The sequence below is a fragment of the Porites lutea genome, chromosome 3 (assembly GCF_958299795.1).
Source record: "Porites lutea chromosome 3, jaPorLute2.1, whole genome shotgun sequence".
Taxonomy (NCBI): Eukaryota; Metazoa; Cnidaria; class Anthozoa; order Scleractinia; family Poritidae; genus Porites; species Porites lutea.
The window spans coordinates 40696252-40768340 of NC_133203.1; the positions used below are offsets into that span (position 1 = coordinate 40696252).

At 39.3% G+C, this 72089-nt stretch overlaps 3 protein-coding genes across 3 annotated transcripts; all 3 read right to left on the minus strand.

Annotated features, from left to right (window-relative positions):
* Window positions 1-14880: 14880 nt before the first annotated feature.
* On the minus strand, window positions 14881-16331 carry LOC140929742 (uncharacterized). The gene has a single exon (XM_073379456.1). It carries the CDS (start codon window positions 16307-16309, stop codon window positions 14960-14962), a length of 1350 nt encoding a protein of 449 aa, XP_073235557.1. The 5' UTR covers window positions 16310-16331; the 3' UTR covers window positions 14881-14959.
* Window positions 16332-32550: 16219 nt separating this feature from the next.
* Window positions 32551-33979, minus strand: LOC140932297 (uncharacterized). Its single transcript, XM_073381918.1, has one exon. It carries the CDS (start codon window positions 33977-33979, stop codon window positions 32630-32632), a length of 1350 nt encoding a protein of 449 aa, XP_073238019.1. The 3' UTR covers window positions 32551-32629.
* A 15863-nt stretch (window positions 33980-49842) lies between these two features.
* Window positions 49843-51469, minus strand: LOC140929743 (uncharacterized). The gene has a single exon (XM_073379457.1). It carries the CDS (start codon window positions 51413-51415, stop codon window positions 50300-50302), a length of 1116 nt encoding a protein of 371 aa, XP_073235558.1. The 5' UTR covers window positions 51416-51469; the 3' UTR covers window positions 49843-50299.
* Window positions 51470-72089: the final 20620 nt, after the last annotated feature.

Consider the following 72089-nt stretch of genomic DNA (forward strand, 5'->3'; position numbering starts at 1 on the left):
GTTGCTATCGTTCTTATCTGGACCGCTTCTTAATAATTAAAAAGTGAAAGCCTACAATGTGCCAAAGTTGTTGTTTTGAAGCTGTGTTGAAGAACCTTTCTGGGGAACTAGCTGGTTCTCACAACAAACAGACGATTACTTTGTTCAATTGACTCCTTTTTATTCTTTAGTCCAATGTCACGCAGTTAGCACAACTTCTATTTTACAATTCTCTGCTAAATCAGTGTAACACCCATTTTTATATCAGCCAGGAAACCAGCTGCTTAGTGCAAACCGAATGCTGACGTAAGTCTGATCCGATTGGTTAAACAGTCTCATTAGGGTAATGGGTTCATGATAACCGTCACGAATATAGAGATGTATTTAGTATAGTAGAACAAAGTTCATGACTAGGTGTAGTATGATAAGTTAATGTTTGGTGTAGTTAGTGTAATTAGTGTAGTTGATGTAGTTGGTGTAGTCGGTGTAGTTAGTGTTGTTCGTTTAGTTACTAATTACTGTAGTTCGTGTAGTTGGTGTAGTTACTGTAGTGAGTGTAGCACGTATAGTTGGTGTAGTTGCTGTAGTTACTGTAGTTGGTGCAGTTGGTGTAGTATGTGTAGTTGCTGTAGTTAGTGTGTACGCTAACTACACTAACTGCACTAACTACCCCAACTACAGCAATTACAGCAATTACGGAAACCGTAGTGGGCTAATTGGACATGGAATGTCTCGATATTTGTGACGGTTATCATGAATCCATTACCCTCATTAGCGTGAAATCTTCGAGATAATTGCTTTGTCGAAATGACTCTTCAACCGAAGTTTTCGCTATTAAGCTTAAGGTGATTCCCAGGTTTTGCACTGCGCATCTCTTACTGCGCATAACAAGATAACCTCCGTAAAAAAGAGCATGTGAAGTAACATCATTAAAATGAAGTTGACCGAAGAGAAACTCTATTGCAATTTTTGCTTGCGGTTGTTTTTTTTCCGAGGTGAGACTCAATGTGGTGGGAATGTGCATAACGTAAGCAGTAAGCGTGCGTGTTGCTGAGTTCGACTTCCTCACGGAGAACCTCGATAGTGGATGTTAGTGCGTATTCACTTTGATTTTCATTTAAACGCTTTCTTTATCACATTGTGTCCTAAATGTGATATCTCGATGTAAATTCTGTAAAAACGGATTTTTTAATACTTTCTTCCCCCTTTCGCATACATTCTATTTTGAAACTCGTCCCAGTCCTCTCTCAAAAATCAAGGGAAATGCATTTGGCGCTCACGTTCTGCAGCTCTACCGCAAAAACGAGTACGGTGACCCCCATTTTTTATTTCATGATTTTAATAAGGACAGTGTTTCCTTTCGGTGAGAAAAAAATTGGCACAAATCTATGTTCAGTTTTTTGACAATTTTACTAAATTTTACGGATTGAGCTATCACGTGTCGAATAGCCCGTGTCCAATTTAATTCTACTTTGGAGCGTAAAGTAAAAACAAGGGCATTAAAGGGCATTTTTCTGTTACGTAAGTGGATAAACAATACATTAAGGTCAAATTCTGTGCCTTACCACATGCATCATTGAAAATATTTTTCCTTTTTGTCTAGTTTTGGGCTGCGCGCGGTTTTTGTTAAAGGGTCCAAAATAGCCGTATTTGTGAGCATTGTGACGTCAAAACGAGCACGGTGACCCCCACTTTTTATTACCTTTTTATCATCTTCTTGACTTGTTACATCAGTGTACCAAGTTTCATCGACAATCTATGTTAGGTTCTTTTACTAGGGAATCACCTTAAGTTAACTGGCCAATATAAAACAAGGAGAACAATATAACGAGGAGTACATGTAATCGGAGCTTAGGAGAGTGCGTTCGATATATTTGTTAGGCACACAGGTAGCAGTTGAGGCGGAAGGGTAGTTGCGATATGGATAAATATGATTATGGCATATTTTGAACGTAAGGGTTGCGTACAGCGAAACCTCTATTTAAACTGTATATCATTATAACAACGTTTTCAAAAGATATCGTATGGCTCGGTATCAAGTGCTTGTAATCGGAGGAGACATTGGCCACAGTGCGTATAGATGGAACATTTTGTTTTACTGGCGCGAGGGCGCAGTTTCTCAAAGGCCGATTAGTTCTTAACCTGGGATTCTTTTTCCTCTTCAAAAACATTTCTTCGGATAATTTTCTCTGTTATATTTAGGAGCATCCAGTCATCAACTTGTTGAAAAAATTAATTACATTGAATTTATTGTTTAAAAAGCTTTCACATCTGAATTTTAACTTCGCACTAACCCTGTCAAAGCCTTCAATGGAACGTGTGTGCGGCTCGCGTCAATAACTTTTCCAGTAATTTGGTCGAGCGTGTTGATTTCAGTGACTAGAGAGTGCCGCTACTCTAACATAGAGATAAAAAGTATAACATAGAGTTAAAGTGTTCGTTTGTCCGGTGCCGAAAATATCACAAGTCATGATCAAATGGCGCCGCCGAGCTTCACATCTCGGTTGATATACTTTGTGGCACAACGGCTGCCGAGCAACACAACTCGGTAGATTTACTTTGTGACAAAACGGCCGCCGAGCTACACAATTCGGTAAATTTACTTTGTGGCACAACGACCTCCGAACTAAACCCGGTTTGATGCATGCACCAGGAGTCGCAGACATTTTCCAAAGACAGTGACGAACCATGCTGAAAAATATGAAGGCTTAATCCAAAGTAAAATTTAACAGCAAACTTCTGAAAGAACTACAAGGCATATATTAGTAAACAGACTTTTCATATCAACAGATATGAAGGTACTAAAATTACAGTTTGAAAATCTAAGATGGTTGTCAGTTTACAGAATTTATTAAGCTTCTTCATCGAAGATGATTGGCTAAAATTTTTCAATAAATTAACCACGAACGTGATCGCAAACTCAAAGGGTAAATTGAAAATGCAGTTCAAAATACAAGGAAGAATTTAGAACAATAGTTTTTTAACTACAAAAACACCTATATAATCACTTATGCTTCAGATGACATTAGTTATGACATCATTACCCTTGGCACGTGTTTTTCACTCGTTTCCGCTTCGTGCTGATTGGCGGAAATCAGACGGCTCAGTTTAAAGTTATCCACTGCCAAGAATTCGGTTAAAAACTCAAAGAAACACGCTTAAAACTGTCAAAAACAAGCAGGGTAGTCATTTCCTGGTAAATATCGAAGGAAGACCAGATTAAGGCCAAAAATGTTAAATTGGACAAATACTAAATATAAACAAGGCTTTGTTATCTGCCAAAGGCTCTAATAAAACATATTTCATGAACAGAAGTGTTACCGCGGAGATGCACAAAATTGGTACATCTCCTTTGCACCGAATTCATGTCAGGAGAAACTTGCTATCGATCATCAATTAACTTAGGAACCAAACCTACTAGTAGTGAAGTAGATTACTCAAACCAATCAACAAGAACGCTTACAACAACTCATCTACAGACATACATCGTAGCAAATGCCACAAGTGGCTAACGTAACACCTCAATCAACTTTCTCCTTCAACAAGACCAAGGAGAATGAATCAACAGAAATCATTTTCTCATTTCGGGAGAGGATGTCGTTTGATCAGTGCTGATGCGTAGGAGTTGAACACCAAGTAAAATAAGTCAAATTATTTTTTTTAATGATATTTTCCTTTACCTATAGATAATTCCCGACTCGATTGAATTTTGTAATAAATCCCAAACACCAAATAAAATTCCTTTGATAATTTAAAGTCAAAAACATGCGCTCTGCGAACATTTTTCATCGCTTCCATTTTTATTGTTTAACATTTGGGTGCCATCCTTTTCTATAGTGGAATCCATTTAAACCTCTAAAATTATGAAAAAAAAAATATATCGGCAATATCTGAATAGGCACAATTCACAAAAGATAAACGAATTCGCCTCGTTGGCACTTGCCGGAAGGAACCCCTAGTTATGAAATTATTTTTTGGGCAATAGAAATAAATATCACTTGACAATGACAATGAAATCACAGTAGTTTCAGCTCTAATTAATGACTGTGAAAACCAGATGTTATGTTACTTGCTATTCTGAGACTTTTTTTCATATGAAATGGCATATAACAGCAAGCCTTCACAGGAATTATGAATATCAAGATTACTTAGTGATAAAATAGGCTGAAGACATCTCATTTACGATCGAAGGGTTCGAGTTTTCAATCGACAAACTCTGTATTGTATTGTATTTTTCCTTTATCTCTTATACATTGTTTTTATTTTTCCTCCATGTAAGTTTAAGTATTGTCATTAGAAGTGATGTAACCAATAAATGTTATTTAAACCAAAAAAAAGAGAAAACATTGAGCACGTAACGACGCTGAAAAACTCACAAAAGAGAATTGTCTCCCCGTGGAAATGTCACTAAATATTTCGTGATCTGGATGAATACTTCCAGCAACAAATAAGTTCGAATTTTGCATGGTAAAATTGGAAATAAGAACAAACTTACCTGAAGTCGACGTTGAATTTTACCGGCCGAACATGCACTAGCTATAGACCAATAGATCAATAGACAAATGGACCGTTTATTTAACCAAGCTTGCTTTCTTTATCAGCTTCTGCTATAAATTTACATTATTGTCGTGCATTAAAGTACGGCAAATGCGAGTTTGTACCATGTTTGTTTTGAGTTTGTACTTGGTGACCATGTTTTCGCTTTTGAGTGTTGTTTACTGTTCACCGTAACTTCACGAAAATCGGTAGATTCACGCAATTCGGCTATCCATAAGATTTGTTTTGAGCGATTTTAGCTGCTCGTCATTTCCTATTTCGAGAACTTCCTAACTTAAATCTCACGTTTGCTGTTGGCCGTTAACGCGACTCTTAATCTTTCTAAAAAAACACAAACACATACACACAAAAATAATGGAAGGTATCTCTAAAGTCAAAATTAGACATTTTGTCTTCAAATAACTGACAGCTAGCTTATCTAGTTTGTTTGATTATGCAGTAGCCCCTGGCTTCCACGCAGACGTTCTTCCAGGTTCCTTCCGCGTTGGGAAGGAACGCTTGACGAACTGTAAGTAAGGGTTATAAATCACATAACCACGAGCTGAAGGCCGATAAACGGCTTAGTTTTACATTGGCGAGGATTCCTCAAGGGATGCAAAAATACTTTGACGAAAAATGCCTCTATTGTTCATCTGTCTTTTGTTTTTTAACACTCCATGCTGGCACTGGTGGCATTCACAGGTTTCTTGGCTTTTTAATTATGTTAGTTTTTCAAAGTCGCATTTCAAATTAGTTGTTCGCAGTGAATGCTAGAAACAGCCTAAAGAGCCTAGCAGTTTCGAGCGATTCAGAGCCAGAAGTAGAGCCGTTTATTACTCAAACTAAAGCAGCTTCAGTGGCGGTACAGCAAGAGCTTTCGGGAAACAATTGGAATCTTCATTTGCGGGTCCAGAAATCGAGCAAGCAGTTGACAATTTCAATTTTCGCACCGAGGATCTTTCGACCGACTGGCATGTTTACAGACAAAGAAGATTCCGGGAGAGGGATCACTACTGTAACAGACAAGGAAATTCAGTCGAGGAATGAAGCAAGAATACCACAAAACACAAAGAGGTCAACTACACGTCTTCATGGAGTAGATGAGTTTGGGATGACTGGTTAAAGAACAGAACACCTTACCATCACAGCGACACTTTCGTGGGACCGTAGAATTTTAAAGACGCTGTTCAATTTCGAACTGTCGTTCTGGCTGTGGAAATCGATGAACCAACAACTAAGAAAATTCGTGAATGTGGCGCAAAAGAAACGCAGCTCAGTTTAATTTTAGTAATTATAGCGCCGTGTTTAGTCTAATAAACATTTGTGAACTTTTTCTTTTGAAAGCTAATTGCTGGTTTTCAGTGCCACGCCATTCAAAATAGATCAAAATAAAAATCAAAACCATTCGACAGATAAAGTCCAGAATCTGAGAAGTGAAAGGAGGTAAATATACAAAAACCCTCGCCAAGATTTGGGTCGAAGGAATAATTCGTATACGAGATATCTGAGGAAATGTTTTATCCAAATTTATAGAGCTTTGTATGGAGACGCCATGCTGGAGCTCATCCGGATGAGCTCCAACATGGCGGACGGAAGCCCACAGAAATATCTGTTACCGAGTTTTGCTACAAATGCGTGAATTTACTCCTAGAGGAACTCATTAACATTAAAGTAACACTTTTTCTAATACTTGAACCGTTTAGATAGCAAAATTCCTCGCAAAAATTCACTTTTTTAACCTAAATGACAGCTCTCTTGGCCGTCATGTAAATGCTTCGTCACGCAAAAGCTTAGAAATCCAGGCGTACTCTATTACAAAACCAAGAACCTTTTTGAAACGAAAATTTGTTTGAAAATTAGTTTTCAGCTGCTCTAATACACCATGAAAGTAAAATCTCAGTAGGATCGATAATTTTGTAGTTTGAATTTTAGTGACGTCATGAGAAAACCAACACAACTGTAAGTCACTTATCCCCCTCGCATAGTAATACATAATCCCCTCGCATTTTAAATTAGCTGTTCATTAGCCCCACTCCTCCCTTCAAACAATCAAAGCCGCATCCAGCTTTTCAGACAGTTGATTCGGGGGTTATGTAATATATCCCCCCCCCCCCCCCCAAAAGAACAGAGGAATCCGAGCTTTTGTAAAAATAAGAACGTCTGCGTGGGAACAGGCCGAGTGCAGCTGGAGCGGGTTATTTTCTACAGTTATTCTATTCGCGTAAAAGCCGCCGCATGACGATTCAATCGCGTCTATGGAACAAATCTCAACGCACATCGGCTGGAAATCTACTCTGACCGCTAAGTATTATACTCAAACAGACAAGTTCCTTAGTCTCACCAAAGTGGCTGACATGCTTGCCCAAAGACCTCAGCCGTCGACAAGGACACGGCTCCCAAGGTCACAATCATTGCGGAAACCTTCCGTCTCTATGACAAGATTTGGCTACACTAAAACTTAATAAAGTTTTCTGGCAATTATTCTCCGTCTTTTGGATGAGTCTGTAGCACCCCTTGTCTCGGGGAAAATTATTTCACCCATAACTTATCCATCAAGAGGCACAGGGTGGCTTTTATGCGAATGTGAATTAGTTGCGATTCATTATCAATTATTATTTAATAGTATCAAAGAACTCAGTTTCGAATTACCAAAATTGATACAATGGCTCCGAGCAAGCAAACAAAAGTAACGAATTCATGTTCGCATAAAAGGCACCCTATGCCTCTTGATGGATAAGTTACGGGTGAAAAATTTTGCAAAAGGTGCAGGTGAGCTTACACAGGAAATTTGCCAGAGCCGCCGAAGGGAAGGAGGGTGGGAAAACTTGTTTTCCCCTTGTGGAGTAGACTTGCGAGAAGAGAGCGAATTCGTTTGCAAGGGTGTATAAAAGGCCTAGAGAATTTCCCTGGGGACCAAATAGGGCCAGTAGAGTGTTTTCACTCAAGTGGCCAGCCTCTATGCAAATTTATTGGGACAAAAGAAAGCGTTTGCATAAGAAAAGAGTTCAACTCCCAAAGGAATTGGTTTGGGACAGCAACATGGCCACCGTTTCATTGTTTTGGGACACCAATATGGCCGCTGTGACTTCATGTGAAAAGTGGCTTACGAGGGAGCACGCAGTCATCTAGTTGATTAAATCGTCATGCGACGGCTTTTAAGCGAATGACAAAAGAAATCGAATCGGGATTCAATGATTAATAATTCATTTCTAATGTTTTATTCCCCTCAGCCTCCACCTGCAAGCCAAGTATGAATTTTGATAATTCAAACAAAGCTGATCTTATAACCCAATATTATAACCCACGTTCAATATATTAAAATTCTAACATGAATCCGAGGCCTTCTGGTCAACACTTTTCTATATGCTGTTTGCTTTTGTTTAGACTGCGAGCAGTCTCTCTTTGTGTTCAGATTTCGTAAGGGGAATGCACGCTTGCGAGAGCGTTGAGCGGTGACACGCGTGGTCATTTGCGTGTCTCGGACGTTTTGCTCGACGGACCAAGAAAAAAGAGAGACTGCTCATAGTCTAGCTTTTGTTTTTGCTCAAGTCTCTTCTGGGAATTGCGAGGCAATGGAGTCCTGAAAAATTTTCAATTTTGGCCGTAATGCTTCGGACTCATGTTAGAATTTTGATTTATCGAACGTGGGCTACTGTGAAAAGAAAAACTTATTTTTAATTAAATTTAAAAAAGTAAGTATTTTAAAATAATAAATAAAACTAAACTAAAAGCTTTTTAGACTCTGGAAACAATAAGAAAGTTGTAAGTTTTTTCAGTCATTAAATTGACCAGAATACACACCCAGTTTTAGCTTGTCGGTTGTTTTTTCGTATATTTAAATAAAAACGTTCTCTAGGATATATGAAAAAAAGCAAAACAGTTCTTCAACAGCAAAACAAAACATAGAAGCTCAAGAGGTCTACCCGTGCAAACGGTCGACGCAACGTTGTTAGCCAACAACTCCCAACATTGTTGGATGTTACATGTTGCGTCTATTTGCACGGCACCCTGTTGCATTTTGTGGCATGTTGTTGCTTGATGTTGGAGTTGTTGCGAAAAGTTTGTCGAGGTGCAAACGGACACAACATGCCTCCCAGCATTGTTTGCCCAACAATGTTGGGAGTTGTTGCATCCGTTTGCACGTGGCTACAAAACAAAAGCTTTGATTAAGCTATCCCAACTCTTAAAGGCTGTTTTTTTTTTTTAATGAAAGCTCGCGGAAGTTGTTACAGCAGGTAAAGCCGATCTCTTTATAACCTGAATTTGCCGAGGAGCAGACATACGAAGACGGGAACTTAACATTGACGAGGAAAATTAGTCTGGGTTCTCCGAGGATGGGTCGTCGCGTAACGCTCCTCCCCACTAACGGCCGCTAGTGGGGAGGAGAGTTGTGTGACGACCCTAATAGAGACTACCGGTAGTCTTGGAAGGTGTGTTATCTGCCTCGGACCTGACGGCCTCGGTGGCATTAAACCCTCTCCCCGAGGTGCATAATTCTTCAGATACCGGACATCTTGCTAATGTGGACAACTGCTAACTCCCCGGCGAAAATTACAGACATTTGACTTAGACAAACTCCAGCTCATACGGACTTATTGACACACCTTTCGGTTCCGACGGCATAATTGTATTGTCTGTTCTTATTCTCGTTATAACTTGCCGGAAGGAACCCCTAGTTATGAAATTATTTTTTGGGCAATAGAAATAAATATCACTTGACAATGACAATGAAATCACAGTAGTTTCAGCTCTAATTAATGACTGTGAAAACCAGATGTTATGTTACTTGCTATTCTGAGACTTTTTTTCATATGAAATGGCATATAACAGCAAGCCTTCACAGGAATTATGAATATCAAGATTACTTAGTGATAAAATAGGCTGAAGACATCTCATTTACGATCGAAGGGTTCGAGTTTTCAATCGACAAACTCTGTATTGTATTGTATTTTTCCTTTATCTCTTATACATTGTTTTTATTTTTCCTCCATGTAAGTTTAAGTATTGTCATTAGAAGTGATGTAACCAATAAATGTTATTTAAACCAAAAAAAAGAGAAAACATTGAGCACGTAACGACGCTGAAAAACTCACAAAAGAGAATTGTCTCCCCGTGGAAATGTCACTAAATATTTCGTGATCTGGATGAATACTTCCAGCAACAAATAAGTTCGAATTTTGCATGGTAAAATTGGAAATAAGAACAAACTTACCTGAAGTCGACGTTGAATTTTACCGGCCGAACATGCACTAGCTATAGACCAATAGATCAATAGACAAATGGACCGTTTATTTAACCAAGCTTGCTTTCTTTATCAGCTTCTGCTATAAATTTACATTATTGTCGTGCATTAAAGTACGGCAAATGCGAGTTTGTACCATGTTTGTTTTGAGTTTGTACTTGGTGACCATGTTTTCGCTTTTGAGTGTTGTTTACTGTTCACCGTAACTTCACGAAAATCGGTAGATTCACGCAATTCGGCTATCCATAAGATTTGTTTTGAGCGATTTTAGCTGCTCGTCATTTCCTATTTCGAGAACTTCCTAACTTAAATCTCACGTTTGCTGTTGGCCGTTAACGCGACTCTTAATCTTTCTAAAAAAACACAAACACATACACACAAAAATAATGGAAGGTATCTCTAAAGTCAAAATTAGACATTTTGTCTTCAAATAACTGACAGCTAGCTTATCTAGTTTGTTTGATTATGCAGTAGCCCCTGGCTTCCACGCAGACGTTCTTCCAGGTTCCTTCCGCGTTGGGAAGGAACGCTTGACGAACTGTAAGTAAGGGTTATAAATCACATAACCACGAGCTGAAGGCCGATAAACGGCTTAGTTTTACATTGGCGAGGATTCCTCAAGGGATGCAAAAATACTTTGACGAAAAATGCCTCTATTGTTCATCTGTCTTTTGTTTTTTAACACTCCATGCTGGCACTGGTGGCATTCACAGGTTTCTTGGCTTTTTAATTATGTTAGTTTTTCAAAGTCGCATTTCAAATTAGTTGTTCGCAGTGAATGCTAGAAACAGCCTAAAGAGCCTAGCAGTTTCGAGCGATTCAGAGCCAGAAGTAGAGCCGTTTATTACTCAAACTAAAGCAGCTTCAGTGGCGGTACAGCAAGAGCTTTCGGGAAACAATTGGAATCTTCATTTGCGGGTCCAGAAATCGAGCAAGCAGTTGACAATTTCAATTTTCGCACCGAGGATCTTTCGACCGACTGGCATGTTTACAGACAAAGAAGATTCCGGGAGAGGGATCACTACTGTAACAGACAAGGAAATTCAGTCGAGGAATGAAGCAAGAATACCACAAAACACAAAGAGGTCAACTACACGTCTTCATGGAGTAGATGAGTTTGGGATGACTGGTTAAAGAACAGAACACCTTACCATCACAGCGACACTTTCGTGGGACCGTAGAATTTTAAAGACGCTGTTCAATTTCGAACTGTCGTTCTGGCTGTGGAAATCGATGAACCAACAACTAAGAAAATTCGTGAATGTGGCGCAAAAGAAACGCAGCTCAGTTTAATTTTAGTAATTATAGCGCCGTGTTTAGTCTAATAAACATTTGTGAACTTTTTCTTTTGAAAGCTAATTGCTGGTTTTCAGTGCCACGCCATTCAAAATAGATCAAAATAAAAATCAAAACCATTCGACAGATAAAGTCCAGAATCTGAGAAGTGAAAGGAGGTAAATATACAAAAACCCTCGCCAAGATTTGGGTCGAAGGAATAATTCGTATACGAGATATCTGAGGAAATGTTTTATCCAAATTTATAGAGCTTTGTATGGAGACGCCATGCTGGAGCTCATCCGGATGAGCTCCAACATGGCGGACGGAAGCCCACAGAAATATCTGTTACCGAGTTTTGCTACAAATGCGTGAATTTACTCCTAGAGGAACTCATTAACATTAAAGTAACACTTTTTCTAATACTTGAACCGTTTAGATAGCAAAATTCCTCGCAAAAATTCACTTTTTTAACCTAAATGACAGCTCTCTTGGCCGTCATGTAAATGCTTCGTCACGCAAAAGCTTAGAAATCCAGGCGTACTCTATTACAAAACCAAGAACCTTTTTGAAACGAAAATTTGTTTGAAAATTAGTTTTCAGCTGCTCTAATACACCATGAAAGTAAAATCTCAGTAGGATCGATAATTTTGTAGTTTGAATTTTAGTGACGTCATGAGAAAACCAACACAACTGTAAGTCACTTATCCCCCTCGCATAGTAATACATAATCCCCTCGCATTTTAAATTAGCTGTTCATTAGCCCCACTCCTCCCTTCAAACAATCAAAGCCGCATCCAGCTTTTCAGACAGTTGATTCGGGGGTTATGTAATATATCCCCCCCCCCCCCCCCAAAAGAACAGAGGAATCCGAGCTTTTGTAAAAATAAGAACGTCTGCGTGGGAACAGGCCGAGTGCAGCTGGAGCGGGTTATTTTCTACAGTTATTCTATTCGCGTAAAAGCCGCCGCATGACGATTCAATCGCGTCTATGGAACAAATCTCAACGCACATCGGCTGGAAATCTACTCTGACCGCTAAGTATTATACTCAAACAGACAAGTTCCTTAGTCTCACCAAAGTGGCTGACATGCTTGCCCAAAGACCTCAGCCGTCGACAAGGACACGGCTCCCAAGGTCACAATCATTGCGGAAACCTTCCGTCTCTATGACAAGATTTGGCTACACTAAAACTTAATAAAGTTTTCTGGCAATTATTCTCCGTCTTTTGGATGAGTCTGTAGCACCCCTTGTCTCGGGGAAAATTATTTCACCCATAACTTATCCATCAAGAGGCACAGGGTGGCTTTTATGCGAATGTGAATTAGTTGCGATTCATTATCAATTATTATTTAATAGTATCAAAGAACTCAGTTTCGAATTACCAAAATTGATACAATGGCTCCGAGCAAGCAAACAAAAGTAACGAATTCATGTTCGCATAAAAGGCACCCTATGCCTCTTGATGGATAAGTTACGGGTGAAAAATTTTGCAAAAGGTGCAGGTGAGCTTACACAGGAAATTTGCCAGAGCCGCCGAAGGGAAGGAGGGTGGGAAAACTTGTTTTCCCCTTGTGGAGTAGACTTGCGAGAAGAGAGCGAATTCGTTTGCAAGGGTGTATAAAAGGCCTAGAGAATTTCCCTGGGGACCAAATAGGGCCAGTAGAGTGTTTTCACTCAAGTGGCCAGCCTCTATGCAAATTTATTGGGACAAAAGAAAGCGTTTGCATAAGAAAAGAGTTCAACTCCCAAAGGAATTGGTTTGGGACAGCAACATGGCCACCGTTTCATTGTTTTGGGACACCAATATGGCCGCTGTGACTTCATGTGAAAAGTGGCTTACGAGGGAGCACGCAGTCATCTAGTTGATTAAATCGTCATGCGACGGCTTTTAAGCGAATGACAAAAGAAATCGAATCGGGATTCAATGATTAATAATTCATTTCTAATGTTTTATTCCCCTCAGCCTCCACCTGCAAGCCAAGTATGAATTTTGATAATTCAAACAAAGCTGATCTTATAACCCAATATTATAACCCACGTTCAATATATTAAAATTCTAACATGAATCCGAGGCCTTCTGGTCAACACTTTTCTATATGCTGTTTGCTTTTGTTTAGACTGCGAGCAGTCTCTCTTTGTGTTCAGATTTCGTAAGGGGAATGCACGCTTGCGAGAGCGTTGAGCGGTGACACGCGTGGTCATTTGCGTGTCTCGGACGTTTTGCTCGACGGACCAAGAAAAAAGAGAGACTGCTCATAGTCTAGCTTTTGTTTTTGCTCAAGTCTCTTCTGGGAATTGCGAGGCAATGGAGTCCTGAAAAATTTTCAATTTTGGCCGTAATGCTTCGGACTCATGTTAGAATTTTGATTTATCGAACGTGGGCTACTGTGAAAAGAAAAACTTATTTTTAATTAAATTTAAAAAAGTAAGTATTTTAAAATAATAAATAAAACTAAACTAAAAGCTTTTTAGACTCTGGAAACAATAAGAAAGTTGTAAGTTTTTTCAGTCATTAAATTGACCAGAATACACACCCAGTTTTAGCTTGTCGGTTGTTTTTTCGTATATTTAAATAAAAACGTTCTCTAGGATATATGAAAAAAAGCAAAACAGTTCTTCAACAGCAAAACAAAACATAGAAGCTCAAGAGGTCTACCCGTGCAAACGGTCGACGCAACGTTGTTAGCCAACAACTCCCAACATTGTTGGATGTTACATGTTGCGTCTATTTGCACGGCACCCTGTTGCATTTTGTGGCATGTTGTTGCTTGATGTTGGAGTTGTTGCGAAAAGTTTGTCGAGGTGCAAACGGACACAACATGCCTCCCAGCATTGTTTGCCCAACAATGTTGGGAGTTGTTGCATCCGTTTGCACGTGGCTACAAAACAAAAGCTTTGATTAAGCTATCCCAACTCTTAAAGGCTGTTTTTTTTTTTTAATGAAAGCTCGCGGAAGTTGTTACAGCAGGTAAAGCCGATCTCTTTATAACCTGAATTTGCCGAGGAGCAGACATACGAAGACGGGAACTTAACATTGACGAGGAAAATTAGTCTGGGTTCTCCGAGGATGGGTCGTCGCGTAACGCTCCTCCCCACTAACGGCCGCTAGTGGGGAGGAGAGTTGTGTGACGACCCTAATAGAGACTACCGGTAGTCTTGGAAGGTGTGTTATCTGCCTCGGACCTGACGGCCTCGGTGGCATTAAACCCTCTCCCCGAGGTGCATAATTCTTCAGATACCGGACATCTTGCTAATGTGGACAACTGCTAACTCCCCGGCGAAAATTACAGACATTTGACTTAGACAAACTCCAGCTCATACGGACTTATTGACACACCTTTCGGTTCCGACGGCATAATTGTATTGTCTGTTCTTATTCTCGTTATAACGGGCATCAATCAGCATCTTTCAATATTTTGGCAGAATTATATCAAATTATCATTTATCTCTTCCTCTTTTTTTCTTCGTCTTTGTCAGTTTAGTTAACATTCCGATTCGGGTTTATCATAATCCTTCTAAGAAACTACCGTACTTGCAAAAAAACAATCATGATGTACGTAATGTACATAAACTGGATTTTCTTATACCGAACTGTAGTGGATTTTGTGTTCTAAAAATTGTTCAGTGACTGTTATGGTGAACGAAAGGGAGATGCAAGTTCTATTCTGTTACTATTAGAATGCTGGCGAAATTTTTGATGAATTCTTACTCGGATTACTCGTGTTTACTTTTGGAAGACCTCCTTGACCTTCTTTTATTTTATTCTGTTTTTTTAAACTATTATGGTAACAAAATAAGCTTGACCGATTTTCAGGTAGGTTTTTCGAACCAAGTGAATTAGTTAACGCTATTAGATGAAGAACCTGTTCCAGCTCGCTTCATTAGTTCCAGAAATTTCTCGTCGACTGTGTATACCTTCGATTCTCAAACTGTAATCGGCGGACATGTTATACCAAATTCGCTGGCAAGCGCATCGGCAGTTTCTAAACTGCTCCATTCTAGCTTACGGCCTTGTTTTATCTCAAGTCCGACTTGGTTATAATGTCGCTCTAGAACTTGCAAACAGGTATTGGTAAGGTCACCTTTACATGGGTGCTTATCAAGACCTCCCTGAAGATCGTGGACGAAAAAGGGTAAATTATCGCTTGCCGACACGGAATGAATAGAACATATATCCAAATTATTTCCTGCTGCTTTGTGTGATAAGCAATAACTGGTAAAGACATTTTCGTTGAGAGCCAACCCAGCGTTACCATGATAACCTGTTTGAGGCTCGGAAAGAACAGTTTCTATATCTTCGGGCCTAATGGTGTGGCCACTTGGAAATCTTTTATTATATTCTGTTAGGTCAGCGCACATTTCAAAATTCCAGTCGTAGCGATCTCTTTCAAAGTACCATGCATAAGAGAGGATGATGCTGACTGGAGAGATAAAAGTCGTGTAAAACTTTCTGAAGGCCTCCTCAAAGTTATTTGTATTTAAATGTTTTAGGATATGCTCTCTGCAGTGAGTGACCGTGTCTCGGTACATATATACCGGAAAATACGTCATAAAATCAGCGACAAATGGTAATCCTAGCGCCTGTTTAGTAGTATCTGCCCATTTATATACCCAGCTCCTGTAGAAGGTGCAGGCGGAGCCTAAGGCACGTACCTTTGTCCCATTAAAAATTGTGGACTTAGTTACTGGGGTAAAAAAAGCTGAGTCACTGTCCATCCAAGCAATAACGGTGTCATTTGAAAGTAGGTCGATGAAAAAACTGCTCCAAAGCTGTCTGTTATAACCGGGTGTCTTAGGCGATCCTTGAAACTCCAGAGTTCCTTTGTCCTTTGGAAGGGCCTCATAAAAGAATTCAAGTCTACGATCAGGAAAGTATTTTTGGGCAAGTGTTTTTAATTTTTCGGCAAATTCATGATCCTCTTGTGATTCTTCATCAAGTCCTACGACTAAATTTCCAAAGGAAGGAGGCCAGAAGAGAACGGAAGTCCTGAAAACGTTACACAAATAACGTTGCCTGTGATCTGGTCGTTTGCCAGACATCCTCACGAACACACTTATTGAGGTATCTGGGGTGTGCTTTGTTGTCCCTAAGATCTCTTTGTTTGTCACAGGTCTTGTGGTGCTGTGGTTGCTAGCTGAGAGTTGGGAGGTTTCGTAGAACCAAGGTAGCGAAGTTCCCCTTCCCGAGTTCACATGTGATATGAGTATCACCATGGCGGAGAGGGCTAAAATAAGGCAGATGAGAACACCTGTTCTAATACTTCGTAAAACCATTGTCTAGTCAGTTGTATAGCTTTCTTCAATGGACTACTGCTACAAAAGAGAAGAGGAAAATGTTAATTAAATTTAATTTTTGGCATCTCATAAATGGTGCCATGTAGTGTAATGCAAGACAGTCTTGACAGTCTAGATTACCACCGCGGTCAAACGTCTAAATGGTTATTTTTGTTTTTTATTGCTGGGATTTCATTTACCAGTTAGAGCCGTAAAAAGGGGCAAAGATGTATAAATCAGTTAGTCAACATAACTATCTTTCCATTTTTCTAAAAATTTTGAGCTTTTTTCGCTGAAAACGCTTCTCGCTAAAAGAGAATCATGTTTGAAAATGGCGCCGATAATAACGTCAGCATCGGTTTTCAATCACTTAGAACTTTTTTAGTAAACTTTTAAAAAGTTTAGTAAACTAACAGGATGTTGGTAATACCCTAAACTTTCGATAGTGAAAGTAGCAACCTTAACTTTGAAGTATTTCGCTTAATTTTTGCAAATTTCACTCGTTTGACCGCTGTAAAGTCTAGATTCCACGCTGTGGGTTACAGATTCTAGGGACTAGATTCCGTATTTCTTACCAGTAGATCTTGCAGGGGCACCCAACGTCAACCCTACGAGTTTTAGCGAGAATGTCGTGGTGGCGGGAACAAGTTATGAAATGTGAGAAGTTTTATCATTTTGCTTTCGGGTGCTTTCTTGTTTTAGAACACGCGCAAAAACTTTAAGTTAAATCTCGTACTCGTACCCGTTGTCGTCCTCAAATCTAAAGCCCTCCGCTAATGCTATGTTGAGAGATGCGGCTAAAAAGTAAACCATGCTATTTAAGAAGGGCTGGGTAAGTAACTTGTTCCGTTTTTTAGCCTTTCTAAAATCGTTGTTTGCAGATCAATAGCCGGTTTTGTTTACGGCTCTTGTTCCGAATGCCTTTTTCTATGGGTTTACCGGTATAATAAACCATAGGTTTTAGACCAATCAGATCACCCGTACTATCTCAGTTATTTTATAAAATGTGATAATCAATGCCATGTTAAGTACGTTAAAATTAGCCGGTGTCGGCAGTTAGCCCCTGATGGTTTAAAGCATACGGATGAAGATTATACATCAAATGATGCCTGTTCGGACTACATACTACACACTGTTTTCTTCCGTTTCTTTCTTATCTTATGACTCCTATCATGTATTTTAAGCAAAAATGACAACCTGATTTTGGGATATCCATTCTAGTCATAACCATTAAAAGCTACATGGCGCCTCTCCTGTAACGATTCCAGGAGGGGTGCCTCTCCTTTAACGGATCCCAGAAGACTTTAAATCGGCCCAGTTCCTTCTCGCATTTAAAGTGGCGAATTGCAACACTTTGTTAGACGTAAAATACAGACACGCCAAGCCATCAATAATAAGGACCTTACGATCTGAAACCACAATGAATAACCGACCTTCCGCTCTTTCAACATTTTTTGGGATTATTTCAACTGTTCCGTATAACCCCATACATTTATGATGCATACATGTTTCGATTCTATTCATATTAAACTCTTTGTGAGAAAAAGTATGAAATTGCTGCATGCATAATAAATGTATGGAGTTATACGGAAATTTTACCCAAACCTATGGAAGAAAAGACGCTTTGTAACAGAATATGTGTTTTGCCAAAACGGGGGAGTCAGACGTTGAACTTAGGACGCTTCGAACCAATCAACAGAATTCACACCAAAAAACAATTTTAAAGGGGCTAAATACACATTATCAAACAAATTTTGAATTTTTATTTGTTAGTGAAGTTCGTCGCATAGGAAGCTCGACGCTTATCCCGGAGACGATCCTAAGACATAAGCAGACGGATAGAACGTGTTGGACGATCCAAACTCGATCAGACGAACTTAACTGAGCCAGACGTCGAAGTTATCATGAACCTAACTCACTAAGTTTGGTTCGTCTCATGAAAAGTTCGACGTTTAGCCTAAGCCTAAGTTAACGGATAAAAATGTTTTCCGATCCTTTCTTAACTGTTCCAAGAGGGGGAATCTTTAGAAAGAATTTTATTAAGCAGAAATCGAAAATGTAACATTGAGTTAGCCTAACCTCAAGGACAGCAAATAGCCGTGAGAGTGGACATCGCTGCTCACAGATCTAATCGAAATTAGACCGTAATTATCGGACCACTGAACAAAAACGCACTAAGACGAAAGCAGAAAGACTATTTTATATTACAAAACCGTCGAGAGCGAAAAATATACTTGGATGGCCAAGATTCAAGGCGATAAATTCGCTAAGTAGATTGTCCCGCGAAACTTGAAAAAGTTGGGCCAATCTTTTCAAGTTGACTCGTTGTTGCCAAGCATGCGCAGTTTCGTGACATAGCCCCTTTAAAGCCTCGGCCAAATGCCTGCTGTGAATTTCTGAACCGGCCTAAGCCTTTAATAACGTGCATATTTAAACTCGTGACTGACAACCTTGTTCCCAGGTCTTCTCGGAGTAAATAAATTAATCCCCTCGCATTTTAATTAGGTGTTCATTAGCCCTGCTCTTCCCTTCAAACAATCAAAGCTGCACCCAGCTTTTTAGACAGTTGATTCGAGGGTTATGTAATATATTCCCCCCGAAAAGAACAAACGAATCCCAGCTTATGTAAAAATAAGGCTTAAAATATTCTGGTACAAGGGTTTCGTCCACTGAAAATGAAAATTACTCAATTTCCTGATGGATTCCATCTTTAAATAATCTTAGTGGTAAAAGACGTCATCGAGCAAACTGATGACGTATTATATTCAACATGATAACGAAGGGTTCTGTGTAATTTCGAATCGACAACCTTTTAATGAAAGAGCAGAGGGAGCCCAAACGCAAACAGTTGATATCTATAAGCTTCAAAGGTTATATATACTGATACTATTTTAATGAAAAATAAAGTTGATTTCATTTTTTTTAGTTTCTTCCTATTACAACAAACTTCCCCCTCGCGGGAGGATTCTTTAATTGTGATTTCTAAACAACAGAAAATAACAGGTACCGATAGACCCGAAAAGAGGAACAGCCTCCACTGCAAACTTGGTCTGGGTTTGGCTTGAGTATTAACCATTCAGGGATATGCTTGGGAATTTAATTGAAGATTTTGATCGTAGATCATATCATGATGGGAGCGTCTTTCCATAAATCGTTGAAATTTTCACCAGTTCTCAGTCTGACAATGGCCGTTTTCACACAAGAGATAGATTAGGGAGGTTAAGCAAATACAACGACGACGTCGACAACTTCAAAAAACAATAGGTGTAATGATCAAAAGAACAGCTCTGCACGTATATCACGCTTTTTAGTACATTTCTTTGACGTCCACTGCACGACTACGACCTGAAACCTCATGATTTGACGTTTTATGGAGGACGTGGACAGACGACGACGAATTTTCCTTCCTCTTTTTGAAATTGAATAAAATTCTTAAGAATTCAACTCCAGGAAAAGTCGCCTGCATTTGACATATTGAGCGGGTCGAAATAGACGCAATTAAGTTTGAAAGAATGCAAATTCATTTTTTTTTTTTAGCGGCGTTTTCACTGCCGTCCGTCGTCGTCGTTGCTTAAGTTCCCCATTGATTTAGCAACAGGACGGGAACGTCAGTTGACGACGGGAAAGCGCGTGGAAAGGACTAAACACGACTTCCGGTGCTCAGTTTGCCGCTCTGCCATTGGTCAAGCCAGTTGTTTGATTTGCGCGCGCCGCCGTCAACTGACGTTCCCGTTCTGCTGCTAAATCAGCCTTATCGGTTTCTGGACGGGTTATCCGTTGGCCGGATGTTTCCCGTCACACGGATAATAAGTCTGCCTTAAAGGCCCATGTTCACCCTAGATGCATTGCGCGCCCTGTACTCGCGAAAAAACATTTCGCGTAGTTGAAAATCGCTGCCTTTAGTGTGTAAAGTCAATCTTTGTTAATCTTCTACAGTTCGCTAAATCTGGTTTAAAAGAAAGTCTCAACAAGTTCTTTTGGTATTTTTCTTTACATCTTTTTGGATATTTTGGAATGGTATCGAGCCTTTTTGTTTCTGTGAGTGTTTGTTTCACTGCAGCACTTTCGATGGCGGCTCCATCGAAACGAACGGTTGGAAGCATGGTTGGAAGACCGCGTCGACGGGGGTCGCCGAAGTACATTCGTCTCCGTGAATCCGCCTTTTTAATCCCTGGAGAGATGGGAAAGAAACTCTTGGCTGTAAATTCTACAGACAGCGTGTTTGCCGAGTTCCTTCTACGTCGAATGTTCAATTGTAAACAAAGGTCCCGTTAAAATCAGTTGAAAGCAAAACAAGCGAGTCAATGTAACATGAACAATGCTTTATTTAATTTAACCTATGAAGCGAGTGATATCCTTAACGTAAACTTATCGTCTGGCGTATCACGATTAAAGCCGGCTCTAAAGTAGCGAGAACTCTTTATTAGCAAACCAATCCTTAGCAAAACCTAAAGAAAGTGTAATACAGCGATTACAGACTGTATGCAGTGCTGATTCGGCGCCTTGCAAACACAACTTCTCGCTTATTCTTTCGAGAACACATACCTAAAAGCTTCCTAAGAATTAACACAAAATAATAGATTGAGGAATCAAAACATTTCACGGTCGAATCGGGCTTCAGGAAAACCTCACCTGGTGCTTAGACGTTTCGTAATTTATGACCTTCAGTGTGTTCATCGGACTCAACAAGGCATCCACATGCATTCACTACCAGTTTAAATTTTGAGGTGCTTTCTGCGGTGACATTTAACGAAGTCGGCGATATATCTTCCTCCATTTGGAAAAGAATTAAAAGTCTTACTGGCCTCTTTGAAACTGTCTCTCTAAGCTTCGGTCAAGCGTGAAAAAAGCTGCAATTGTAGTCTCCCTCGCAGTCGTTTTTAGTATCGTCACGCAACGCTCCTCAAAGTGGAAGCCAATCAAAACACTGCATTTGACAAAAGAATCGTTTCAAAACAAAAACACAAGCGCGCAAAGCCGTTTGGGTGAACATGGGCCTTTAATGAGAAAATGGTAAACAAATTGATCTTTATTGTAAAACCATCATTTCACATGTATGACACATAGACAAACTTGATTGCCAACAAGGCAACCGAGCTAAGAAGCGAGGTTGCCTCGGCGGCAGAATTATAACGCCGCGTAATGTAGGCAAAAACTCTCAAATTCTGCGTAACCCTCTAAAATTCGCATTTTTGACCTTTTTTGGGTGTAAGTAAGCGGACCCCATATTTAGGTGGTGACGTCATGGTCTTGTCACAGTTTACAACTCGTGGTCCGAAATTGGGTGATTCATTGTGCAGCTGTTCGTTGTCTCTTCAAGAGGACCTAACAGGTGAGCAAGCTTTAATACGATTTCTAGTTTGAAAGGGCAATTATTGCTCTGGTTTACTTTCTAAATTGCGTTTAAAGCAGCAGCTTTAAAAAATAGGGTTTTACGCTCAAATTTTTGTCAGAACCAGCTTGTTCTTTGCAGCTCGATTTACATTGAGGTAGCATGTTCGCTTCTCGATCTCAGAACCAGGGTTTTCAGTGTTCTCTTTCCCTTTGTGAATTATATTTTAAGCGGTAGTTGATCAAGGCATAGGGTTATATTCTCAAAACTTTTATCAGAACCAGCGTGTTCTTCGCAGGTCGATTTACATTGAGCCAGTCCTCACCACCTGTGAGGAATGCAATGTATTTGCGGACCTTTTATTTTAGAATTTATTCGAGAGTTTTTGTCATCCGGCATGTTTTTTTGCTGCTCGATTTACGTTGAGACAGCCCAAAACTCCCGTGTGGAATGCAACGAATTTGCGGACCTTTTGTTTTAAAGACTATAATCATTATGCCTTTCAAGAGACTCTTTGTCCTGTGACACTTGCTCATTAGATCTTTCTATTTTATTCAAGTTTATATTTTTATTCCTTTTATACATTCCACCCCATTCTTGCGCTTTTCACACATTTTACTTTACACCAATTTTTTCTTACGTATATTACCACGCGAAACATTTTTCTTATCCCTGATGACGCTGTTGCTCGAAATTTAATTATTGTTTATAATTTCAGCAGTCAAAGGCCTCATTTGAACTATCCTTTTCTTTACAACGTTTATAGTTTTGATACAATTGAATTTTCCATGAAACATAAGTAATAACTTGCTCATATTTACCAACAAAGCTTCAAGCCATGTTGTTATTGCTTAAGTAATGATCCCGGTAAGGTGGATAGCAATTTCCTTTGTTATGCGGCAACGGTGCTTTCCCCACATAGGAATGTTCTCATTTTTACACAGAAAATGTAGAAACCTACATGAAGGCCGTTTACGCAATAAAATGCATTTACACTCCACTTTGAAAGGGTGTTTTTTTGTGTTAAAAGATTTTGACCAATCACGAGAGTTGAAAACAATAGCCAAGAAAAGTTTACAATTTTACATGTTCCCACATAGGATTTCTTTGTTATTCAAACTGAGACCAGATTTTGTTATATGGAAGATGGTTGGAAAGTAAGGATGAATATATGTACTGCTTTATGAAGTATTTTTAACTTTTGCTGTTTAAGCCAATCAGAAGTAAGTAAAGACAAAAGAAAAGTTAGCACCTTTTTTGCATCCCAATATGTTCGTTGCCGTTGTTGCTATCGTTCTTATCTGGACCACTTCTTAATAATTAAAAAGTGAAAGCCTACAATGTGCCAAAGTTGTTGTTTTGAAGTTGTGTTGAAGAACCTTTCTGGGGAACTAGCTGGTTCTCACAACAAACAGACGATTACTTTGTTCAATTGACTCCTTTTTATTCTTTAGTCCAATGTCACGCAGTTAGCACAACTTCCATTTTACAATTCTCTGCTAAATCAGTGTAACACCCATTTTTATATCAGCCAGGAAACCAGCTGCTTAGTGCAAACCGAATGCTGACGTACGTCTGATCCGATTGGTTAAACAGTCTCATTAGGGTAATGGGTTCATGATAACCGTCACGAATATAGAGATGTATTTAGTATAGTAGAACAAAGTTCATGACTAGGTGTAGTATGATAAGTTAATGTTTGGTGTAGTTAGTGTAATTAGTGTAGTTGATGTAGTTGGTGTAGTCGGTGTAGTTAGTGTTGTTCGTTTAGTTACTAATTGCTGTAGTTCGTGTAGTTGGTGTAGTTACTGTAGTGAGTGTAGCACGTATAGTTGGTGTAGTTGCTGTAGTTACTGTAGTTGGTGCAGTTGGTGTAGTATGTGTAGTTGCTGTAGTTAGTGTGTACGCTAACTACACTAACTGCACTAACTACCCCAACTACAGCAATTACAGCAATTACGGAAACCGTAGTGGGCTAATTGGACATGGAATGTCTCGATATTTGTGACGGTTATCATGAATCCATTACCCTCATTAGCGTGAAATCTTCGAGATAATTGCTTTGTCGAAATGACTCTTCAACCGAAGTTTTCGCTATTAAGCTTAAGGTGATTCCCAGGTTTTGCACTGCGCATCTCTTACTGCGCATAACAAGATAACCTCCGTAAAAAAGAGCATGTGAAGTAACATCATTAAAATGAAGTTGACCGAAGAGAAACTCTATTGCAATTTTTGCTTGCGGTTGTTTTTTTTCCGAGGTGAGACTCAATGTGGTGGGAATGTGCATAACGTAAGCAGTAAGCGTGCGTGTTGCTGAGTTCGACTTCCTCACGGAGAACCTCGATAGTGGATGTTAGTGCGTATTCACTTTGATTTTCATTTAAACGCTTTCTTTATCACATTGTGTCCTAAATGTGATATCTCGATGTAAATTCTGTAAAAACGGATTTTTTAATACTTTCTTCCCCCTTTCGCATACATTCTATTTTGAAACTCGTCCCAGTCCTCTCTCAAAAATCAAGGAAAATGCATTTGGCGCGCACGTTCTGCAGCTCTACCGCAAAAACGAGTACGGTGACCCCCATTTTTTATTTCATGATTTTAATAAGGACAGTGTTTCCTTTCGGTGAGAAAAAAATTGGCACAAATCTATGTTCAGTTTTTTGACAATTTTACTAAATTTTACGGATTGAGCTATCACGTGTCGAATAGCCCGTGTCCAATTTAATTCTACTTTGGAGCGTAAAGTAAAAACAAGGGCATTAAAGGGCATTTTTCTGTTACGTAAGTGGATAAACAATACATTAAGGTCAAATTCTGTGCCTTACCACATGCATCATTGAAAATATTTTTCCTTTTTGTCTAGTTTTGGGCTGCGCGCGGTTTTTGTTAAAGGGTCCAAAATAGCCGTATTTGTGAGCATTGTGACGTCAAAACGAGCACGGTGACCCCCACTTTTTATTACCTTTTTATCATCTTCTTGACTTGTTACATCAGTGTACCAAGTTTCATCGACAATCTATGTTAGGTTCTTTTACTAGGGAATCACCTTAAGTTAACTGGCCAATATAAAACAAGGAGAACAATATAACGAGGAGTACATGTAATCGGAGCTTAGGAGAGTGCGTTCGATATATTTGTTAGGCACACAGGTAGCAGTTGAGGCGGAAGGGTAGTTGCGATATGGATAAATATGATTATGGCATATTTTGAACGTAAGGGTTGCGTACAGCGAAACCTCTATTTAAACTGTATATCATTATAACAACGTTTTCAAAAGATATCGTATGGCTCGGTATCAAGTGCTTGTAATCGGAGGAGACATTGGCCACAGTGCGTATAGATGGAACATTTTGTTTTACTGGCGCGAGGGCGCAGTTTCTCAAAGGCCGATTAGTTCTTAACCTGGGATTCTTTTTCCTCTTCAAAAACATTTCTTCGGATAATTTTCTCTGTTATATTTAGGAGCATCCAGTCATCAACTTGTTGAAAAAATTAATTACATTGAATTTATTGTTTAAAAAGTTTTCACATCTGAATTTTAACTTCGCACTAACCCTGTCAAAGCCTTCAATGGAACGTGTGTCCGGCTCGCGTCAATAACTTTTCCAGTAATTTGGTCGAGCGTGTTGATTTCAGTGACTAGAGAGTGCCGCTACTCTAACATAGAGATAAAAAGTATAACATAGAGTTAAAGTGTTCGTTTGTCCGGTGCCGAAAATATCACAAGTCATGATCAAATGGCGCCGCCGAGCTTCACATCTCGGTTGATATACTTTGTGGCACAACGGCTGCCGAGCAACACAACTCGGTAGATTTACTTTGTGACAAAACGGCCGCCGAGCTACACAATTCGGTAAATTTACTTTGTGGCACAACGACCTCCGAACTAAACCCGGTTTGATGCATGCACCAGGAGTCGCAGACATTTTCCAAAGACAGTGACGAACCATGCTGAAAAATATGAAGGCTTAATCCAAAGTAAAATTTAACAGCAAACTTCTGAAAGAACTACAAGGCATATATTAGTAAACAGACTTTTCATATCAACAGATATGAAGGTACTAAAATTACAGTTTGAAAATCTAAGATGGTTGTCAGTTTACAGAATTTATTAAGCTTCTTCATCGAAGATGATTGGCTAAAATTTTTCAATAAATTAACCACGAACGTGATCGCAAACTCAAAGGGTAAATTGAAAATGCAGTTCAAAATACAAGGAAGAATTTAGAACAATAGTTTTTTAACTACAAAAACACCTATATAATCACTTATGCTTCAGATGACATTAGTTATGACATCATTACCCTTGGCACGTGTTTTTCACTCGTTTCCGCTTCGTGCTGATTGGCGGAAATCAGACGGCTCAGTTTAAAGTTATCCACTGCCAAGAATTCGGTTAAAAACTCAAAGAAACACGCTTAAAACTGTCAAAAACAAGCAGGGTAGTCATTTCCTGGTAAATATCGAAGGAAGACCAGATTAAGGCCAAAAATGTTAAATTGGACAAATACTAAATATAAACAAGGCTTTGTTATCTGCCAAAGGCTCTAATAAAACATATTTCATGAACAGAAGTGTTACCGCGGAGATGCACAAAATTGGTACATCTCCTTTGCACCGAATTCATGTCAGGAGAAACTTGCTATCGATCATCAATTAACTTAGGAACCAAACCTACTAGTAGTGAAGTAGATTACTCAAACCAATCAACAAGAACGCTTACAACAACTCATCTACAGACATACATCGTAGCAAATGCCACAAGTGGCTAACGTAACACCTCAATCAACTTTCTCCTTCAACAAGACCAAGGAGAATGAATCAACAGAAATCATTTTCTCATTTCGGGAGAGGATGTCGTTTGATCAGTGCTGATGCGTAGGAGTTGAACACCAAGTAAAATAAGTCAAATTATTTTTTTTAATGATATTTTCCTTTACCTATAGATAATTCCCGACTCGATTGAATTTTGTAATAAATCCCAAACACCAAATAAAATTCCTTTGATAATTTAAAGTCAAAAACATGCGCTCTGCGAACATTTTTCATCGCTTCCATTTTTATTGTTTAACATTTGGGTGCCATCCTTTTCTATAGTGGAATCCATTTAAACCTCTAAAATTATGAAAAAAAAATATATCGGCAATATCTGAATAGGCACAATTCACAAAAGATAAACGAATTCGCCTCGTTGGCACTTGCCGGAAGGAACCCCTAGTTATGAAATTATTTTTTGGGCAATAGAAATAAATATCACTTGACAATGACAATGAAATCACAGTAGTTTCAGCTCTAATTAATAACTGTGAAAACCAGATGTTATGTTACTTGCTATTCTGAGACTTTTTTTCATATGAAATGGCATATAACAGCAAGCCTTCACAGGAATTATGAATATCAAGATTACTTAGTGATAAAATAGGCTGAAGACATCTCATTTACGATCGAAGGGTTCGAGTTTTCAATCGACAAACTCTGTATTGTATTGTATTTTTCCTTTATCTCTTATACATTGTTTTTATTTTTCCTCCATGTAAGTTTAAGTATTGTCATTAGAAGTGATGTAACCAATAAATGTTATTTAAACCAAAAAAAAGAGAAAACATTGAGCACGTAACGACGCTGAAAAACTCACAAAAGAGAATTGTCTCCCCGTGGAAATGTCACTAAATATTTCGTGATCTGGATGAATACTTCCAGCAACAAATAAGTTCGAATTTTGCATGGTAAAATTGGAAATAAGAACAAACTTACCTGAAGTCGACGTTGAATTTTACCGGCCGAACATGCACTAGCTATAGACCAATAGATCAATAGACAAATGGACCGTTTATTTAACCAAGCTTGCTTTCTTTATCAGCTTCTGCTATAAATTTACATTATTGTCGTGCATTAAAGTACGGCAAATGCGAGTTTGTACCATGTTTGTTTTGAGTTTGTACTTGGTGACCATGTTTTCGCTTTTGAGTGTTGTTTACTGTTCACCGTAACTTCACGAAAATCGGTAGATTCACGCAATTCGGCTATCCATAAGATTTGTTTTGAGCGATTTTAGCTGCTCGTCATTTCCTATTTCGAGAACTTCCTAACTTAAATCTCACGTTTGCTGTTGGCCGTTAACGCGACTCTTAATCTTTCTAAAAAAACACAAACACATACACACAAAAATAATGGAAGGTATCTCTAAAGTCAAAATTAGACATTTTGTCTTCAAATAACTGACAGCTAGCTTATCTAGTTTGTTTGATTATGCAGTAGCCCCTGGCTTCCACGCAGACGTTCTTCCAGGTTCCTTCCGCGTTGGGAAGGAACGCTTGACGAACTGTAAGTAAGGGTTATAAATCACATAACCACGAGCTGAAGGCCGATAAACGGCTTAGTTTTACATTGGCGAGGATTCCTCAAGGGATGCAAAAATACTTTGACGAAAAATGCCTCTATTGTTCATCTGTCTTTTGTTTTTTAACACTCCATGCTGGCACTGGTGGCATTCACAGGTTTCTTGGCTTTTTAATTATGTTAGTTTTTCAAAGTCGCATTTCAAATTAGTTGTTCGCAGTGAATGCTAGAAACAGCCTAAAGAGCCTAGCAGTTTCGAGCGATTCAGAGCCAGAAGTAGAGCCGTTTATTACTCAAACTAAAGCAGCTTCAGTGGCGGTACAGCAAGAGCTTTCGGGAAACAATTGGAATCTTCATTTGCGGGTCCAGAAATCGAGCAAGCAGTTGACAATTTCAATTTTCGCACCGAGGATCTTTCGACCGACTGGCATGTTTACAGACAAAGAAGATTCCGGGAGAGGGATCACTACTGTAACAGACAAGGAAATTCAGTCGAGGAATGAAGCAAGAATACCACAAAACACAAAGAGGTCAACTACACGTCTTCATGGAGTAGATGAGTTTGGGATGACTGGTTAAAGAACAGAACACCTTACCATCACAGCGACACTTTCGTGGGACCGTAGAATTTTAAAGACGCTGTTCAATTTCGAACTGTCGTTCTGGCTGTGGAAATCGATGAACCAACAACTAAGAAAATTCGTGAATGTGGCGCAAAAGAAACGCAGCTCAGTTTAATTTTAGTAATTATAGCGCCGTGTTTAGTCTAATAAACATTTGTGAACTTTTTCTTTTGAAAGCTAATTGCTGGTTTTCAGTGCCACGCCATTCAAAATAGATCAAAATAAAAATCAAAACCATTCGACAGATAAAGTCCAGAATCTGAGAAGTGAAAGGAGGTAAATATACAAAAACCCTCGCCAAGATTTGGGTCGAAGGAATAATTCGTATACGAGATATCTGAGGAAATGTTTTATCCAAATTTATAGAGCTTTGTATGGAGACGCCATGCTGGAGCTCATCCGGATGAGCTCCAACATGGCGGACGGAAGCCCACAGAAATATCTGTTACCGAGTTTTGCTACAAATGCGTGAATTTACTCCTAGAGGAACTCATTAACATTAAAGTAACACTTTTTCTAATACTTGAACCGTTTAGATAGCAAAATTCCTCGCAAAAATTCACTTTTTTAACCTAAATGACAGCTCTCTTGGCCGTCATGTAAATGCTTCGTCACGCAAAAGCTTAGAAATCCAGGCGTACTCTATTACAAAACCAAGAACCTTTTTGAAACGAAAATTTGTTTGAAAATTAGTTTTCAGCTGCTCTAATACACCATGAAAGTAAAATCTCAGTAGGATCGATAATTTTGTAGTTTGAATTTTAGTGACGTCATGAGAAAACCAACACAACTGTAAGTCACTTATCCCCCTCGCATAGTAATACATAATCCCCTCGCATTTTAAATTAGCTGTTCATTAGCCCCACTCCTCCCTTCAAACAATCAAAGCCGCATCCAGCTTTTCAGACAGTTGATTCGGGGGTTATGTAATATATCCCCCCCCCCCCCCCAAAAGAACAGAGGAATCCGAGCTTTTGTAAAAATAAGAACGTCTGCGTGGGAACAGGCCGAGTGCAGCTGGAGCGGGTTATTTTCTACAGTTATTCTATTCGCGTAAAAGCCGCCGCATGACGATTCAATCGCGTCTATGGAACAAATCTCAACGCACATCGGCTGGAAATCTACTCTGACCGCTAAGTATTATACTCAAACAGACAAGTTCCTTAGTCTCACCAAAGTGGCTGACATGCTTGCCCAAAGACCTCAGCCGTCGACAAGGACACGGCTCCCAAGGTCACAATCATTGCGGAAACCTTCCGTCTCTATGACAAGATTTGGCTACACTAAAACTTAATAAAGTTTTCTGGCAATTATTCTCCGTCTTTTGGATGAGTCTGTAGCACCCCTTGTCTCGGGGAAAATTATTTCACCCATAACTTATCCATCAAGAGGCACAGGGTGGCTTTTATGCGAATGTGAATTAGTTGCGATTCATTATCAATTATTATTTAATAGTATCAAAGAACTCAGTTTCGAATTACCAAAATTGATACAATGGCTCCGAGCAAGCAAACAAAAGTAACGAATTCATGTTCGCATAAAAGGCACCCTATGCCTCTTGATGGATAAGTTACGGGTGAAAAATTTTGCAAAAGGTGCAGGTGAGCTTACACAGGAAATTTGCCAGAGCCGCCGAAGGGAAGGAGGGTGGGAAAACTTGTTTTCCCCTTGTGGAGTAGACTTGCGAGAAGAGAGCGAATTCGTTTGCAAGGGTGTATAAAAGGCCTAGAGAATTTCCCTGGGGACCAAATAGGGCCAGTAGAGTGTTTTCACTCAAGTGGCCAGCCTCTATGCAAATTTATTGGGACAAAAGAAAGCGTTTGCATAAGAAAAGAGTTCAACTCCCAAAGGAATTGGTTTGGGACAGCAACATGGCCACCGTTTCATTGTTTTGGGACACCAATATGGCCGCTGTGACTTCATGTGAAAAGTGGCTTACGAGGGAGCACGCAGTCATCTAGTTGATTAAATCGTCATGCGACGGCTTTTAAGCGAATGACAAAAGAAATCGAATCGGGATTCAATGATTAATAATTCATTTCTAATGTTTTATTCCCCTCAGCCTCCACCTGCAAGCCAAGTATGAATTTTGATAATTCAAACAAAGCTGATCTTATAACCCAATATTATAACCCACGTTCAATATATTAAAATTCTAACATGAATCCGAGGCCTTCTGGTCAACACTTTTCTATATGCTGTTTGCTTTTGTTTAGACTGCGAGCAGTCTCTCTTTGTGTTCAGATTTCGTAAGGGGAATGCACGCTTGCGAGAGCGTTGAGCGGTGACACGCGTGGTCATTTGCGTGTCTCGGACGTTTTGCTCGACGGACCAAGAAAAAAGAGAGACTGCTCATAGTCTAGCTTTTGTTTTTGCTCAAGTCTCTTCTGGGAATTGCGAGGCAATGGAGTCCTGAAAAATTTTCAATTTTGGCCGTAATGCTTCGGACTCATGTTAGAATTTTGATTTATCGAACGTGGGCTACTGTGAAAAGAAAAACTTATTTTTAATTAAATTTAAAAAAGTAAGTATTTTAAAATAATAAATAAAACTAAACTAAAAGCTTTTTAGACTCTGGAAACAATAAGAAAGTTGTAAGTTTTTTCAGTCATTAAATTGACCAGAATACACACCCAGTTTTAGCTTGTCGGTTGTTTTTTCGTATATTTAAATAAAAACGTTCTCTAGGATATATGAAAAAAAGCAAAACAGTTCTTCAACAGCAAAACAAAACATAGAAGCTCAAGAGGTCTACCCGTGCAAACGGTCGACGCAACGTTGTTAGCCAACAACTCCCAACATTGTTGGATGTTACATGTTGCGTCTATTTGCACGGCACCCTGTTGCATTTTGTGGCATGTTGTTGCTTGATGTTGGAGTTGTTGCGAAAAGTTTGTCGAGGTGCAAACGGACACAACATGCCTCCCAGCATTGTTTGCCCAACAATGTTGGGAGTTGTTGCATCCGTTTGCACGTGGCTACAAAACAAAAGCTTTGATTAAGCTATCCCAACTCTTAAAGGCTGTTTTTTTTTTTTAATGAAAGCTCGCGGAAGTTGTTACAGCAGGTAAAGCCGATCTCTTTATAACCTGAATTTGCCGAGGAGCAGACATACGAAGACGGGAACTTAACATTGACGAGGAAAATTAGTCTGGGTTCTCCGAGGATGGGTCGTCGCGTAACGCTCCTCCCCACTAACGGCCGCTAGTGGGGAGGAGAGTTGTGTGACGACCCTAATAGAGACTACCGGTAGTCTTGGAAGGTGTGTTATCTGCCTCGGACCTGACGGCCTCGGTGGCATTAAACCCTCTCCCCGAGGTGCATAATTCTTCAGATACCGGACATCTTGCTAATGTGGACAACTGCTAACTCCCCGGCGAAAATTACAGACATTTGACTTAGACAAACTCCAGCTCATACGGACTTATTGACACACCTTTCGGTTCCGACGGCATAATTGTATTGTCTGTTCTTATTCTCGTTATAACGGGCATCAATCAGCATCTTTCAATATTTTGGCAGAATTATATCAAATTATCATTTATCTCTTCCTCTTTTTTTCTTCGTCTTTGTCAGTTTAGTTAACATTCCGATTCGGGTTTATCATAATCCTTCTAAGAAACTACCGTACTTGCAAAAAAACAATCATGATGTACGTAATGTACATAAACTGGATTTTCTTATACCGAACTGTAGTGGATTTTGTGTTCTAAAAATTGTTCAGTGACTGTTATGGTGAACGAAAGGGAGATGCAAGTTCTATTCTGTTACTATTAGAATGCTGGCGAAATTTTTGATGAATTCTTACTCGGATTACTCGTGTTTACTTTTGGAAGACCTCCTTGACCTTCTTTTATTTTATTCTGTTTTTTTAAACTATTATGGTAACAAAATAAGCTTGACCGATTTTCAGGTAGGTTTTTCGAACCAAGTGAATTAGTTAACGCTATTAGATGAAGAACCTGTTCCAGCTCGCTTCATTAGTTCCAGAAATTTCTCGTCGACTGTGTATACCTTCGATTCTCAAACTGTAATCGGCGGACATGTTATACCAAATTCGCTGGCAAGCGCATCGGCAGTTTCTAAACTGCTCCATTCTAGCTTACGGCCTTGTTTTATCTCAAGTCCGACTTGGTTATAATGTCGCTCTAGAACTTGCAAACAGGTATTGGTAAGGTCACCTTTACATGGGTGCTTATCAAGACCTCCCTGAAGATCGTGGACGAAAAAGGGTAAATTATCGCTTGCCGACACGGAATGAATAGAACATATATCCAAATTATTTCCTGCTGCTTTGTGTGATAAGCAATAACTGGTAAAGACATTTTCGTTGAGAGCCAACCCAGCGTTACCATGATAACCTGTTTGAGGCTCGGAAAGAACAGTTTCTATATCTTCGGGCCTAATGGTGTGGCCACTTGGAAATCTTTTATTATATTCTGTTAGGTCAGCGCACATTTCAAAATTCCAGTCGTAGCGATCTCTTTCAAAGTACCATGCATAAGAGAGGATGATGCTGACTGGAGAGATAAAAGTCGTGTAAAACTTTCTGAAGGCCTCCTCAAAGTTATTTGTATTTAAATGTTTTAGGATATGCTCTCTGCAGTGAGTGACCGTGTCTCGGTACATATATACCGGAAAATACGTCATAAAATCAGCGACAAATGGTAATCCTAGCGCCTGTTTAGTAGTATCTGCCCATTTATATACCCAGCTCCTGTAGAAGGTGCAGGCGGAGCCTAAGGCACGTACCTTTGTCCCATTAAAAATTGTGGACTTAGTTACTGGGGTAAAAAAAGCTGAGTCACTGTCCATCCAAGCAATAACGGTGTCATTTGAAAGTAGGTCGATGAAAAAACTGCTCCAAAGCTGTCTGTTATAACCGGGTGTCTTAGGCGATCCTTGAAACTCCAGAGTTCCTTTGTCCTTTGGAAGGGCCTCATAAAAGAATTCAAGTCTACGATCAGGAAAGTATTTTTGGGCAAGTGTTTTTAATTTTTCGGCAAATTCATGATCCTCTTGTGATTCTTCATCAAGTCCTACGACTAAATTTCCAAAGGAAGGAGGCCAGAAGAGAACGGAAGTCCTGAAAACGTTACACAAATAACGTTGCCTGTGATCTGGTCGTTTGCCAGACATCCTCACGAACACACTTATTGAGGTATCTGGGGTGTGCTTTGTTGTCCCTAAGATCTCTTTGTTTGTCACAGGTCTTGTGGTGCTGTGGTTGCTAGCTGAGAGTTGGGAGGTTTCGTAGAACCAAGGTAGCGAAGTTCCCCTTCCCGAGTTCACATGTGATATGAGTATCACCATGGCGGAGAGGGCTAAAATAAGGCAGATGAGAACACCTGTTCTAATACTTCGTAAAACCATTGTCTAGTCAGTTGTATAGCTTTCTTCAATGGACTACTGCTACAAAAGAGAAGAGGAAAATGTTAATTAAATTTAATTTTTGGCATCTCATAAATGGTGCCATGTAGTGTAATGCAAGACAGTCTTGACAGTCTAGATTACCACCGCGGTCAAACGTCTAAATGGTTATTTTTGTTTTTTATTGCTGGGATTTCATTTACCAGTTAGAGCCGTAAAAAGGGGCAAAGATGTATAAATCAGTTAGTCAACATAACTATCTTTCCATTTTTCTAAAAATTTTGAGCTTTTTTCGCTGAAAACGCTTCTCGCTAAAAGAGAATCATGTTTGAAAATGGCGCCGATAATAACGTCAGCATCGGTTTTCAATCACTTAGAACTTTTTTAGTAAACTTTTAAAAAGTTTAGTAAACTAACAGGATGTTGGTAATACCCTAAACTTTCGATAGTGAAAGTAGCAACCTTAACTTTGAAGTATTTCGCTTAATTTTTGCAAATTTCACTCGTTTGACCGCTGTAAAGTCTAGATTCCACGCTGTGGGTTACAGATTCTAGGGACTAGATTCCGTATTTCTTACCAGTAGATCTTGCAGGGGCACCCAACGTCAACCCTACGAGTTTTAGCGAGAATGTCGTGGTGGCGGGAACAAGTTATGAAATGTGAGAAGTTTTATCATTTTGCTTTCGGGTGCTTTCTTGTTTTAGAACACGCGCAAAAACTTTAAGTTAAATCTCGTACTCGTACCCGTTGTCGTCCTCAAATCTAAAGCCCTCCGCTAATGCTATGTTGAGAGATGCGGCTAAAAAGTAAACCATGCTATTTAAGAAGGGCTGGGTAAGTAACTTGTTCCGTTTTTTAGCCTTTCTAAAATCGTTGTTTGCAGATCAATAGCCGGTTTTGTTTACGGCTCTTGTTCCGAATGCCTTTTTCTATGGGTTTACCGGTATAATAAACCATAGGTTTTAGACCAATCAGATCACCCGTACTATCTCAGTTATTTTATAAAATGTGATAATCAATGCCATGTTAAGTACGTTAAAATTAGCCGGTGTCGGCAGTTAGCCCCTGATGGTTTAAAGCATACGGATGAAGATTATACATCAAATGATGCCTGTTCGGACTACATACTACACACTGTTTTCTTCCGTTTCTTTCTTATCTTATGACTCCTATCATGTATTTTAAGCAAAAATGACAACCTGATTTTGGGATATCCATTCTAGTCATAACCATTAAAAGCTACATGGCGCCTCTCCTGTAACGATTCCAGGAGGGGTGCCTCTCCTTTAACGGATCCCAGAAGACTTTAAATCGGCCCAGTTCCTTCTCGCATTTAAAGTGGCGAATTGCAACACTTTGTTAGACGTAAAATACAGACACGCCAAGCCATCAATAATAAGGACCTTACGATCTGAAACCACAATGAATAACCGACCTTCCGCTCTTTCAACATTTTTTGGGATTATTTCAACTGTTCCGTATAACCCCATACATTTATGATGCATACATGTTTCGATTCTATTCATATTAAACTCTTTGTGAGAAAAAGTATGAAATTGCTGCATGCATAATAAATGTATGGAGTTATACGGAAATTTTACCCAAACCTATGGAAGAAAAGACGCTTTGTAACAGAATATGTGTTTTGCCAAAACGGGGGAGTCAGACGTTGAACTTAGGACGCTTCGAACCAATCAACAGAATTCACACCAAAAAACAATTTTAAAGGGGCTAAATACACATTATCAAACAAATTTTGAATTTTTATTTGTTAGTGAAGTTCGTCGCATAGGAAGCTCGACGCTTATCCCGGAGACGATCCTAAGACATAAGCAGACGGATAGAACGTGTTGGACGATCCAAACTCGATCAGACGAACTTAACTGAGCCAGACGTCGAAGTTATCATGAACCTAACTCACTAAGTTTGGTTCGTCTCATGAAAAGTTCGACGTTTAGCCTAAGCCTAAGTTAACGGATAAAAATGTTTTCCGATCCTTTCTTAACTGTTCCAAGAGGGGGAATCTTTAGAAAGAATTTTATTAAGCAGAAATCGAAAATGTAACATTGAGTTAGCCTAACCTCAAGGACAGCAAATAGCCGTGAGAGTGGACATCGCTGCTCACAGATCTAATCGAAATTAGACCGTAATTATCGGACCACTGAACAAAAACGCACTAAGACGAAAGCAGAAAGACTATTTTATATTACAAAACCGTCGAGAGCGAAAAATATACTTGGATGGCCAAGATTCAAGGCGATAAATTCGCTAAGTAGATTGTCCCGCGAAACTTGAAAAAGTTGGGCCAATCTTTTCAAGTTGACTCGTTGTTGCCAAGCATGCGCAGTTTCGTGACATAGCCCCTTTAAAGCCTCGGCCAAATGCCTGCTGTGAATTTCTGAACCGGCCTAAGCCTTTAATAACGTGCATATTTAAACTCGTGACTGACAACCTTGTTCCCAGGTCTTCTCGGAGTAAATAAATTAATCCCCTCGCATTTTAATTAGGTGTTCATTAGCCCTGCTCTTCCCTTCAAACAATCAAAGCTGCACCCAGCTTTTTAGACAGTTGATTCGAGGGTTATGTAATATATTCCCCCCGAAAAGAACAAACGAATCCCAGCTTATGTAAAAATAAGGCTTAAAATATTCTGGTACAAGGGTTTCGTCCACTGAAAATGAAAATTACTCAATTTCCTGATGGATTCCATCTTTAAATAATCTTAGTGGTAAAAGACGTCATCGAGCAAACTGATGACGTATTATATTCAACATGATAACGAAGGGTTCTGTGTAATTTCGAATCGACAACCTTTTAATGAAAGAGCAGAGGGAGCCCAAACGCAAACAGTTGATATCTATAAGCTTCAAAGGTTATATATACTGATACTATTTTAATGAAAAATAAAGTTGATTTCATTTTTTTTAGTTTCTTCCTATTACAACAAACTTCCCCCTCGCGGGAGGATTCTTTAATTGTGATTTCTAAACAACAGAAAATAACAGGTACCGATAGACCCGAAAAGAGGAACAGCCTCCACTGCAAACTTGGTCTGGGTTTGGCTTGAGTATTAACCATTCAGGGATATGCTTGGGAATTTAATTGAAGATTTTGATCGTAGATCATATCATGATGGGAGCGTCTTTCCATAAATCGTTGAAATTTTCACCAGTTCTCAGTCTGACAATGGCCGTTTTCACACAAGAGATAGATTAGGGAGGTTAAGCAAATACAACGACGACGTCGACAACTTCAAAAAACAATAGGTGTAATGATCAAAAGAACAGCTCTGCACGTATATCACGCTTTTTAGTACATTTCTTTGACGTCCACTGCACGACTACGACCTGAAACCTCATGATTTGACGTTTTATGGAGGACGTGGACAGACGACGACGAATTTTCCTTCCTCTTTTTGAAATTGAATAAAATTCTTAAGAATTCAACTCCAGGAAAAGTCGCCTGCATTTGACATATTGAGCGGGTCGAAATAGACGCAATTAAGTTTGAAAGAATGCAAATTCATTTTTTTTTTTTAGCGGCGTTTTCACTGCCGTCCGTCGTCGTCGTTGCTTAAGTTCCCCATTGATTTAGCAACAGGACGGGAACGTCAGTTGACGACGGGAAAGCGCGTGGAAAGGACTAAACACGACTTCCGGTGCTCAGTTTGCCGCTCTGCCATTGGTCAAGCCAGTTGTTTGATTTGCGCGCGCCGCCGTCAACTGACGTTCCCGTTCTGCTGCTAAATCAGCCTTATCGGTTTCTGGACGGGTTATCCGTTGGCCGGATGTTTCCCGTCACACGGATAATAAGTCTGCCTTAAAGGCCCATGTTCACCCTAGATGCATTGCGCGCCCTGTACTCGCGAAAAAACATTTCGCGTAGTTGAAAATCGCTGCCTTTAGTGTGTAAAGTCAATCTTTGTTAATCTTCTACAGTTCGCTAAATCTGGTTTAAAAGAAAGTCTCAACAAGTTCTTTTGGTATTTTTCTTTACATCTTTTTGGATATTTTGGAATGGTATCGAGCCTTTTTGTTTCTGTGAGTGTTTGTTTCACTGCAGCACTTTCGATGGCGGCTCCATCGAAACGAACGGTTGGAAGCATGGTTGGAAGACCGCGTCGACGGGGGTCGCCGAAGTACATTCGTCTCCGTGAATCCGCCTTTTTAATCCCTGGAGAGATGGGAAAGAAACTCTTGGCTGTAAATTCTACAGACAGCGTGTTTGCCGAGTTCCTTCTACGTCGAATGTTCAATTGTAAACAAAGGTCCCGTTAAAATCAGTTGAAAGCAAAACAAGCGAGTCAATGTAACATGAACAATGCTTTATTTAATTTAACCTATGAAGCGAGTGATATCCTTAACGTAAACTTATCGTCTGGCGTATCACGATTAAAGCCGGCTCTAAAGTAGCGAGAACTCTTTATTAGCAAACCAATCCTTAGCAAAACCTAAAGAAAGTGTAATACAGCGATTACAGACTGTATGCAGTGCTGATTCGGCGCCTTGCAAACACAACTTCTCGCTTATTCTTTCGAGAACACATACCTAAAAGCTTCCTAAGAATTAACACAAAATAATAGATTGAGGAATCAAAACATTTCACGGTCGAATCGGGCTTCAGGAAAACCTCACCTGGTGCTTAGACGTTTCGTAATTTATGACCTTCAGTGTGTTCATCGGACTCAACAAGGCATCCACATGCATTCACTACCAGTTTAAATTTTGAGGTGCTTTCTGCGGTGACATTTAACGAAGTCGGCGATATATCTTCCTCCATTTGGAAAAGAATTAAAAGTCTTACTGGCCTCTTTGAAACTGTCTCTCTAAGCTTCGGTCAAGCGTGAAAAAAGCTGCAATTGTAGTCTCCCTCGCAGTCGTTTTTAGTATCGTCACGCAACGCTCCTCAAAGTGGAAGCCAATCAAAACACTGCATTTGACAAAAGAATCGTTTCAAAACAAAAACACAAGCGCGCAAAGCCGTTTGGGTGAACATGGGCCTTTAATGAGAAAATGGTAAACAAATTGATCTTTATTGTAAAACCATCATTTCACATGTATGACACATAGACAAACTTGATTGCCAACAAGGCAACCGAGCTAAGAAGCGAGGTTGCCTCGGCGGCAGAATTATAACGCCGCGTAATGTAGGCAAAAACTCTCAAATTCTGCGTAACCCTCTAAAATTCGCATTTTTGACCTTTTTTGGGTGTAAGTAAGCGGACCCCATATTTAGGTGGTGACGTCATGGTCTTGTCACAGTTTACAACTCGTGGTCCGAAATTGGGTGATTCATTGTGCAGCTGTTCGTTGTCTCTTCAAGAGGACCTAACAGGTGAGCAAGCTTTAATACGATTTCTAGTTTGAAAGGGCAATTATTGCTCTGGTTTACTTTCTAAATTGCGTTTAAAGCAGCAGCTTTAAAAAATAGGGTTTTACGCTCAAATTTTTGTCAGAACCAGCTTGTTCTTTGCAGCTCGATTTACATTGAGGTAGCATGTTCGCTTCTCGATCTCAGAACCAGGGTTTTCAGTGTTCTCTTTCCCTTTGTGAATTATATTTTAAGCGGTAGTTGATCAAGGCATAGGGTTATATTCTCAAAACTTTTATCAGAACCAGCGTGTTCTTCGCAGGTCGATTTACATTGAGCCAGTCCTCACCACCTGTGAGGAATGCAATGTATTTGCGGACCTTTTATTTTAGAATTTATTCGAGAGTTTTTGTCATCCGGCATGTTTTTTTGCTGCTCGATTTACGTTGAGACAGCCCAAAACTCCCGTGTGGAATGCAACGAATTTGCGGACCTTTTGTTTTAAAGACTATAATCATTATGCCTTTCAAGAGACTCTTTGTCCTGTGACACTTGCTCATTAGATCTTTCTATTTTATTCAAGTTTATATTTTTATTCCTTTTATACATTCCACCCCATTCTTGCGCTTTTCACACATTTTACTTTACACCAATTTTTTCTTACGTATATTACCACGCGAAACATTTTTCTTATCCCTGATGACGCTGTTGCTCGAAATTTAATTATTGTTTATAATTTCAGCAGTCAAAGGCCTCATTTGAACTATCCTTTTCTTTACAACGTTTATAGTTTTGATACAATTGAATTTTCCATGAAACATAAGTAATAACTTGCTCATATTTACCAACAAAGCTTCAAGCCATGTTGTTATTGCTTAAGTAATGATCCCGGTAAGGTGGATAGCAATTTCCTTTGTTATGCGGCAACGGTGCTTTCCCCACATAGGAATGTTCTCATTTTTACACAGAAAATGTAGAAACCTACATGAAGGCCGTTTACGCAATAAAATGCATTTACACTCCACTTTGAAAGGGTGTTTTTTTGTGTTAAAAGATTTTGACCAATCACGAGAGTTGAAAACAATAGCCAAGAAAAGTTTACAATTTTACATGTTCCCACATAGGATTTCTTTGTTATTCAAACTGAGACCAGATTTTGTTATATGGAAGATGGTTGGAAAGTAAGGATGAATATATGTACTGCTTTATGAAGTATTTTTAACTTTTGCTGTTTAAGCCAATCAGAAGTAAGTAAAGACAAAAGAAAAGTTAGCACCTTTTTTGCATCCCAATATGTTCGTTGCCGTTGTTGCTATCGTTCTTATCTGGACCACTTCTTAATAATTAAAAAGTGAAAGCCTACAATGTGCCAAAGTTGTTGTTTTGAAGTTGTGTTGAAGAACCTTTCTGGGGAACTAGCTGGTTCTCACAACAAACAGACGATTACTTTGTTCAATTGACTCCTTTTTATTCTTTAGTCCAATGTCACGCAGTTAGCACAACTTCCATTTTACAATTCTCTGCTAAATCAGTGTAACACCCATTTTTATATCAGCCAGGAAACCAGCTGCTTAGTGCAAACCGAATGCTGACGTACGTCTGATCCGATTGGTTAAACAGTCTCATTAGGGTAATGGGTTCATGATAACCGTCACGAATATAGAGATGTATTTAGTATAGTAGAACAAAGTTCATGACTAGGTGTAGTATGATAAGTTAATGTTTGGTGTAGTTAGTGTAATTAGTGTAGTTGATGTAGTTGGTGTAGTCGGTGTAGTTAGTGTTGTTCGTTTAGTTACTAATTGCTGTAGTTCGTGTAGTTGGTGTAGTTACTGTAGTGAGTGTAGCACGTATAGTTGGTGTAGTTGCTGTAGTTACTGTAGTTGGTGCAGTTGGTGTAGTATGTGTAGTTGCTGTAGTTAGTGTGTACGCTAACTACACTAACTGCACTAACTACCCCAACTACAGCAATTACAGCAATTACGGAAACCGTAGTGGGCTAATTGGACATGGAATGTCTCGATATTTGTGACGGTTATCATGAATCCATTACCCTCATTAGCGTGAAATCTTCGAGATAATTGCTTTGTCGAAATGACTCTTCAACCGAAGTTTTCGCTATTAAGCTTAAGGTGATTCCCAGGTTTTGCACTGCGCATCTCTTACTGCGCATAACAAGATAACCTCCGTAAAAAAGAGCATGTGAAGTAACATCATTAAAATGAAGTTGACCGAAGAGAAACTCTATTGCAATTTTTGCTTGCGGTTGTTTTTTTTCCGAGGTGAGACTCAATGTGGTGGGAATGTGCATAACGTAAGCAGTAAGCGTGCGTGTTGCTGAGTTCGACTTCCTCACGGAGAACCTCGATAGTGGATGTTAGTGCGTATTCACTTTGATTTTCATTTAAACGCTTTCTTTATCACATTGTGTCCTAAATGTGATATCTCGATGTAAATTCTGTAAAAACGGATTTTTTAATACTTTCTTCCCCCTTTCGCATACATTCTATTTTGAAACTCGTCCCAGTCCTCTCTCAAAAATCAAGGAAAATGCATTTGGCGCGCACGTTCTGCAGCTCTACCGCAAAAACGAGTACGGTGACCCCCATTTTTTATTTCATGATTTTAATAAGGACAGTGTTTCCTTTCGGTGAGAAAAAAATTGGCACAAATCTATGTTCAGTTTTTTGACAATTTTACTAAATTTTACGGATTGAGCTATCACGTGTCGAATAGCCCGTGTCCAATTTAATTCTACTTTGGAGCGTAAAGTAAAAACAAGGGCATTAAAGGGCATTTTTCTGTTACGTAAGTGGATAAACAATACATTAAGGTCAAATTCTGTGCCTTACCACATGCATCATTGAAAATATTTTTCCTTTTTGTCTAGTTTTGGGCTGCGCGCGGTTTTTGTTAAAGGGTCCAAAATAGCCGTATTTGTGAGCATTGTGACGTCAAAACGAGCACGGTGACCCCCACTTTTTATTACCTTTTTATCATCTTCTTGACTTGTTACATCAGTGTACCAAGTTTCATCGACAATCTATGTTAGGTTCTTTTACTAGGGAATCACCTTAAGTTAACTGGCCAATATAAAACAAGGAGAACAATATAACGAGGAGTACATGTAATCGGAGCTTAGGAGAGTGCGTTCGATATATTTGTTAGGCACACAGGTAGCAGTTGAGGCGGAAGGGTAGTTGCGATATGGATAAATATGATTATGGCATATTTTGAACGTAAGGGTTGCGTACAGCGAAACCTCTATTTAAACTGTATATCATTATAACAACGTTTTCAAAAGATATCGTATGGCTCGGTATCAAGTGCTTGTAATCGGAGGAGACATTGGCCACAGTGCGTATAGATGGAACATTTTGTTTTACTGGCGCGAGGGCGCAGTTTCTCAAAGGCCGATTAGTTCTTAACCTGGGATTCTTTTTCCTCTTCAAAAACATTTCTTCGGATAATTTTCTCTGTTATATTTAGGAGCATCCAGTCATCAACTTGTTGAAAAAATTAATTACATTGAATTTATTGTTTAAAAAGTTTTCACATCTGAATTTTAACTTCGCACTAACCCTGTCAAAGCCTTCAATGGAACGTGTGTCCGGCTCGCGTCAATAACTTTTCCAGTAATTTGGTCGAGCGTGTTGATTTCAGTGACTAGAGAGTGCCGCTACTCTAACATAGAGATAAAAAGTATAACATAGAGTTAAAGTGTTCGTTTGTCCGGTGCCGAAAATATCACAAGTCATGATCAAATGGCGCCGCCGAGCTTCACATCTCGGTTGATATACTTTGTGGCACAACGGCTGCCGAGCAACACAACTCGGTAGATTTACTTTGTGACAAAACGGCCGCCGAGCTACACAATTCGGTAAATTTACTTTGTGGCACAACGACCTCCGAACTAAACCCGGTTTGATGCATGCACCAGGAGTCGCAGACATTTTCCAAAGACAGTGACGAACCATGCTGAAAAATATGAAGGCTTAATCCAAAGTAAAATTTAACAGCAAACTTCTGAAAGAACTACAAGGCATATATTAGTAAACAGACTTTTCATATCAACAGATATGAAGGTACTAAAATTACAGTTTGAAAATCTAAGATGGTTGTCAGTTTACAGAATTTATTAAGCTTCTTCATCGAAGATGATTGGCTAAAATTTTTCAATAAATTAACCACGAACGTGATCGCAAACTCAAAGGGTAAATTGAAAATGCAGTTCAAAATACAAGGAAGAATTTAGAACAATAGTTTTTTAACTACAAAAACACCTATATAATCACTTATGCTTCAGATGACATTAGTTATGACATCATTACCCTTGGCACGTGTTTTTCACTCGTTTCCGCTTCGTGCTGATTGGCGGAAATCAGACGGCTCAGTTTAAAGTTATCCACTGCCAAGAATTCGGTTAAAAACTCAAAGAAACACGCTTAAAACTGTCAAAAACAAGCAGGGTAGTCATTTCCTGGTAAATATCGAAGGAAGACCAGATTAAGGCCAAAAATGTTAAATTGGACAAATACTAAATATAAACAAGGCTTTGTTATCTGCCAAAGGCTCTAATAAAACATATTTCATGAACAGAAGTGTTACCGCGGAGATGCACAAAATTGGTACATCTCCTTTGCACCGAATTCATGTCAGGAGAAACTTGCTATCGATCATCAATTAACTTAGGAACCAAACCTACTAGTAGTGAAGTAGATTACTCAAACCAATCAACAAGAACGCTTACAACAACTCATCTACAGACATACATCGTAGCAAATGCCACAAGTGGCTAACGTAACACCTCAATCAACTTTCTCCTTCAACAAGACCAAGGAGAATGAATCAACAGAAATCATTTTCTCATTTCGGGAGAGGATGTCGTTTGATCAGTGCTGATGCGTAGGAGTTGAACACCAAGTAAAATAAGTCAAATTATTTTTTTTAATGATATTTTCCTTTACCTATAGATAATTCCCGACTCGATTGAATTTTGTAATAAATCCCAAACACCAAATAAAATTCCTTTGATAATTTAAAGTCAAAAACATGCGCTCTGCGAACATTTTTCATCGCTTCCATTTTTATTGTTTAACATTTGGGTGCCATCCTTTTCTATAGTGGAATCCATTTAAACCTCTAAAATTATGAAAAAAAAATATATCGGCAATATCTGAATAGGCACAATTCACAAAAGATAAACGAATTCGCCTCGTTGGCACTTGCCGGAAGGAACCCCTAGTTATGAAATTATTTTTTGGGCAATAGAAATAAATATCACTTGACAATGACAATGAAATCACAGTAGTTTCAGCTCTAATTAATAACTGTGAAAACCAGATGTTATGTTACTTGCTATTCTGAGACTTTTTTTCATATGAAATGGCATATAACAGCAAGCCTTCACAGGAATTATGAATATCAAGATTACTTAGTGATAAAATAGGCTGAAGACATCTCATTTACGATCGAAGGGTTCGAGTTTTCAATCGACAAACTCTGTATTGTATTGTATTTTTCCTTTATCTCTTATACATTGTTTTTATTTTTCCTCCATGTAAGTTTAAGTATTGTCATTAGAAGTGATGTAACCAATAAATGTTATTTAAACCAAAAAAAAGAGAAAACATTGAGCACGTAACGACGCTGAAAAACTCACAAAAGAGAATTGTCTCCCCGTGGAAATGTCACTAAATATTTCGTGATCTGGATGAATACTTCCAGCAACAAATAAGTTCGAATTTTGCATGGTAAAATTGGAAATAAGAACAAACTTACCTGAAGTCGACGTTGAATTTTACCGGCCGAACATGCACTAGCTATAGACCAATAGATCAATAGACAAATGGACCGTTTATTTAACCAAGCTTGCTTTCTTTATCAGCTTCTGCTATAAATTTACATTATTGTCGTGCATTAAAGTACGGCAAATGCGAGTTTGTACCATGTTTGTTTTGAGTTTGTACTTGGTGACCATGTTTTCGCTTTTGAGTGTTGTTTACTGTTCACCGTAACTTCACGAAAATCGGTAGATTCACGCAATTCGGCTATCCATAAGATTTGTTTTGAGCGATTTTAGCTGCTCGTCATTTCCTATTTCGAGAACTTCCTAACTTAAATCTCACGTTTGCTGTTGGCCGTTAACGCGACTCTTAATCTTTCTAAAAAAACACAAACACATACACACAAAAATAATGGAAGGTATCTCTAAAGTCAAAATTAGACATTTTGTCTTCAAATAACTGACAGCTAGCTTATCTAGTTTGTTTGATTATGCAGTAGCCCCTGGCTTCCACGCAGACGTTCTTCCAGGTTCCTTCCGCGTTGGGAAGGAACGCTTGACGAACTGTAAGTAAGGGTTATAAATCACATAACCACGAGCTGAAGGCCGATAAACGGCTTAGTTTTACATTGGCGAGGATTCCTCAAGGGATGCAAAAATACTTTGACGAAAAATGCCTCTATTGTTCATCTGTCTTTTGTTTTTTAACACTCCATGCTGGCACTGGTGGCATTCACAGGTTTCTTGGCTTTTTAATTATGTTAGTTTTTCAAAGTCGCATTTCAAATTAGTTGTTCGCAGTGAATGCTAGAAACAGCCTAAAGAGCCTAGCAGTTTCGAGCGATTCAGAGCCAGAAGTAGAGCCGTTTATTACTCAAACTAAAGCAGCTTCAGTGGCGGTACAGCAAGAGCTTTCGGGAAACAATTGGAATCTTCATTTGCGGGTCCAGAAATCGAGCAAGCAGTTGACAGTTTCAATTTTCGCACCGAGGATCTTTCGACCGACTGGCATGTTTACAGACAAAGAAGATTCCGGGAGAGGGATCACTACTGTAACAGACAAGGAAATTCAGTCGAGGAATGAAGCAAGAATACCACAAAACACAAAGAGGTCAACTACACGTCTTCATGGAGTAGATGAGTTTGGGATGACTGGTTAAAGAACAGAACACCTTACCATCACAGCGACACTTTCGTGGGACCGTAGAATTTTAAAGACGCTGTTCAATTTCGAACTGTCGTTCTGGCTGTGGAAATCGATGAACCAACAACTAAGAAAATTCGTGAATGTGGCGCAAAAGAAACGCAGCTCAGTTTAATTTTAGTAATTATAGCGCCGTGTTTAGTCTAATAAACATTTGTGAACTTTTTCTTTTGAAAGCTAATTGCTGGTTTTCAGTGCCACGCCATTCAAAATAGATCAAAATAAAAATCAAAACCATTCGACAGATAAAGTCCAGAATCTGAGAAGTGAAAGGAGGTAAATATACAAAAACCCTCGCCAAGATTTGGGTCGAAGGAATAATTCGTATACGAGATATCTGAGGAAATGTTTTATCCAAATTTATAGAGCTTTGTATGGAGACGCCATGCTGGAGCTCATCCGGATGAGCTCCAACATGGCGGACGGAAGCCCACAGAAATATCTGTTACCGAGTTTTGCTACAAATGCGTGAATTTACTCCTAGAGGAACTCATTAACATTAAAGTAACACTTTTTCTAATACTTGAACCGTTTAGATAGCAAAATTCCTCGCAAAAATTCACTTTTTTAACCTAAATGACAGCTCTCTTGGCCGTCATGTAAATGCTTCGTCACGCAAAAGCTTAGAAATCCAGGCGTACTCTATTACAAAACCAAGAACCTTTTTGAAACGAAAATTTGTTTGAAAATTAGTTTTCAGCTGCTCTAATACACCATGAAAGTAAAATCTCAGTAGGATCGATAATTTTGTAGTTTGAATTTTAGTGACGTCATGAGAAAACCAACACAACTGTAAGTCACTTATCCCCCTCGCATAGTAATACATAATCCCCTCGCATTTTAAATTAGCTGTTCATTAGCCCCACTCCTCCCTTCAAACAATCAAAGCCGCATCCAGCTTTTCAGACAGTTGATTCGGGGGTTATGTAATATATCCCCCCCCCCCCCCCAAAAGAACAGAGGAATCCGAGCTTTTGTAAAAATAAGAACGTCTGCGTGGGAACAGGCCGAGTGCAGCTGGAGCGGGTTATTTTCTACAGTTATTCTATTCGCGTAAAAGCCGCCGCATGACGATTCAATCGCGTCTATGGAACAAATCTCAACGCACATCGGCTGGAAATCTACTCTGACCGCTAAGTATTATACTCAAACAGACAAGTTCCTTAGTCTCACCAAAGTGGCTGACAAGCTTGCCCAAAGACCTCAGCCGTCGACAAGGACACGGCTCCCAAGGTCACAATCATTGCGGAAACCTTCCGTCTCTATGACAAGATTTGGCTACACTAAAACTTAATAAAGTTTTCTGGCAATTATTCTCCGTCTCTTGGATGAGTCTGTAGCACCCCTTGTCTCGGGGAAAATTATTTCACCCATAACTTATCCATCAAGAGGCACAGGGTGGCTTTTATGCGAATGTGAATTAGTTGCGATTCATTATCAATTATTATTTAATAGTATCAAAGAACTCAGTTTCGAATTACCAAAATTGATACTATGGCTCCGAGCAAGCAAACAAAAGTAACGAATTCATGTTCGCATAAAAGGCACCCTATGCCTCTTGATGGATAAGTTACGGGTGAAAAATTTTGCAAAAGGTGCAGGTGAGCTTACACAGGAAATTTGCCAGAGCCGCCGAAGGGAAGGAGGGTGGGAAAACTTGTTTTCCCCTTGTGGAGTAGACTTGCGAGAAGAGAGCGAATTCGTTTGCAAGGGTGTATAAAAGGCCTAGAGAATTTCCCTGGGGACCAAATAGGGCCAGTAGAGTGTTTTCACTCAAGTGGCCAGCCTCTATGCAAATTTATTGGGACAAAAGAAAGCGTTTGCATAAGAAAAGAGTTCAACTCCCAAAGGAATTGGTTTGGGACACCAACATGGCCACCGTTTCATTGTTTTGGGACACCAATATGGCCGCTGTGACTTCATGTGAAAAGTGGCTTAGAGGGAGCACGCAGTCATCTAGTTGATTAAATCGTCATGCGACGGCTTTTACGCGAATGACAAAAGAAATCGAATCGGGATTCAATGATTAATAATTCATTTCTAATGTTTTATTCCCCTCAGCCTCCACCTGCAAGCCAAGTATGAATTTTGATAATTCAAACAAAGCTGATCTTATAACCCAATATTATAACCCACGTTCAATATATTAAAATTCTAACATGAATCCGAGGCCTTCTGGTCAACACTTTTCTATATGCTGTTTGCTTTTGTTTAGACTGCGAGCAGTCTCTCTTTGTGTTCAGATTTCGTAAGGGGAATGCACGCTTGCGAGAGCGTTGAGCGGTGACACGCGTGGTCATTTGCGTGTCTCGGACGTTTTGCTCGACGGACCAAGAAAAAAGAGAGACTGCTCATAGTCTAGCTTTTGTTTTTGCTCAAGTCTCTTCTGGGAATTGCGAGGCAATGGAGTCCTGAAAAATTTTCAATTTTGGCCGTAATGCTTCGGACTCATGTTAGAATTTTGATTTATCGAACGTGGGCTACTGTGAAAAGAAAAACTTATTTTTAATTAAATTTAAAAAAGTAAGTATTTTAAAATAATAAATAAAACTAAACTAAAAGCTTTTTAGACTCTGGAAACAATAAGAAAGTTGTAAGTTTTTTCAGTCATTAAATTGACCAGAATACACACCCAGTTTTAGCTTGTCGGTTGTTTTTTCGTATATTTAAATAAAAACGTTCTCTAGGATATATGAAAAAAAGCAAAACAGTTCTTCAACAGCAAAACAAAACATAGAAGCTCAAGAGGTCTACCCGTGCAAACGGTCGACGCAACGTTGTTAGCCAACAACTCCCAACATTGTTGGATGTTACATGTTGCGTCTATTTGCACGGCACCCTGTTGCATTTTGTGGCATGTTGTTGCTTGATGTTGGAGTTGTTGCGAAAAGTTTGTCGAGGTGCAAACGGACACAACATGCCTCCCAGCATTGTTTGCCCAACAATGTTGGGAGTTGTTGCATCCGTTTGCACGTGGCTACAAAACAAAAGCTTTGATTAAGCTATCCCAACTCTTAAAGGCTGTTTTTTTTTTTTTAATGAAAGCTCGCGGAAGTTGTTACAGCAGGTAAAGCCGATCTCTTTATAACCTGAATTTGCCGAGGAGCAGACATACGAAGACGGGAACTTAACATTGACGAGGAAAATTAGTCTGGGTTCTCCGAGGATGGGTCGTCGCGTAACGCTCCTCCCCACTAACGGCCGCTAGTGGGGAGGAGAGTTGTGTGACGACCCTAATAGAGACTACCGGTAGTCTTGGAAGGTGTGTTATCTGCCTCGGACCTGACGGCCTCGGTGGCATTAAACCCTCTCCCCGAGGTGCATAATTCTTCAGATACCGGACATCTTGCTAATGTGGACAACTGCTAACTCCCCGGCGAAAATTACAGACATTTGACTTAGACAAACTCCAGCTCATACGGACTTATTGACACACCTCTCGGTTCCGACGGCATAATTGTATTGTCTGTTCTTATTCTCGTTATAACGGGCATCAATCAGCATCTTTCAATATTTTGGCAGAATTATATCAAATTATCATTTATCTCTTCCTCTTTTTTTCTTCGTCTTTGTCAGTTTAGTTAACATTCCGATTCGGGTTTATCATAATCCTTCTAAGAAACTACCGTACTTGCAAAAAAACAATCATGATGTACGTAATGTACATAAACTGGATTTTCTTATACCGAACTGTAGTGGATTTTGTGTTCTAAAAATTGTTCAGTGACTGTTATGGTGAACGAAAGGGAGATGCAAGTTCTATTCTGTTACTATTAGAATGCTGGCGAAATTTTTGATGAATTCTTACTCGGATTACTCGTGTTTACTTTTGGAAGACCTCCTTGACCTTCTTTTATTTTATTCTGTTTTTTTAAACTATTATGGTAACAAAATAAGCTTGACCGATTTTCAGGTAGGTTTTTCGAACCGAGTGAATTAGTTAACGCTATTAGATTAAGAACCTGTTCCAGCTCGCTTCATTAGTTCCAGAAATTTCTCGTCGACTGTGTATACCTTCGATTCTCAAACTGTAATCGGCGGACATGTTATACCAAATTCGCTGGCAAGCGCATCGGCAGTTTCTAAACTGCTCCATTCTAGCTTACGGCCTTGTTTTATCTCAAGTCCGACTTGGTTATAATGTCGCTCTAGAACTTGCAAACAGGTATTGGTAAGGTCACCTTTACATGGGTGCTTATCAAGACCTCCCTGAAGATCGTGGACGAAAAAGGGTAAATTATCGCTTGCCGAAACGGAATGAATAGAACATATATCCAAATTATTTCCTGCTGCTTTGTGTGATAAGCAATAACTGGTAAAGACATTTTCGTTGAGAGCCAACCCAGCGTTACCATGATAACCTGTTTGAGGCTCGGAAAGAACAGTTTCTATATCTTCGGGCCTAATGGTGTGGCCACTTGGAAATCTTTTATTATATTCTGTTAGGTCAGCGCACATTTCAAAATTCCAGTCGTAGCGATCTCTTTCAAAGTACCATGCATAAGAGAGGATGATGCTGACTGGAGAGATAAAAGTCGTGTAAAACTTTCTGAAGGCCTCCTCAAAGTTATTTGTATTTAAATGTTTTAGGATATGCTCTCTGCAGTGAGTGACCGTGTCTCGGTACATATATACCGGAAAATACGTCATAAAATCAGCGACAAATGGTAATCCTAGCGCCTGTTTAGTAGTATCTGCCCATTTATATACCCAGCTCCTGTAGAAGGTGCAGGCGGAGCCTAAGGCACGTACCTTTGTCCCATTAAAAATTGTGGACTTAGTTACTGGGGTAAAAAAAGCTGAGTCACTGTCCATCCAAGCAATAACGGTGTCATTTGAAAGTAGGTCGATGAAAAAACTGCTCCAAAGCTGTCTGTTATAACCGGGTGTCTTAGGCGAGCCTTGAAACTCCAGAGTTCCTTTGTCCTTTGGAAGGGCCTCATAAAAGAATTCAAGTCTACGATCAGGAAAGTATTTTTGGGCAAGTGTTTTTAATTTTTCGGCAAATTCATGATCCTTTTGTGATTCTTCATCAAGTCCTACGACTAAATTTCCAAAGGAAGGAGGCCAGAAGAGAACGGAAGTCCTGAAAACGTTACACAAATAACGTTGCCTGTGATCTGGTCGTTTGCCAGACATCCTCACGAACACACTTATTGAGGTATCTGGGGTGTGCTTTGTTGTTCCTAAGATCTCTTTGTTTGTCACAGGTCTTGTGGTGCTGTGGTTGCTAGCTGAGACTTGGGAGGTTTCGTAGAACCAAGGTAGCGAAGTTCCCCTTCCCGAGTTCACATGTGATATGAGTATCACCATGGCGGAGAGGGCTAAAATAAGGCAGATGAGAACACCTGTTCTAATACTTCGTAAAACCATTGTCTAGTCAGTTGTATAGCTTTCTTCAATGGACTACTGCTACAAAAGAGAAGAGGAAAATGTTAATTAAATTTAATTTTTGGCATCTCATAAATGGTGCCATGTAGTGTAATGCAAGACAGTCTTGACAGTCTAGATTACCACCGCGGTCAAACGTCTAAATGGTTATTTTTGTTTTTTATTGCTGGGATTTCATTTACCAGTTAGAGCCGTAAAAAGGGGCAAAGATGTATAAATCAGTTAGTCAACATAACTATCTTTCCATTTTTCTAAAAATTTTGAGCTTTTTTCGCTGAAAACGCTTCTCGCTAAAAGAGAATCATGTTTGAAAATGGCGCCGATAATAACGTCAGCATCGGTTTTCAATCACTTAGAACTTTTTTAGTAAACTTTTAAAAAGTTTAGTAAACTAACAGGATGTTGGTAATACCCTAAACTTTCGATAGTGAAAGTAGCAACCTTAACTTTGAAGTATTTCGCTTAATTTTTGCAAATTTCACTCGTTTGACCGCTGTAAAGTCTAGATTCCACGCTGTGGGTTACAGATTCTAGGGACTAGATTCCGTATTTCTTACCAGTAGATCTTGCAGGGGCACCCAACGTCAACCCTACGAGTTTTAGCGAGAATGTCGTGGTGGCGGGAACAAGTTATGAAATGTGAGAAGTTTTATCATTTTGCTTTCGGGGGCTTTCTTGTTTTAGAACACGCGCAAAAACTTTAAGTTAAATCTCGTACTCGTACCCGTTGTCGTCCTCAAATCTAAAGCCCTCCGCTAATGCTATGTTGAGAGATGCGGCTAAAAAGTAAACCATGCTATTTAAGAAGGGCTGGGTAAGTAACTTGTTCCGTTTTTTAGCCTTTCTAAAATCGTTGTTTGCAGATCAATAGCCGGTTTTGTTTACGGCTCTTGTTCCGAATGCCTTTTTCTATGGGTTTACCGGTATAATAAACCATAGGTTTTAGACCAATCAGATCACCCGTACTATCTCAGTTATTTTATAAAATGTGATAATCAATGCCATGTAAAGTACGTTAAAATTAGCCGGTGTCGGCAGTTAGCCCCTGATGGTTTAAAGCATACGGATGAAGATTATACATCAAATGATGCCTGTTCGGACTACATACTACACCCTGTTTTCTTCCGTTTCTTTCTTATCTTATGACTCCTATCATGTATTTTAAGCAAAAATGACAACCTGATTTTGGGATATCCATTCTAGTCATAACCATTAAAAGCTACATGGCGCCTCTCCTGTAACGATTCCAGGAGGGGTGCCTCTCCTTTAACGGATCCCAGAAGACTTTAAATCGGCCCAGTTCCTTCTCGCATTTAAAGTGGCGAATTGCAACACTTTGTTAGACGTAAAATACAGACACGCCAAGCCATCAATAATAAGGACCTTACGATCTGAAACCACAATGAACAACCGACCTTCCGCTCTTTCAACATTTTTTGGGATTATTTCAACTGTTCCGTATAACCCCATACATTTATGATGCATACATGTTTCGATTCTATTCATATTAAACTCTTTGTGAGAAAAAGTATGAAATTGCTGCATGCATAATAAATGTATGGAGTTATACGGAAATTTTACCCAAACCTATGGAAGAAAAGACGCTTTGTAACAGAATATGTGTTTTGCCAAAACGGGGGAGTCAGACGTTGAACTTAGGACGCTTCGAACCAATCAACAGAATTCACACCAAAAAACAATTTTAAAGGGGCTAAATACACATTATCAAACAAATTTTGAATTTTTATTTGTTAGTGAAGTTCGTCGCATAGGAAGCTCGACGCTTATCCCGGAGACGATCCTAAGACATAAGCAGACGGATAGAACGTGTTGAACGATCCAAACTCGATCAGACGAACTTAACTGAGCCAGACGTCGAAGTTATCATGAACCTAACTCACTAAGTTTGGTTCGTCTCATGAAAAGTTCGACGTTTAGCCTAAGCCTAAGTTAACGGATAAAAATGTTTTCCGATCCTTTCTTAACTGTTCCAAGAGGGGGAATCTTTAGAAAGAATTTTATTAAGCAGAAATCGAAAATGTAACATTGAGTTAGCCTAACCTCAAGGACAGCAAATAGCCGTGAGAGTGGACATCGCTGCTCACAGATCTAATCGAAATTAGACCGTAATTATCGGACCACTGAACAAAAACGCACTAAGACGAAAGCAGAAAGACTATTTTATATTACAAAACCGTCGAGAGCGAAAAATATACTTGGATGGCCAAGATTCAAGGCGATAAATTCGCTAAGTAGATTGTCCCGCGAAACTTGAAAAAGTTGGGCCAATCTTTTCAAGTTGACTCGTTGTTGCCAAGCATGCGCAGTTTCGTGACATAGCCCCTTTAAAGCCTCGGCCAAATGCCTGCTGTGAATTTCTGAACCGGCCTAAGCCTTTAATAACGTGCATATTTAAACTCGTGACTGACAACCTTGTTCCCAGGTCTTCTCGGAGTAAATAAATTAATCCCCTCGCATTTTAATTAGGTGTTCATTAGCCCTGCTCTTCCCTTCAAACAATCAAAGCTGCACCCAGCTTTTTAGACAGTTGATTCGAGGGTTATGTAATATATTCCCCCCGAAAAGAACAAACGAATCCCAGCTTATGTAAAAATAAGGCTTAAAATATTCTGGTACAAGGGTTTCGTCCACTGAAAATGAAAATTACTCAATTTCCTGATGGATTCCATCTTTAAATAATCTTAGTGGTAAAAGACGTCATCGAGCAAACTGATGACGTATTATATTCAACATGATAACGAAGGGTTCTGTGTAATTTCGAATCGACAACCTTTTAATGAAAGAGCAGAGGGAGCCCAAACGCAAACAGTTGATATCTATAAGCTTCAAAGGTTATATATACTGATACTATTTTAATGAAAAATAAAGTTGATTTCATTTTTTTTAGTTTCTTCCTATTACAACAAACTTCCCCCTCGCGGGAGGATTCTTTAATTGTGATTTCTAAACAACAGAAAATAACAGGTACCGATAGACCCGAAAAGAGGAACAGCCTCCACTGCAAACTTGGTCTGGGTTTGGCTTGAGTATTAACCATTCAGGGATATGCTTGGGAATTTAATTGAAGATTTTGATCGTAGATCATATCATGATGGGAGCGTCTTTCCATAAATCGTTGAAATTTTCACCAGTTCTCAGTCTGACAATGGCCGTTTTCACACAAGAGATAGATTAGGGAGGTTAAGCAAATACAACGACGACGTCGACAACTTCAAAAAACAATAGGTGTAATGATCAAAAGAACAGCTCTGCACGTATATCACGCTTTTTAGTACATTTCTTTGACGTCCACTGCACGACTACGACCTGAAACCTCATGATTTGACGTTTTATGGAGGACGTGGACAGACGACGACGAATTTTCCTTCCTCTTTTTGAAATTGAATAAAATTCTTAAGAATTCAACTCCAGGAAAAGTCGCCTGCATTTGACATATTGAGCGGGTCGAAATAGACGCAATTAAGTTTGAAAGAATGCAAATTCATTTTTTTTTTTGGCGGCGTTTTCACTGCCGTCCGTCGTCGTCGTTGCTTAAGTTCCCCATTGATTTAGCAACAGGACGGGAACGTCAGTTGACGACGGGAAAGCGCGTGGAAAGGACTAAACACGACTTCCGGTGCTCAGTTTGCCGCTCTGCCATTGGTCAAGCCAGTTGTTTGATTTGCGCGCGCCGCCGTCAACTGACGTTCCCGTTCTGCTGCTAAATCAGCCTTATCGGTTTCTGGACGGGTTATCCGTTGGCCGGATGTTTCCCGTCACACGGATAATAAGTCTGCCTTAAAGGCCCATGTTCACCCTAGATGCATTGCGCGCCCTGTACTCGCGAAAAAACATTTCGCGTAGTTGAAAATCGCTGCCTTTAGTGTGTAAAGTCAATCTTTGTTAATCTTCTACAGTTCGCTAAATCTGGTTTAAAAGAAAGTCTCAACAAGTTCTTTTGGTATTTTTCTTTACATCTTTTTGGATATTTTGGAATGGTATCGAGCCTTTTTGTTTCTGTGAGTGTTTGTTTCACTGCAGCACTTTCGATGGCGGCTCCATCGAAACGAACGGTTGGAAGCATGGTTGGAAGACCGCGTCGACGGGGGTCGCCGAAGTACATTCGTCTCCGTGAATCCGCCTTTTTAATCCCTGGAGAGATGGGAAAGAAACTCTTGGCTGTAAATTCTACAGACAGCGTGTTTGCCGAGTTCCTTCTACGTCGAATGTTCAATTGTAAACAAAGGTCCCGTTGAAATCAGTTGAAAGCAAAACAAGCGAGTCAATGTAACATGAACAATGCTTTATTTAATTTAACCTATGAAGCGAGTGATATCCTTAACGTAAACTTATCGTCTGGCGTATCACGATTAAAGCCGGCTCTAAAGTAGCGAGAACTCTTTATTAGCAAACCAATCCTTAGCAAAACCTAAAGAAAGTGTAATACAGCGATTACAGACTGTATGCAGTGCTGATTCGGCGCCTTGCAAACACAACTTCTCGCTTATTCTTTCGAGAACACATACCTAAAAGCTTCCTAAGAATTAACACAAAATAATAGATTGAGGAATCAAAACATTTCACGGTCGAATCGGGCTTCAGGAAAACCTCACCTGGTGCTTAGACGTTTCGTAATTTATGACCTTCAGTGTGTTCATCGGACTCAACAAGGCATCCACATGCATTCACTACCAGTTTAAATTTTGAGGTGCTTTCTGCGGTGACATTTAACGAAGTCGGCGATATATCTTCCTCCATTTGGAAAAGAATTAAAAGTCTTACTGGCCTCTTTGAAACTGTCTCTCTAAGCTTCGGTCAAGCGTGAAAAAAGCTGCAATTGTAGTCTCCCTCGCAGTCGTTTTTAGTATCGTCACGCAACGCTCCTCAAAGTGGAAGCCAATCAAAACACTGCATTTGACAAAAGAATCGTTTCAAAACAAAAACACAAGCGCGCAAAGCCGTTTGGGTGAACATGGGCCTTTAATGAGAAAATGGTAAACAAATTGATCTTTATTGTAAAACCATCATTTCACATGTATGACACATAGACAAACTTGATTGCCAACAAGGCAACCGAGCTAAGAAGCGAGGTTGCCTCGGCGGCAGAATTATAACGCCGCGTAATGTAGGCAAAAACTCTCAAATTCTGCGTAACCCTCTAAAATTCGCATTTTTGACCTTTTTTGGGTGTAAGTAAGCGGACCCCATATTTAGGTGGTGACGTCATGGTCTTGTCACAGTTTACAACTCGTGGTCCGAAATTGGGTGATTCATTGTGCAGCTGTTCGTTGTCTCTTCAAGAGGACCTAACAGGTGAGCAAGCTTTAATACGATTTCTAGTTTGAAAGGGCAATTATTGCTCTGGTTTACTTTCTAAATTGCGTTTAAAGCAGCAGCTTTAAAAAATAGGGTTTTACGCTCAAATTTTTGTCAGAACCAGCTTGTTCTTTGCAGCTCGATTTACATTGAGGTAGCATGTTCGCTTCTCGATCTCAGAACCAGGGTTTTCAGTGTTCTCTTTCCCTTTGTGAATTATATTTTAAGCGGTAGTTGATCAAGGCATAGGGTTATATTCTCAAAACTTTTATCAGAACCAGCGTGTTCTTCGCAGGTCGATTTACATTGAGCCAGTCCTCACCCCCTGTGAGGAATGCAATGTATTTGCGGACCTTTTATTTTAGAATTTATTCGAGAGTTTTTGTCATCTGGCATGTTTTTTTGCTGCTCGATTTACGTTGAGACAGCCCAAAACTCCCGTGTGGAATGCAACGAATTTGCGGACCTTTTGTTTTAAAGACTATAATCATTATGCCTTTCAAGAGACTCTTTGTCCTGTGACACTTGCTCATTAGATCTTTCTATTTTATTCAAGTTTATATTTTTATTCCTTTTATACATTCCACCCCATTCTTGCGCTTTTCACACATTTTACTTTACACCAATTTTTTCTTACGTATATTACCACGCGAAACATTTTTCTTATCCCTGATGACGCTGTTGCTCGAAATTTAATTATTGTTTATAATTTCAGCAGTCAAAGGCCTCATTTGAACTATCCTTTTCTTTACAACGTTTATAGTTTTGATACAATTGAATTTTCCATGAAACATAAGTAATAACTTGCTCATATTTACCAACAAAGCTTCAAGCCATGTTGTTATTGCTTAAGTAATGATCCCGGTAAGGTGGATAGCAATTTCCTTTGTTATGCGGCAACGGTGCTTTCCCCACATAGGAATGTTCTCATTTTTACACAGAAAATGCAGAAACCTACATGAAGGCCGTTTACGCAATAAAATGCATTTACACTCCACTTTGAAAGGGTGTTTTTTTGTGTTAAAAGATTTTGACCAATCACGAGAGTTGAAAACAATAGCCAAGAAAAGTTTACAATTTTACATGTTCCCACATAGGATTTCTTTGTTATTCAAACTGAGACCAGATTTTGTTATATGGAAGATGGTTGGAAAGTAAGGATGAATATATGTACTGCTTTATGAAGTATTTTTAACTTTTGCTGTTTAAGCCAATCAGAAGTAAGTAAAGACAAAAGAAAAGTTAGCACCTTTTTTGCATTCCAATATGTTCGTTGCCGTTGTTGCTATCGTTCTTATCTGGACCACTTCTTAATAATTAAAAAGTGAAAGCCTACAATGTGCCAAAGTTGTTGTTTTGAAGCTGTGTTGAAGAACCTTTCTGGGGAACTAGCTGGTTCTCACAACAAACAGACGATTACTTTGTTCAATTGACTCCTTTTTATTCTTTAGTCCAATGTCACGCAGTTAGCACAACTTCTATTTTACAATTCTCTGCTAAATCAGTGTAACACCCATTTTTATATCAGCCAGGAAACCAGCTGCTTAGTGCAAACCGAATGCTGACGTAAGTCTGATCCGATTGGTTAAACAGTCTCATTAGGGTAATGGGTTCATGATAACCGTCACGAATATAGAGATGTATTTAGTATAGTAGAACAAAGTTCATGACTAGGTGTAGTATGATAAGTTAATGTTTGGTGTAGTTAGTGTAATTAGTGTAGTTGATGTAGTTGGTGTAGTCGGTGTAGTTAGTGTTGTTCGTTTAGTTACTAATTACTGTAGTTCGTGTAGTTGGTGTAGTTACTGTAGTGAGTGTAGCACGTATAGTTGGTGTAGTTGCTGTAGTTACTGTAGTTGGTGCAGTTGGTGTAGTATGTGTAGTTGCTGTAGTTAGTGTGTACGCTAACTACACTAACTGCACTAACTACCCCAACTACAGCAATTACAGCAATTACGGAAACCGTAGTGGGCTAATTGGACATGGAATGTCTCGATATTTGTGACGGTTATCATGAATCCATTACCCTCATTAGCGTGAAATCTTCGAGATAATTGCTTTGTCGAAATGACTCTTCAACCGAAGTTTTCGCTATTAAGCTTAAGGTGATTCCCAGGTTTTGCACTGCGCATCTCTTACTGCGCATAACAAGATAACCTCCGTAGAAAAGAGCATGTGAAGTAACATCATTAAAATGAAGTTGACCGAAGAGAAACTCTATTGCAATTTTTGCTTGCGGTTGTTTTTTTCCGAGGTGAGACTCAATGTGGTGGGAATGTGCATAACGTAAGCAGTAAGCGTGCGTGTTGCTGAGTTCGACTTCCTCACGGAGAACCTCGATAGTGGATGTTAGTGCTTATTCACTTTGATTTTCATTTAAACGCTTTCTTTATCACATTGTGTCCTAAATGTGATATCTCGATGTAAATTCTGTAAAAACGGATTTTTTAATACTTTCTTCCCCCTTTCGCATACATTCTATTTTGAAACTCGTCCCAGTCCTCTCTCAAAAATCAAGGAAAATGCATTTGGCGCGCACGTTCTGCAGCTCTACCGCAAAAACGAGTACGGTGACCCCCATTTTTTATTTCATGATTTTAATAAGGACAGTGTTTCCTTTCGGTGAGAAAAAAATTGGCACAAATCTATGTTCAGTTTTTTGGCAATTTTACTAAATTTTACGGATTGAGCTATCACGTGTCGAATAGCCCGTGTCCAATTTAATTCTACTTTGGAGCGTAAAGTAAAAACAAGGGCATTAAAGGGCATTTTTCTGTTACGTAAGTGGATAAACAATACATTAAGGTCAAATTCTGTGCCTTACCACATGCATCATTGAAAATATTTTTCCTTTTTGTCTAGTTTTGGGCTGCGCGCGGTTTTTGTTAAAGGGTCCAAAATAGCCGTATTTGTGAGCATTGTGACGTCAAAACGAGCACGGTGACCCCCACTTTTTATTACCTTTTTATCATCTTCTTGACTTGTTACATCAGTGTACCAAGTTTCATCGACAATCTATGTTAGGTTCTTTTACTAGGGAATCACCTTAAGTTAACTGGCCAATATAAAACAAGGAGAACAATATAACGAGGAGTACATGTAATCGGAGCTTAGGAGAGTGCGTTCGATATGTTTGTTAGGCACACAGGTAGCAGTTGAGGCGGAAGGGTAGTTGCGATATGGATAAATATGATTATGGCATATTTTGAACGTAAGGGTTGCGTACCGCGAAACCTCTATTTAAACTGTGTATCATTATAACAACGTTTTCAAAAGATATCGTATGGTTCGGTATCAAGTGCTTGTAATCGGAGGAGACATTGGCGACAGTGCGTATAGATGGAACATTTTGTTTTACTGGCGCGAGGGCGCAGTTTCTCAAAGGCCGATTAGTTCTTAACCTGGGATTCTTTTTCCTCTTCAAAAACATTTCTTCGGATAATTTTCTCTGTTATTTTTAGGAGCATCCAGTCATCAACTTGTTGAAAAAATTAATTACATTGAATTTATTGTTTAAAAAGCTTTCACATCTGAATTTTAACTTCGCACTAACCCTGTCAAAGCCTTCAATGGAACGTGTGTCCGGCTCGCGTCAATAACTTTTCCAGTAATTTGGTCGAGCGTGTTGATTTCAGTGACTCGAGAGTGCCGCTACTCTAACATAGAGATGAAAAGTATAACATAGAGTTAAAGTGTTCGTTTGTTCGGTGCCGAAAATATCACAAGTCATGATCAAATGGCGCCGCCGAGCTTCACATCTCGGTTGATATACTTTGTGGCACAACGGCTGCCGAGCAACACAACTCGGTAGATTTACTTTGTGACACAACGGCCGCCGAGCTACACAATTCGGTAAATTTACTTTGTGGCACAACGACCTCCGAACTAAACCCGGTTTGATGCATGCACCAGGAGTCGCAGACATTTTCCAAAGACAGTGACGAACCATGCTGAAAAATATGAAGGCTTAATCCAAAGTAAAATTTAACAGCAAACTTCTGAAAGAACTACAAGGCATATATTAGTAAACAGACTTTTCATATCAACAGATATGAAGGTACTAAAATTACAGTTTGAAAATCTAAGATGGTTGTCAGTTTACAGAATTTATTAAGCTTCTTCATCGAAGATGATTGGCTAAAATTTTTCAATAAATTAACCACGAACGTGATTGCAAACTCAAAGGGTAAATTGAAAATGCAGTTCAAAATACAAGGAAGAATTTAGAACAATAGTTTTTTAACTACAGAAACACCTATATAATCACTTATGCTTCAGATGACATTAGTTATGACATCATTACCCTTGGCACGTGTTTTTCACTCGTTTCCGCTTCGTGCTGATTGGCGGAAATCAGACGGCTCAGTTTAAAGTTATCCACTGCCAAGAATTCGGTTAAAAACTCAAAGAAACACGCTTAAAACTGTCAAAAACAAGCAGGGTAGTCATTTCCTGGTAAATATCGAAGGAAGACCAGATTAAGGCCAAAAATGTTAAATTGGACAAACACTAAATATAAACAAGGCTTTGTTATCTGCCAAAGGCTCTAATAAAACATATTTCATGAACAGAAGTGTTACCGCGGAGATGCACAAAATTGGTACATCTCCTTTGCACCGAATTCATGTCAGGAGAAACTTGCTATCGATCATCAATTAACTTAGGAACCAAACCTACTAGTAGTGAAGTAGATTACTCAAACCAATCAACAAGAACGCTTACAACAACTCATCTACAGACATACATCGTAGCAAATGCCACAAGTGGCTAACGTAACACCTCAATCAACTTTCTCCTTCAACAAGACCAAGGAGAATGAATCAACAGAAATCATTTTCTCATTTCGGGAGAGGATGTCGTTTGATCAGTGCTGATGCGTAGGAGTTGAACACCAAGTAAAATAAGTCAAATTATTTTTTTTAATGATATTTTCCTTTACCTATAGATAATTCCCGACTCGATTGAATTTTGTAATAAATCCCAAACACCAAATAAAATTCCTTTGATAATTTAAAGTCAAAAACATGCGCTCTGCGAACATTTTTCATCGCTTCCATTTTTATTGTTTAACATTTGGGTGCCATCCTTTTCTATAGTGGAATCCATTTAAACCTCTAAAATTATGAGAAAAAAAATATATCGGCAATATCTGAATAGGCACAATTCACAAAAGATAAACGAATTCGCCTCGTTGGCACTTGCCGGAAGGAACCCCTAGTTATGAAATTATTTTTTGGGCAATAGAAATAAATATCACTTGACAATGACAATGAAATCACAATAGCTTCAGCTCTAATTAATAACTGTGAAAACCAGATGTTATGTTACTTGCTATTCTGAGACTTTTTTTCATATGAAATGGCATATAACAGCAAGCCTTCACAGGAATTATGAATATCAAGATTACTTAGTGATAAAATAGGCTGAAGACATCTCATTTACGATCGAAGGGTTCGAGTTTTCAATCGACAAACTCTGTATTGTATTGTATTTTTCCTTTATCTCTTATACGTTGTTTTTATTTTTCCTCCATGTAAGTTTAAGTATTGTCATTAGAAGTGTTGTAACCAATAAATGTTATTTAAACCAAAAAAAAAGAGAAAACATTGAGCACGTAACGACGCTGAAAAACTCACAAAAGAGAATTGTCTCCCCGTGGAAATGTCACTAAATATTTCGTGATCTGGATGAATACTTCCAGCAACAAATAAGTTCGAATTTTGCATGGTAAAATTGGAAATAAGAACAAACTTACCTGAAGTCGACGTTGAATTTTACCGACCGAACATGCACTAGCTATAGACCAATAGATCAATAGACAAATGGACCGTTTATTTAACCAAGCTTGCTTTCTTTATCAGCTTCTGCTATAAATTTACATTATTGTCGTGCATTAAAGTACGGCAAATGCGAGTTTGTACCATGTTTGTTTTGAGTTTGTACTTGGTGACCATGTTTTCGCTTTTGAGTGTTGTTTACTGGTCACCGTAACTTCACGAAAATCGGTAGATTCACGCAATTTCTATCCATAAGATTTGTTTTGAGCGATTTTAGCTGCTCGTCATTTCCTATTTCGAGAACTTCCTAACTTAAATCTCACGTTTGCTGTTGGCCGTTAACGCGACTCTTAATCTTTCTAAAAAAACACAAACACATACACACAAAAATAATGGAAGGTATCTCTAAAGTCAAAATTAGACATTTTGTCTTCAAATAACTGACAGCTAGCTTATCTAGTTTGTTTGATTATGCAGTAGCCCCTGGCTTCCACGCAGACGTTCTTCAAGGTTCCTTCCGCGTTGGGAAGGAACGCTTGACGAACTGTAAGTAAGGGTTATAAATCACATAACCACGAGCTGAAGGCCGATAAACGGCTTAGTTTTACATTGGCGAGGATTCCTCAAGGGATGCAAAAATACTTTGACGAAAAATGCCTCTATTGTTCATCTGTCTTTTGTTTTTTAACACGAGGAGCCGCAAGCAGTAAAATTTCTGTCCCGTTATTTAATCAGTTAAATCATCAAAGTTGACAGGTCTTTCTGATGATCAAAGCGACCGTTCGGTTTACCATTTACACCTTCAGTGCGAAGACTGTCACGGGAACATTAACACCTTCAGGATAATTGCTTACCATAACAGTGGTAGGTCGCGCGCGTTCTGGTCGGTTTCGAAGAACGTGATCGTGACTGTTGTTTTCATTCAGCGACTGTGCGCGTTGATATGCCAACGTTTAAAACAGACTACAACATTAAATTTTTGTTATAAAAGCAAAGAAGCTGCTGAGTAGAAACTAAACCGTCCGAGACTTATTCCGTTTCATTCGTGTACTTTCATTTTGATGGGGTCTGTATCATGAATTTACTTCTGCCATCTAATCAGGCACGTAAACAACATAGAGATAAAACATTTCATTTTGCCTTTGTGGAGTAAATTCATCTTAAAAAAGTTAAACTATTGGACCACTTTCTCCTCGTACTTTTAAAAATAGGCATTTAATATGTCGCGCTACAGTGTGAAAATCTTGCTTGTCGCGGATTAGATTTCAGTATACATATTGTTAATCTTCATTTCGCGCCAGAATAAATTAGTTTGCGCGCCAAGGGCTTCTAAAAAAAATCACAAGGTTTGTCGCACTTCGAGTCCACCTTCTGGAGATACGCCGGCATGGTAACTGGAATACATTGCCGAGGCGAAGATCTGGCATTTTTTCCTCCTCGTCTTTTTTTCCCCGCGACGTTTGTTTATATTTGTAGTGAGAATGCCGTGCATATCGGTGGATTTTACTTCAGTCAAGCGGCTTCGGTTCTTGCGGCTTGCTACTCATCATAAGGAAGAATGCCGGAATCACTTTGTCCGCCTTTGCCAGATTTGTTGTCGAATGCAAGGTAAAAGAACGGACTACTGTAAGGTAAGAATTGAAGTTTAAATTTGTTCTCGGCGAAAAATAGTGCATACAACTCGTGAAACCCGTGAGTATTACTTCTGTTTAATATACCGGATGTCATGCGATGATCCCTCGCTTTTACGATTGATAAGACGGATACAAACAATAATTTCTTTCGCAACGTTTAATATAATTTACTTAATATGGAGATGATCTGAGGACGATTTTTCGTTATATATGCTTCATTTCTCGGCTTATTCCTGCTACGTGCGAAAAATTAGATGACAATGTTTGTGTGCTATAATTATACTGGTAATTTCTTGCACCTTGAAACTCATGAAAGCCAAACTTGTTTAACCCTAGCAAAAAACTCTTTTAATGGAGGAACTCAACCTGATAGTTGCACTAAAATCTAATAACTGTTACTGCATTTGCATGCTCTCTGTAACCTCGTGGGTAGAACATACCTGATGGTTACATTAATAATAATCACTGCATTTGCTCTCTGTAACCTCGTTTGTAGAACATACCTGAAGGTTACGTTAATAATAATCATTGCACTTTCTCTTTGTAACGTCGTGGGTAGAACATACCTGATGGTTACATTAATAATATCACTGCATTTGCTCTCCGTAACCTCGTGGGTAGAATATACCTGACGGTTACATTTAATAATAATCACTGCATTTGCTCTCTGTAACCTCGTGGGTAGAACATACCTGAAGGTTACGTTAATAATAATCATTGCATTTTCTCTTTGTAACCTCGTGGGTAGAATATACCTGACGGTTTCATTTAATAAAAATCACTGCGTTTGCTCTCTGTAACCTCGTGGGTAGAACATACCTGAAGGTTACGTTAATAATAATCATTGCATTTTCTCTTTGTAACCTCGTGGGTAGAATATACCTGACGGTTACATTTAATAATAATCACTGCGTTTGCTCTCTGTAACCTCGTGGGTAGAACATACCTGAAGGTTACGTTAATAATAATCATTGCATTTTCTCTTTGTAACCTCGTAGGTAGAACATACCTGATGGTTACATTAATAATAATCACTGCATTTGCTGTCCGTAAACTCGTGGGTAGAGTATACCTGATGGTTACATTAACAATAATCATTGCATTTTCTCTTTGTAACCTCGTGGGAAAAAAAATTAATTCCTCTCTCCTGAAAATTTTCCTCTTTCCTTTGAGCATAGTGATCTTTGGGTAGCGAATTCACGAAAACAGGTAAAACGCTCTTTTTAACAACAGCATTTACATTATTTGGCTTTTGAGGGAGGTTAAACATTAATGGAATAGAATATAAAAAAAGCTGATAAAGCGGAAAAAGTTATCTTTACAAAATGCGCTTTGACAATGTCAAGGAGTGAAAAAAGCTAAAGTTTTATAGTTAGCCCGAAGAAAACCTGTTCGTGCATGAAAAGCAGTTCTGATTCCCTTCTTTCAACTAGAAGAGATGCATACCTGTGAACCAGTTTTTTAACCAGGAGCGAATCCCACTCACTTCTGATACTTTATTGACACGAGTTCCTATTTCAATAAATGTCTAATTCAAGCTTAGCCGTGTGATAGCTCTTCATTAGCGAAAAGGTCCAAGTGATATTTTGATTGACGTGTTGTTTTGGATCCTGAGGTTTTTTAACACCTTTTCTCTAGCTTAACTGGCGAAGATATTCTAGGAATTTGCCCTTCAATTCCAAATTCTTTGATGTGCCGCCAGATGCCGTGCAAAAATATCACCGCTTGCGGCTCCTCGTGACTCCATGCTGGCACTGGTGGCATTCACAGGTTTCTCGGCTTTTTAATTATGTTAGTTTTTCAAAGTCGCATTTCAAATTAGTTGTTCGCAGTGAATGCTAGAAACAGCCTAAAGAGCCTAGCAGTTTCGAGCGATTCAGAGCCAGAAGTAGAGCCGTTTATTACTCAAACTAAAGCAGCTTCAGTGGCGGTACAGCAAGAGCTTTCGGGAAACAATTGGAATCTTCATTTGCGGGTCCAGAAATCGAGCAAGCAGTTGACAATTTCAATTTTCGCACCGAGGATCTTTCGACCGACTGGCATGTTTACAGACTACTGTAACAGACAAGGAAATTCAGTCGAGGAATGAAGCAAGAATACCACAAAACACAAAGAGGTCAACTACACGTTTTCATGGAGTACATGAGTTTGGGATGACTGGTTAAAGAACAGAACACCTTACCATCACAGCGACACTTTCGTGGGACCGTAGAATTTTAAAGACGCTGTTCAATTTCGAACTGTCGTTCTGGCTGTGGAAATCGATGAACCAACAACTAAGAAAATTCGTGAATGTGGCGCAAAAGAAACGCAGCTCAGTTTAATTTTAGTAATTATAGCGCCGTGTTTAGTCTAATAAACATTTGTGAACTTTTTCTTTTGAAAGCTAATTGCTGGTTTTCAGTGCCACGCCATTCAAAATAGATCAAAATAAAAATCAAAACCATTCGACAGATAAAGTCCAGAATCTGAGAAGTGAAAGGAGGTAAATATACAAAAACCCTCGCCAAGATTTGGGTCGAAGGAATAATTCGTATACGAGATATCTGAGGAAATGTTTTATCCAAATTTATAGAGCTTTGTATGGAGACGCCATGCTGGAGCTCATCCGGATGAGCTCCAACATGGCGGACGGAAGCCCACAGAAATATCTGTTACCGAGTTTTGCTACAAATGCGTGAATTTACTCCTAGAGGAACTCATTAACATTAAAGTAACACTTTTTCTAATACTTGAACCGTTTAGATAGCAAAATTCCTCGCAAAAATTCACTTTTTTAACCTAAATGACAGCTCTCTTGGCCGTCATGTGAATGCTTCGTCACGCAAAAGCTTAGAAATCCAGGCGTACTCTATTACAAAACCAAGAACCTTTTTGAAACGAAAATTTGTTTGAAAATTAGTTTTCAGCTGCTCTAATACACCATGAAAGTAAAATCTCAGTAGGATCGATAGTTTTGTAGTTTGAATTTTAGTGACGTCATGAGAAAACCAACACAACTGTAAGTCACTTATCCCCCTCGCATAGTAATACATAATCCCCTCGCATTTTAAATTAGCTGTTCATTAGCCCCACTCCTCCCTTCAAACAATCAAAGCCGCATCCAGCTTTTCAGACAGTTGATTCGGGGGTTATGTAATATATCCCCCCACCCCCAAAAAGAACAGAGGAATCCGAGCTTTTGTAAAAATAAGAACGTCTGCGTGGGAACAGGCCGAGTGCAGCTGGAGCGGGTTATTTTCTACAGTTATTCTATTCGCGTAAAAGCCGCCGCATGACGATTCAATCGCGTCTATGGAACAAATCTCAACGCACATCGGCTGGAAATCTACTCTCACCGCTAAGTATTATACTCAAACAGACAAGTTCCTTAGTCTCACCAAAGTGGCTGACATGCTTGCCCAAAGGACCTCAGCCGTCGACAAGGACACAGCTCCCAAGGTCACAATCATTGCGGAAACCTTCCGTCTCTATGACAAGATTTGGCTACACTAAAACTTAATAAAGTTTTCTGGCAATTATTCTCCGTCTTTTGGATGAGTCTATAGCACCCCTTGTCTCGGAGAAAATTATTTCACCCATAACTTATCCATCAAGAGGCACAGGGTGGCTTTTATGCGAATGTGAATTAGTTGCGATTCATTATCAATTATTATTTAATAGTATCAAAGAACTCAGTTTCGAATTACCAAAATTGATACATGGCTCCGAGCAAGCAAACAAAAGTAACGAATTCATGTTCGCATAAAAGGCACCCTATGCCTCTTGATGGATAAGTTACGGGTGAAAAATTTTGCAAAAGGTGCAGGGTGAGCTTACACAGGAAATTTGCCAGAGCCGCCGAAGGGAAGGAGGGTGGGAAAACTTGTTTTCCCCTTGTGGAGTAGACTTGCGAGAAGAGAGCGAATTCGTTTGCAAGGGTGTATAAAAGGCCTAGAGAATTTCCCTGGGGACCAAATAGGGCCAGTAGAGTGTTTTCACTCAAGTGGCCAGCCTCTATGCAAATTTATTGGGACAAAAGAAAGCGTTTGCATAAGAAAAGAGTTCAACTCCCAAAGGAATTGGTTTGGGGCACCAACATGGCCACCGTTTCATTGTTTTGGGACACCAATATGGCCGCTGTGACTTCATGTGAAAAGTGGCGTAGAGGGAGCACGCAGTCATCTAGTTGATTAAATCGTCATGCGACGGCTTTTACGCGAATGACAAAAGAAATCGAATCGGGATTCAGTGATTAATAATTCATTTCTAATGTTTTATTCCCCTCAGCCTCCACCTGCAAGCCAAGTATGAATTTTGATAATTCAAACAAAGCTGATCTTATAACCCAATATTATAACCCACGTTCAATATATTAAAATTCTAACATGAATCCGAGGCCTTCTGGTCAACACTTTTCTATATGCTGTTTGCTTTTGTTTAGACTGCGAGCAGTCTCTCTTTGTGTTCAGATTTCGTAAGGGGAATGCACGCGTGCGAGAGCGTTGAGCGGTGACACACGTGGTCATTTGCGTGTCTCGGACGTTTTGCTCGACGGACCAAGAAAAAAGAGAGACTGCTCATAGTCTAGCTTTTGTTTTTGCTCAAGTCTCTTCTGGGAATTGCGAGGCAATGGAGTCCTGAAAAATTTTCAATTTTGGCCGTAATGCTTCGGACTCATGTTAGAATTTTGATTTATCGAACGTGGGCTACTGTGAAAAGAAAAACTTATTTTTAATTAAATTTAAAAAAGTAAGTATTTTAAAATAATAAATAAAACTAAACTAAAAGCTTTTTAGACTCTGAAAACAATAAGTCATTAAATTGACCAGAATACACACCCAGTTTTAGCTTGTCGGTTGTTTTTTCGTATATTTAAATAAAAACGTTCTCTAGGAAATACGAAAAAAAGCAAAACAGTTCTTCAACAGCAAAACAAAACATAGAAGCTCAAGAGGTCTACCCGTGCAAACGGTCGACGCAACGTTGTTAGCCAACAACTCCCAACATTGTTGGATGTTACATGTTGCGTCTATTTGCACGGCACCCTGTTGCATTTTGTGGCATGTTGTTGCTTGATGTTGGAGTTGTTGCGAAAAGTTTGTCGAGGTGCAAACGGACACAACATGCCTCCCAACATTGTTTGCCCAACAATGTTGGGAGTTGTTGCATCCGTTTGCACGTGGCTACAAAACAAAAGCTTTGATTAAGCTATCCCAACTCTTAAAGGCTGTTTTTTTTTTTTTAATGAAAGCTCGCGGAAGTTGTTACAGCAGGTAAAGCCGATCTCTTTATAACCTGAATTTGCCGAGGAGCAGACATACGAAGACGGGAACTTAACATTGACGAGGAAAATTAGTCTGGGTTCTCCGAGGATGGGTCGTCGCGTAACGCTCCTCCCCACTAACGGCCGCTAGTGGGGAGGAGAGTTGTGTGACGACCCTAATAGAGACTACCGGTAGTCTTGGAAGGTGTGTTATCTGCCTCGGACCTGACGGCCTCGGTGGCATTAAACCCTCTCCCCGAGGTGCATAATTCTTCAGATATCGGACATCTTGCTAATGTGGACAACTGCTAACTCCCCGGCGAAAATTACAGACATTTGACTTAGACAAACTCCAGCTCATACGGACTTATTGACACACCTCTCGGTTCCGACGGCATAATTGTATTGTCTGTTCTTATTCTCGTTATAACGGGCATCAATCAGCATCTTTCAATATTTTGGCAGAATTATATCAAATTATCATTTATCTCTTCCTCTTTTTTTCTTCGTCTTTGTCAGTTTAGTTAACATTCCGATTCGGGTTTATCATAATCCTTCTAAGAAACTACCGTACTTGCAAAAAAACAATCATGATGTACGTAATGTACATAAACTGGATTTTCTTATACCGAACTGTAGTGGATTTTGTGTTCTAAAAATTGTTCAGTGACTGTTATGGTGAACGAAAGGTTCTATTCTGTTACTATTAGAATGCTGGCGAAATTTTTGATGAATTCTTACTCGGATTACTCGTGTTTACTTTTGGAAGACCTCCTTGACCTTCTTTTATTTTATTCTGTTTTTTTAAACTATTATGGTAACAAAATAAGCTTGACCGATTTTCAGGTAGGTTTTTCGAACCGAGTGAATTAGTTAACGCTATTAGATTAAGAACCTGTCCCAGCTCGCTTCATTAGTTCCAGAAATTTCTCGTCGACTGTGTATACCTTCGATTCTCAAACTGTAATCGGCGGACATGTTATACCAAATTCGCTGGCAAGCGCATCGGCAGTTTCTAAACTGCTCCATTCTAGCTTACGGCCTTGTTTTATCTCAAGTCCGACTTGGTTATAATGTCGCTCTAGAACTTGCAAACAGGTATTGGTAAGGTCACCTTTACATGGGTGCTTATCAAGACCTCCCTGAAGATCGTGGACGAAAAAGGGTAAATTATCGCTTGCCGACACGGAATGAATAGAACATATATCCAAATTATTTCCTGCTGCTTTGTGTGATAAAAATGTTTTAGGATATGCTCTCTGCAGTGAGTGACCGTGTCTCGGTACATATATACCGGAAATACGTCATAAAATCAGCGACAAATGGTAATCCTAGCGCCTGTTTAGTAGTATCTGCCCATTTATATACCCAGCTCCTGTAGAAGGTGCAGGCGGAGCCTAAGGCACGTACCTTTGTCCCATTAAAAATTGTGGACTTAGTTACTGGGGTAAAAAACGCTGAGTCACTGTCCATCCAAGCAATAACGGTGTCATTTGAAAGTAGGTCGATGAAAAAACTGCTCCAAAGCTGTCTGTTATAACCGGGTGTCTTAGGCGAGCCTTGAAACTCCAGAGTTCCTTTGTCCTTTGGAAGGGCCTCATAAAAGAATTCAAGTCTACGATCAGGAAAGTATTTTTGGGCAAGTGTTTTTAATTTTTCGGCAAATTCATGATCCTCTTGTGATTCTTCATCAAGTCCTACGACTAAATTTCCAAAGGAAGGAGGCCAGAAGAGAACGGAAGTCCTGAAAACGTTACACAAATAACGTTGCCTGTGATCTGGTCGTTTGCCAGACATCCTCACGAACACACTTATTGAGGTATCTGGGGTGTGCTTTGTTGTTCCTAAGATCTCTTTGTTTGTCACAGGTCTTGCGGGGCTGTGGTTGCTAGCTGAGACTTGGGAGGTTTCGTAGAACCAAGGTAGCGAAGTTCCCCTTCCCGAGTTCACATGTGATATGAGTATCACCATGGCGGAGAGGGCTAAAATAAGGCAGATGAGAACACCTGTTCTAATACTTCGTAAAACCATTGTCTAGTCAGTTGTATAGCTTTCTTCAATGGACTACTGCTACAAAAGAGAAGAGGAAAATGTTAATTAAATTTAATTTTTGGCATCTCATAAATGGTGCCATGTAGTGTAATGCAAGACAGTCTTGACAGTCTAGATTAAGTCTAGATTCCACGCTGTGGGTTACAGATTCTAGGGACTAGATTCCGTATTTCTTACCAGTAGATCTTGCAGGGGCACCCAACGTCAACCCTACGAGTTTTAGCGAGAATGTCGTGGTGGCGGGAACAAGTTATGAAATGTGAGAAGTTTTATCATTTTGCTTTCGGGTGCTTTCTTGTTTTAGAACACGCGCAAAAACTTTAAGTTAAATCTCGTACTCGTACCCGTTGTCGTCCTCAAATCTAAAGCTCTCCGCTAATGCTATGTTGAGAGATGCG

Coding starts and splice junctions, on each gene's coding strand:
- LOC140932297 (XM_073381918.1), bottom strand. CDS start 33,979: ATGGTTTTACGAAGTATTAGAACAGGTGTTCTCATCTGCCTTATTTTA.
- LOC140929743 (XM_073379457.1), bottom strand. CDS start 51,415: ATGTCTGGCAAACGACCAGATCACAGGCAACGTTATTTGTGTAACGTT.
- LOC140929742 (XM_073379456.1), bottom strand. CDS start 16,309: ATGGTTTTACGAAGTATTAGAACAGGTGTTCTCATCTGCCTTATTTTA.